We start from the raw sequence: 72,089 nt of genomic DNA, 5'->3' as shown, positions 1-72,089 counted from the left end.
ACAGTTGCTAGGGCTCATTTGTCTCCCAACTTAATGTAAACAGAAGACAGAGGGGCGGTCCTTCACACTGCATGCCTGCATTAGGCTTCAGAGTGATTAGGCGTGTGTCTCTCAGTAATCCAATCTGATTGGCTGGCAGGAAGCTGCTGGCTACAGCAAGTGTGTATGGGAAGTAAGGGAAGGCAGTTTTGGCCCCAGAGAACTGGCGGAGGAGCCATCTTGAGAAGATCCTCATATTGTAGGATTCAAGACAGCCGTAACTAAGGGGAAAACTCAAGGAAAATGGTGGTATGTGAAGAAAGTAAAAATTGCTTTATGCATAATGCTGCTGCAGCAGTAACATATGCTAAAATAGATTATTTTTATGAAAACATGACAGTTATCCTTTAAAGTTCTGTAAGGATAGGAACTCGGGCATTTCTCTCTTTGGCCTGGCTCATCCACTTGAGAGGGGAGTGGTCAGTCACCAGGCGGAACTTTCTCCCCATCTAATAGTAGCAGGGAGACTCGAGTGCATACTTGATAGCCAGGCACTCTCTCTCCACTATACAATACCTGGTTTCAGCTGGGGTGAGCTTGCGGCCTAAAAAGACAACGGGATGCTTCTCCCCATTGACTTCCTGAGAGAGTACAGCACCAATGCCTACTTCAGAGGGATCTGTCTGTACCACGAACTCCCTACTGAAGTCGGGGTCACCAAAACCGGTGACCCGCACAGGGCCGACTTCAAAGTGGAAAAATCCTCTTCCGCCCGCTCATCCCAGCGAACCATCACTATTTTCGTCCCTTCAAGAGCTCTGTCAAGGGCGCGGCTATAGTGGCAAAGTGGGGAAATTATCTTATGTAATAGCCTATGATTCCTAGGAACGACTTTACTTGTTTTGTGGTGACAGGTCGGGGCCAATTTCTTATCGCCTCTATTTTGTTTACTTTGGGTTTGATGACTCTGCGCCCAATGACATACCCCAGGTATTTTGTCTCCTCTAACCCTATCGCGCATCTTTTTGGGTTAGCAGTTAGTCCAGCTTTTCGAAGGGAGTCTACTACAGCCTGCACTTTGGGCAGGTGACTTTCCCAGTCGGTACTGTGGATGACAATATCGTCCAGGTAAGCCGAAGCTTACCGACGATGTGGTCGCAGCACAATGTCCATTAGCCTTTGGAAAGTGGCGGGGGCGCCATGCAGACCAAAGGGTAACACCTTATATTGGTACAGCCCCTCCGGTGTGATGAAAGTCGTTTTCTCTTTGGCAGCCTCCGTTAAGGGTACCTGCCAGTCAGGGCCCGTGTTGGGGGGGGGGGGGGGAAACAGAGCAATTGCCCAGGGCCCCCTTTCCAAAAGGGGCCCCCTGCTGTTTGAAAGTTAAATGGGCCGATGGTGTCTCCCCAGACCTCAGTCACTGCACAGCATTAGAATCCTGCTGCCACACACATCGGACATTCTGTGTGGTCAGAGCTAACATAGCTCTGCCCCCCATCCTTTGCCTGCACTTGCTCCAGGCTGCAAGGCCCAAACATCAGACTGGGATGACTGGGCCTTCTGCTGGCTCTGACCTCAGCTGCTGAACTGCAGGAGATCCCAGGACCCTGTCTTATGAAAGCACCTGGTAAGTCCATCCAAGCATGCAGCAGTGTCTGTGGAGGAGGTGCAGGGCTGCTGGTGGTCACTCTCATTGTAACAGCCCTGTACTGCCATCAAGTATTGATGGTCACTGATTTGTGAGTTCCCTATATGATCTCCCTGTGCCCCCTCTGCGAGCTCTCTGTGCCCCCTCTGTGAGCGCCCTATGCCCCGTCTGGGAGAGCCCTGTGCCTCCTTGTGACCCCTGTGTGCACTCCCTGCATGTGCTCTGTGCGCCCCCTGCGTGCGCTCCGTACGCCCCCAGCGCTTTGTGCGACCCCTTCAAGTGCCCTAGCCATTCTTCATGCAGGTTCCATGTCCAGAAGTATTCCCTTTGAAAATGGGCATTAATGAAAATCCACAGCAAAACTGCATCAAAAAGTGTGTTATAAAATGCATCAGAAAAAAACACATAAAAAAAACCCTGATGCAGAATACTCTGTGTGAACATACCCAAAGAGGCTGTAGGATCAGAAGCTTACAGTGGAAAGTCTAAAGAGAGACAATGTGCCAGTCTACAATCAGCTGCTGTGGTTGCAACCGCTGTCCGTGCCTACAAAGTCCTGTCAGACTTCTGGTCCAATATTTCAGGATTTAGAGCCCCACTTTCAATTTTGCCCAGGGCCACACTTTGTCTAAAACCGGCCCTGCTGCCAGTACCCTTTGGAAAGGTCCAAAACAGAAAAATACCGGGCTTGTCCTAACCTCTCAATCAGCTTGTCTACCAGGGGCATGGGATACGCGCCGAACTTAGATACCTCGCTTAATTTTCGAAAATCGTTACACTGGTCTCCTTATCCTTCCACGGTTTGAGTAAATTCTCATGGTACACCTGCTCCGGCTTCCGCCACCCTGGCTGGTGTACCTTGTAGTTTACTTCTCCAACCCTTTCGAGTACCTCATATGGTCCCTGCCACCGAGCCAGTAACTTACTGTCCACTGTCGGTACCAGAACTAAAACCTGATCTCCCGGGTTAAAGATCCGGACCTGAGCCTGCCGATTATACACCCAACTTTGAGCTCGCTGAGCTGCCTCCATATGTTCCTTTACCAGCGGCAACATGGTTTCCATACGTTCCTGCATCTGGGTGACGTATTCAACAACACTTTTATATGGTGTGGGTTGTTGCTCCCACGCCTCTTTGGCTATGTCCAACAGACCACGGGGATGTCTGCCATATATTAGTTCGAAGGGCGAGAACCCAGTAGAGGCCTGGGGCACTTCTCGCACTGCGAGCATTACTACTCGTCAGTTTGCGGGTGATAGAAGCGCACCTTGCGAAACGTATGTCGGGCCTCCGGCTTTCCCTAAACTGGTCAGTTTTTATTGCAGTGACTGTATTGTACCACTTGCTAATTGTTTGTAGATGTAGATTGGCTTTGAAGTGAAAGGAAATCACTGCAGCTCTCACCTGCCACCTTCTAGTGGAGCACGGAAAATCAGACCTGGACTTGGTCAGGTACAAACTGTGAAAGAACAAATGGAATCCAGCTCCTCATAAAATATGCTTTAATCGACTTCCATAAAATCCAGACATCAAATAGGACAATTTGCTGTGACGCGTTTCGGGCTGTTACATCTTAGCCCTTCATCAAGACAAACAAACAGACTTAAAAACCCAGGTTTTATACACTGGCATGAAACACCCATTTGATTGAATAATCTGCACCACCAGGGATCAACACCCGACGGTAAGTAGAATCCTGGTGGAGGAAAATCCAGCCAAGTGGAACGGAAACTCAATACAAATAAAAAATGTGATTTATATTGTAGGGTTAAATCATGCTTCTTATTCAATCCCTTTGGTATGCATGTTCCAAGATTGAACATCCAAAAAGTTTCCCTACTGAAAAGTTTCTGTCTACGATCTCCCCCCCCCGATCGGTGTAATGACTCTTTCAATGCCCTGCACAAAAAACGCAGAGGTATCACCTTTGTGAACAGACACAAAATGTAAAGTGGCTGCTGACACATTGCGCGCTGAAACATACGGGACATCACTTAAATGTTGTAGTGATTTGTAGTACATCCCACATATTGCAGTGCACAAATTCGGCAGGTGATGACATATACAACATATTCCGTGTTGCAATTTATATACTGTCGCAATTCATGTGTACCGCCATTGGACGTGGATACAATATTTTTGCTTACTGACATATGAGAACAGCAGATGCACTTTTTACTTCCACATTTAAAGTTACCCTTTGTATTCAGCCAGACTGGTTGGCAAATAATATTCTCAGAAAATAAACTGGGACTCACTTTTTGCCCAATGGTCGGTGCTTTTTTCGCTATACATTTAATAACTGCTCCAGCAATATCTCCCCAGCCCTCATCATAGCCTATAACTGGAAAATGTTACATTTTTCCAGTTATAGGCTATGATGAGGGCTGGGGAGATGATGCTGGAGCAGTTATTAAATGTATAGCGAAAAGCTTGTATTGCCTGTCAGGGCCATCAGTTTATATTTTGTTACCTGCACATGGTGGTTGTTTTTTGTGCTACAGGCAATTGTTGCAATTGTGAATAATGGGGTTTTCAAAATAAGCTTAATAATTGATATATAGTGAGGTTTCACCTTTGGTGATTACCCTGCTTGTTATTCCCATTCATAGAACTTTTGCTACGCCTGCAAGCCAAATGCACCATGTGTTTTAGAGACTTAGGTACATGATATTGTTATCTTGTGGCTATACACCTATTTATTCATTTATGACCACTTGTTAATTTGTTTGTGAGGGAGTCTTTGTTCTACATTTCAACACTCCTTGCATTGTATTATTGTCATTATTGTCTGTTATATTGATTAATAAAAATGTTTTTGTACTTTAATGTGTGGCATTACTAATTGTTTTTTTTTTAAAAGGTGGAGTAAGTCATAATACTGGGTCTCGCGGGCTCAGCCGGCTTAAACCCCCACTGATGTACCCGCTGGGCCCGGACCAACACATTCACCCCCAGTCTTGCCAAAATCTCACCCTTTACCTTTGGGTAGTCAGCCGCTTGATCGTCCGGCAAGTTGAAATACACCCACTGGGACTCTGATGCCAGGAAAGGAGCGACGACCTCAGCCCACTGGTCTCGGGGCAGCTTTTTTCCTGGTGGCCACTTTCTCGTACATCGCCAGGAAGGTTTCGAAGTCGGCTGCTGGTGTCATCTTAGGGATCGCTGCACGGACTGCTTTCCGGGCATTGTGGACGCTTGGGGTTGCTCCTGCTGTCTGCAAAGCCATCATGTGTTGTAGCAGCAACTGGTTGGTCTCTTGCTGCCGCTTATTAGCCTCCCGTTGGTGCAGGTTGGTCTCTCGCTGCTGTAAATTAGCCACCACGAGGGCCTTCACAACAGCCTCCATTTTGTCGTGGGGCACAGGTTGAAATACAGCTGGTTTGATGTATGACATACAACTGTGCCCAAAAATGCAAACCCAAAAATATATCGGCGTTTACGCCAGCCTCACTGCGCTTTCCTGCATCCTCCACCAATTGTGGTGATTCGCTCTGGTAGTTTGGACTAGCAGATGCAGTATAGAGGCAAAATACACAGTTCTTGAATCAAACAGCGGTGTTTATTCACACATTGGTGTATAACAAAATGCAGATAAGGTGTATCACAAAACGCAGGTGGCTTGGTGTTTGCTCACACACAAGTAAAGTCCATAAACAATAAAAGTCACCTTTTCTCCTGGGTGTTAATTCACACCCTGTTAGCAGTTCAGCCTCATCAAGTCCATAGGCGGAATGTTCGCCTTTAGAGGGGCCTGAGTCCTCCAGCCTGGCTCAAACCTCAAGTCCCAGCACAGCCCTCAGTTCACAGCACACAGACTCCTGAGCTCCACTGTCAGGGGAGGTAAATTCACCACACCTGGCAGTGCTGGCTGGTTTTTATGCCTAGCAAAACCCGGCCTGGAACATGGGGAGTAGTCACCCACCCAGCACTTTGACTACTCCCAGTAAGAGCCGTCCCGGATCAGCTATGACAGCCATGCTAAATCTCAAGATGTCAGCAATAGCTTCTGCTGACACATAAAATACCGGCTCTTACTTCACCGAGGCCAGGAACCTTGGTGACACATACCTTCCATCCACGATGATTCCAGGTACCTTCTTACACCTCCCAGCACCAATCGACGGAAACTATCCCACTGGAAACGAGAAAGAGAATCAGCCACTGAATTAATGACCCCAGGCACATGTACTGCTACAAAACATGAATTCAACTCCAACCCCCGAAAAACCAGGTGGCGCAACAAGCACAACACCGGCAGCGAACTAGCTGTTTGCGTATTTATGGCTTGTATCACCCCTAAATCACAACAGAACCGCACCCGTTTGTTACGTAAAAGTTCCCCCCACAACTCAGTAGCTAATACAATCGGAAATAACTGCAAAACACACGACCCATCGGCAAAATACGACAAATAAAGTTGAGCTTACCCAAGACTGACTGAACCCATCGAAGCTGAACCTTCTTAACCCGTCGTAACGAAGCCACCTCTGCATGCAAATCTGACACTTTGTCCTCAGCTAATTGACATTCCATCCTCATAGTATCGATAACTATCCCTAGAAACTTGATCGTCGTGGAAGGCCCCTCAGTTTTCTCAGGAGCCAAAGGAACCCCGAATGATGCTGCCACCCGTTCCATAGTATGCAACAAAGTGGAGCACACGCAAAAACAGGAAATCATCCAGATAATGTAATGCGGAATTCTTTCCCAACTCCTGTTTCACTACCCACTCCAGAAATGAACTGAATGTCTCAAGCAAGGAACAAAAGATTACACATCCCATAGGCAAAGAACAGTCAACATAAAATTGACCATCCTAATGAAAACCCAACAGATGGAAATTTCCTGGATGAATCGGCAACAAACGTAACGCCGCTTCAATATCCGTTTTTGCTAACAGGGCCCACTGCACAAAATGCCGAACCCAACTCACAGCCGCATCAAATGACGTGTACGAAACCGAACATAACTCTTGCTCAATCCCATCGTCAACCAAACTCCCAGCAGGATACGAGAGGTCGTATATATCACAAAAGGCTTGAGGTGGTGGATGAGCTGAAACTTGTTTGGCTCCTTTTTAGGAACCAAACCAAGGGGAGACAACCGCAAACCTGGCAAAGGAGGCACCGAAAACGTCTCTGCTATGCAGCCCGCTCTCAATTCCTTCACTATCTTTTGCTTCACCGCCTATGGCTTGGTCAACGCTAAAACTAAATTCCTTACTACTGCCCTAGAGCCAACTGACTCGCACAGAATCCGGAACCCTTCAGTTAAACCCAAACACAACAGTTCAGCCCTCTCCCTATTTGGATACAACATGGCAACATCATGTCAACCTTCACCGGTGTGATTCCTTTTCTGTGAAGCCTCAAATCCTTTTCCCCTACCTCGCTTGAAACAACGGGACAAACTATGAGCGCACCCACATCTGGAACATTCATGCTTGAATCGGCAATCAGAAAGGAACTTGCAGTACCCTTCATTGTATTGCCAGCAACACCCTTTCCTACCACCCGCTGACAAGTCCGAGGCTCCCCCGCCCCCCCCACGAAAGGGCCACGTCCCTGCCTTTGGAGCCGCCATCAAACGCATCCAAAGACTAATGTCTTTGCGATACCATCTGATACTAGGCCGCACCGCCTTACTCTGACGAAACTGTTCGTCATACCTGAGCCAAGCTACTCCCCCATACACCCTATAAGCCTCACCAATGGCGTATATATAACAAAACAACTCTGAACAATGTTCCGGAAACTTCTCCCCCACTACACTAGCCAGGGTCGCAAAAGCCTGCAGCCAATTCATGAACCTACACAGTATGAAGCGGTACTGCCGCTTTTCCTCCTCTTCCTTCTTTCTCACATCTGGTTTTACCCTATCTATATTAAACTTTTCCAGAGGAAGCAACGAAAAAATCTCCACATATTCATCCTTCCAAATCTTCTCCCTGACCTTAGAGGCCCCTGAAGCACACATACACTTCCCCTTTCTCTGCAGCTGCCAACCTCACATCCTCAACCACCACAGGTTTTTCCTCTACTTCCTGCCGCCACACCAGAAGATCCCGCCTCCTCAGCCCCGTCTGATGCAAGCGCCGGCCTCCCCGCTGCTGAACCCTGAGTCCCCACCGATGTAGCCAATGCTGATGCCCAAACCGTCGCTGGAGAAACCCCTGCACTAGACCCCAAGCGCGACACACTCCTGCGCCGTCCACCCAGCACTCCCAACCCCTGTTACACTTGCACAACTCCCCCCTAAATCCCCCCAAACATCCCCACGCCGTACCCGAGATGTACGCTAACCAGGCCGTCCCTGAGAGGACCTCCCAGCAGCCACTGGAACCTGCAGCGAAGATCCTTTCTGGATCACCTGTCTCGAGGGATCCGCAGGAACAGGACAGATGCGTAACGTCGATCAAACCCTCCCTCCACCGACCACAAATTACCAGCACCCTGAGAGCAGACCTGATGTACAGCTGTCCCATCGACCCAGCCCTGTGTGCTCCTCTCTGCAGACAGGCTCCTTACATCAGCCGGTTCCCTTTCCGCTCCAGCAGTACTACGAGGCAGAGGGTGAGGAGCTTCCCCTGCCTCACAAACTCCGGCTCTTGCCGGAAGCTTCTTCACCCCTAGGCCACCGCGCTGTTATCCTTTCCCGGCTCAATCTGTCTCTATGCCCCCCCCCCAGGAGACCTGTTCCCTGCAGCCCTGCCCTGAGGCTCGCCCCCTGCTCATCTCATGCTGGGGGAATGCTGCCGACTGTACGTTTCCCCCCCCCTGCTGACTGGAAGTGCCGGACTGGGAACACCCCCCTCCCACTGGTCCCCACTGTGGTACTAGATTTCTCCCGCTGCGGCGACGGCCAGATGCTGAACCCACCACCTGCTGCACCGGAGGGTCCCTGCTGGGTCTCTGTAAACGGCGCTGAACCCTGGGGATCACCTCAGAACTCCAACATGCCAGGGGCACAGACCTCTGGGCACAAGCACTCCCCGAAAGATCCAAAAGGAACCCCTCTGGCCCCTGTAGAGCAGCCTGAAGGGACTGCTGCAGCCACTCTGATCCATGCTGCACTGCCGCGTCCCTAACAGTTGCCATTAGCTAATCCAACGCTGACAAGCTTGAACTTCAAAACCCTTCTCCCAGGCAAGTGACTAAACCCGCCAAACCTCAACTGCCCCACCCTCGCATCAACAAATCTCCACACTATGTCTTTTTAAAAGTACTTAAAGGGAACCTGTCATCAACTTTATGCTGACCTCACTGAGGGCAGCATAAAATAGTGAAAGAAATGCTGATTTCAGCGCTGTGTCACTCATGAGCTAAAAGTAAGTGGTTGCTAAGAACCGGCATCATAATCATTATACCACAGGCCTTGAAAAGAGTCAAATCTACTTGAGAAGAGTCCTGGTTATTCATAATCTCCTGCTCTCCCCACCCACCTGCTGATGATTGACATTTCTCTCCTAGAGAGAAAGGGAGAAAACTATGTAGAAGCCTGTCAGTCATCAGCAGATGGGCAGGGAGAGCAGGAATTTATGAATAACCCTGACTCTTCTCAGGTGGCCGTGACTCTTTTCCAGGCCTAGTCTGAAATGATTGTGATGTTGGTTCTCTGCAACCACTTACTTTTCACTTATAAATGATAGACCGCTGAAATCAACTCACCTGTTTCGACTTTATTCTGCCGTTAGTATGGGCAGCATAAAGTTGATGGCAGGTTCCCTTTAATCCCTTCCAGGCCTACCATTTCCCCCTAAGTCAAGCTCCATTCCGCTACGGCTGCTCCCCGCTCCATTGCTGTTTCATATTGGACTTTGCTGAACTGACACACCCTAAGAAGACATATATATGTGGTGCCAGCACCACTTAGGGGTGAATGTATTTAATGACATGCACCTCTAAAACAGCCTGTTATAAGGAATTACAGCTATATACAGAAATACATTAATATGCATACTACAAATACCCAAAATTATACACGACCATCACGGAGTGGGACACTGGATGTGGATGAGAGTGAGTTTAGAACTTTCCGAACGGCGCTGATGCAGAGAAACTCAGGACCAGGATGGCACCAATGAAGGTAATCTTTATTCAAAGTGCTGTCAGTGCTGTCAGTGCTGTCAACGCGTTTCAGGGGTGAACGGCCTCTTTATCAAGACAATAAAACTTCTATATACAAAAAAATCACTTAACACTGTTCTATTTATGCACTGCGCTGGCCAATCGCAGCGCACAGCTCACAGCCTGGGAGAAAAAAAACTCCCAGGTTGTGAGCTGTGCGCTGCGATTGGCCATCGCTGCAGCCTAGGAGAAGGAGACGCCCACAGGACAAGAGAAGACCCGCCTACTATAACTTAAGAAGCAAAGGTACCGGAGCCTAGAACGGGAGAACGGAGCGGCGCCCGGGGATAATAGTAAGTGCAGTGAGATCCCCGGGCGCCGCTCTATATGGCAGCATACTCGGTTAACATCGTTTATACAGGTGAAAGGTCCTCTTTAATATGTCTGTCTACATGCATGTCGGGGGGGGGGGGGTTTAGATTCTACATAGTAGAATGGATTACAGTATGGTCTCACTGATCTCATTTAATCCGTATGGGGCCAAAGTGTCCAGTTGGTAAATCCAATATACCTCTCTTCTCTGGAGGCTGCTAAACCTGTTGTTTGGATTGTCTGGTATATAGTCAATTGGGGTAATTTTTAGTGTGTGTTTTTTCAGGTGTGGTTGCGCAGTGTCTCGAGATACTATGTTTGAGGCATAGTTTTTGTATATTGTGTCTATGCTGATTAACCCTGCAGTGCAATGCCTGTGTCGTGCGGCCCACATACTGGAGGCCACATTCACATTCGATTAAATATATAACATAGCTTCTTTGACGGGTTAGACAGTGTTTTTTTGTGAAGATGGCGCCGTTTTTTGTTGAGCTGATGGTTTTACTGTTATGTGTAATCATATTACAGCAAAGGCAGCGTTTTATGCCACATTTGATGCTGCCCGCTGGTTCTTTTATGGTTTTATTTCGTATTTTGGTATGCTGTTTCGGCTTACTAGGGGCTAAAGTGCTTCTAATTGTAGGCGCTCTCCTGTAGATGATCCCAGGTTTTTTAGGGAGATATTTTTCAAGATAGGGATCCTGTCTCAGATTGTGCCAATGCTTTGCTAGTGTTGCGCGAATAGCTTTATTTGAGGTGTTATTTTGTGTGATTAGATTTAAAAGTTTTTCCGTTACTGTTTCTTCTTTTTTTATTTTACTCGTTAGGCATTCTTTTTGTGGGTTTTTTGTGTTCTTCTGGTATGCGTTTTTTATGAGTTTTCTTGGGTATGCTTTATCCATAAACCTTTTTTGTATGACCTTTGCTTGTTCTATGAAATCTGTATTCTCTGTGCAATTGCGTCTTACACGCTTGTATTGACTATATGGGACATTTTGTAGCCATTTGTTAGTGTCTACTTGCTTAAAATATGTTTTCGTTATAAGAGTATTGTTTTTGGTGGTGATGGAGATCTCTAAAAAAATCTATTTGGGTTTTCTGGTAGTTTGGGGTAAACGAGATCCCCCAGTCTGTGTAATTTAATTCTTCACAAAAGTTTAATGCTGAACTCTCGTCTCCGTCCCAGATGATAAAGATATCGTCTATATACCTTTTGCAATAGACGATCTGTTTTCTTGAATGAGGGTTATTCTCAAATTGACCCATAAATATGTTAGCGAAAGCTGGTGCCACTTTCGCGCCCATGGCGGTCCCCCGGCATTGGTTATATATGGTATTGTTATAAATAAAGAAGTTATTTTCTAGAATAAAACGTAGGCTATCAAGTAAAAATTTCACTTGTGGGGGTTTTAGGGTGGGGCCATTACGTAATGTGGTTTCCACACATTTAATACCTAAATTGTGTTGAATGTTAGAATAAAGTGCTGTTACGTCCATAGTGAATAGCGGATATGTGTCTTCCCATATAATATTGTCGATCTCCTGGATTAGCTGCCTAGAGTCATGTAAGTAACTTGGTAAATTTCGAACATAAGGTTGGAGAAATAGATCTAGATAGTGTGACAGGTTACTTGTCGCTGAATTTGTATTTGACACAATGGGCCTTCCTGGGGGGTTCTCTGTATTTTTGTGTATTTTGGGCAGATGGTAAAAGTAGGGCTTGGACGGAGCTTTTGGTGTGAGGAAGTTTTTCTCTTTTTTATTTATGTATATATTTTCATATGCATTTTTTATGAGGTTTGTTAGGCTCTTCACTACGTCTGGGAAAGGGTTTTCAGATGTTACACGGTAGTACTCTGTGTCATTGAGGATATTATGCGCTTCTCTTTCATAGTCTTCTAGATTAAAAATATTAAAATAGACAAATCGCCAGGACCGGGTGGCATACACCCCCATATCCTAAGGGAATTAAGTAATGTCATAGCCAGACCCTTATTTCTGATATTTGCGGACTCTATACTGACAGGGAATGTCCCACAGGATTGGCGCATGGCAAATGTAGTGCCAATATTCAAAAAGGGTCCAAAAACAGAGCCTGGAAACTATAGGCCGGTAAGTTTAACATCTGTTGTGGATAAACTGTTTGAAGGTTTTCTGAGAGATGCTATCTTAGAGCATCTCAACGGAAATAAGCAAATAACGCCATATCAGCATGGCTTCGTGAGGGATCAAACTAATTTAATCAGTTTCTATGAGGAGGTAAGTTCTAGACTTGACAGCGGCGAATCAATGGATGTCGTATATCTGGACTTCTCCAAAGCATTTGACACTGTACCACATAAAAGGTTAGTATATAAAATGAGAATGCTCGGACTGGGAGAAAACGTCTGTAAGTGGGTAAGTAACTGGCTCAATGATAGAAAACAGAGGGTGGTTATTAACGGTACATACTCAGATTGGGTCACTGTCACTAGTGAGGTACCTCAGGGGTCAGTATTGGGCCCTATTCTCTTCAATATATTTATTAATGATCTTGTAGAAGGCTTGCATAGTAAAATATCAATTTTCGCAGATGACACTAAACTGTGTAAAGTAATTTACACTGATGAGGACAGTATACTACTACAGAGGGATCTGGATAGATTGGAGGCTTGGGCAGATAAGTGGCAGATGAGGTTTAACACTGACAAATGTAAAGTTATGCACATGGGAAGGAATAATGCAAGTCACCCATACATACTAAATGGTAAAACACTCGGTAACACTGACATGGAAAAGGATCTAGGAATTTTAATAAACAGCAAACTAAGCTGTAAAAACCAGTGTCAGGCAGCTGCTGCCAAGGCCAATAATATAATGGGTTGCATCAGAAGGGGCATAGATGCCCGTGATAAGAACATAGTCCTACCACTTTACAAATCGCTAGTCAGACCATACATGGAGTACTGTGTACAGTTCTGGGCTCCTGTAAACAAGGCAGACATAGCAGAGCTGAAGAAGGTCCAGAGGAGGGCAACTAAAGTAATAACTGGAATGGGGCAACTACAGAACCCTGAAAGATTATCAAAATTAGGGTTATTCACTTTAGAAAAAAGACGACTGAGGGGAGATCTAATTACTATGTATAAATATATCAGGGGTCAGTACAGAGATCTATCCCATCATCTATTTATCCCCAGGACTGTGACTGTGACGAGGGGACATCCTCTGCGTCTGGAGGAAAGAAGGTTTGTACACAAACATAGAAAAGGATTCTTTACGGTAAGAGCAGTGAGACTATGGAACACTCTGCCTGAGGAGGTGGTGATGGTGAGTACAATAAAGGAATTCAAGAGGGGCCTGGATGTGTTTCTGGAGCGTAATAATATTACAGGCTATAGCTACTAGAGAGGGGTCGTTGATCCAGGGAGATATTCTGATTGCCTGATTGGAGTCGGGAAGGAATTTTTTATTCCCCTAAAGTGGGGAAAATTGGCTTCTACCTCACAGGTTTTTTTTTGCCTTCCTCTGGATCAATTTGTAGGATAACAGGCTGAACTGGATGGACAAATGTCTTTTTTCGGCCTTATGTACTATGTTACTATGTTACTAACTATTCCCCCACCCTTGTCAGTCGGGCGTATTATTAGATTTCTATTATTCCCAAGTCTCTTCAAGGCAAATGTTTCCTGATGGGTTAGATTGCTGTTACCGTGGGGCCTTTTGGGGTTGACTTTTGGGGTGATTTTTTTCAAATCTGCTGACACCAGATCAAAAAAAGTTGGTATCAGGTGTCCTTGGCTCTGGATAGGGAAGAAGTTTGATCTAGGGTGTACTTCTTGGTGTATTGTATTGTATATTAGTGCTTCTTCCGCACCAGCGTTCGTAATAGTGTCTTTTTTCTTAATATTTTCGTATTCAAAATGTCTTTTAATAGTTTGATTTTTTTTAAACTTTTGTATGTCTAAGTACAGTTCAAAGGGGTAGACGTTATTATGTGGACAAAACGAGAGTCCTTTTTGTAGAAGACTATTCCCTGATTTCATAAGGTTATGACATGATAGATTAAAGATTTTCACTGTTGGTATGGGTTCCTTTCTGGTTTCACCTTTATTCTTTTTTAGACTGGTTTTGCTTTTCTGATGTTGCCCTCCCCTACATGCTCGAGTTCGAATTTTCTTTTCCTGGGGGTGGGTTTGAAGAATTCTGTTATATGTGGTGTGCCCGTTTTGTGGGAGTTCATTTTTTTCTTGGTTTCCGTTGTTATGATCGATGTTGGTCGTGATTGGCACTTTCTAAAAAAGGAACTAGGGCTGATGTGACTGCCGTAGTGTTGTCTATAGTAATGAGAAGTTGGTTTATCTCAGTGCTTTCTTGTGTTGAAGTTTGTTGTACTGTCAGAATGGACTCCTCTATGGCGTCATCCGCTATATGTATTCGAGTGGGTAAGTTTTTTTATTCTATTGTCAAAGGTCATGCTGTTATTAACTTTTTCTCTTGGGGGGCTAAGGAGTATAAGAGAGGGTGTTGTCGCCATATCTTGCTCCCTAGCTGGCCGACTTTTCGCTTTGTAGTCTAGATATTTTTATTTAAGGGGTCAAAATTTTTCTAGGAATTGGGACACTGCATATACATCTGCTATGACGCACCTGGAAAGTAGGGGCCTATTCCAGTTCGGTCTTGCCCCATTTTTTTTAACTAGGGATGTGGTCTTCATAGATACCACAAGGTAACTAAAGCAGAAAAATTAAAATCTGATGGGGGCAGTAGGACCTCCTGCTCAGTGTTGGACTAGGGTGCCTAGGACCCACCAGTAAAATGTATTTTGGGGGCCCACAGTACGAATATATTCAAATATTTCCTGCTCACACAGCAGTAAGATGCTACCAGATGACTGAATATGGGGTCCATGCAGAAACTTTGAGAAGGTAGGTCCTGGGGAAAGAGGATACTGGCTAGCTTCCTCTCTATACCTAGAAGTCATCTCAGATCTGATTGTTTCTATAATAATAAACTGGGGAGTTTCTTTAATAATCTATAAAGTTTTTCATATGAACATAGGCTGGTTGAGGTGCTGTACATTGAATATATGTATTTAGTGCAGTAAGTCTACTGTGTTATGTGCTACTTGTGTAGGGGGTGGGAGACTAGGGGCCCACCTTGCTCAGGGGCCCACCGGGGGATTCACCTGTACCCCTGTGGGCTAGTCCGAGCCTGTTCCTGCTGAGGGTTGGGAGGTGTATGATGATGTATAATAGCACCTAAAAGTGACCTTATTTTTATCCTTGCTCTGTTCACCACTAACTTGCTCCCATTTATAGAGGGAGTGATTTCAATCATAAGTATGTATTGGGGATTATTATTTATGAAATGTATTTTTAAAATATTTAAATCAATTAAATTTTTTATTTATTTTTTATAAATAAAAATAGACTTGTTTTGTTGTTCTTTGTTATATTATATTATTATTAAGCCCTAAAACTTACAAAAACGTATGCAGTCACATTTCTCACACTAAGCCATTGGACTCTGCTGTCTGCTCTGCTCTCCTTACACCTATGTCGTCCAGTGCACATAGAGGGACAGCCATTTAAATGAATAGAGCATCTCAGGTTTCTATTTAGTCAGACCAATTGGCTGGGTATTGTTATATCAGGTGGGAAGGACAGTTGATGCATTTATGTAGCAATCTACTGGGAAGAAGTCATTAACATGGATACAGGGATTTCCTAAGGGTATAAATACCTGCACACGCCATGCACCCACCAAGCAGTCCCTTAATGCATACATGCAAGCCAAGGAAAACTTTTCTTGAAAGACTCATTTTAGATTCATAAGACTTGGAAAGAACTTTTAAAATTCATCTCTCGTTTATTTCTATTGTCTGGGGGGATGAGTTTCCAAGCTTTTGTGACAGCTGATACATTTGTACCTATAAATTCTGATTCTTCAGCCACGTTCCCCCTTAGGATGCATCACGGCACTGCAGAATATCTCCCTGTCACCAATCATACAACTAACATGGTCTCTACAGGTATTTCCAAAGTTATGTTTTTTTCTTTTTGATTTTTTTTTTTGTAGTACTATACTTAAAAATCTGTTTTTTCACAGTGTGTATCTAGCTCAGAATGCATGTAATGCAATAGACAGTTCTCTACCAGACCCATGATACTTATCTTCTGCTTGGACTGTAAATATGACATTTTAAAGATTTAGATCTGTCCTAAATTATTCAGATGCAATATGTCTATGTATTTAAAGCATTAATATGAGATCCAATTGACTCAATGCTTGATTAAATGCTTATTTATTAGAGAAAGAAAATGTGTAGAAATATGTTCGGTCATGAAATAATTCTATGTACGTTTTGTAATTTCAAGAATGTAGTAATATCTGCAAAAATTTGAATTTCCATAACCCATACCATAACGGCACAATTCAAGTACTTTATTATTGATATGTGCCCATTAAAATGTTTTATCTTATGCAAATAATGATCAGCCCAAGAATTGTGGTGTGATTTTCATTTCTGATTCACGGCTATTCTAAAAAAAAAAAATTTTGTTCGTTATTTTCTCATTTTAAAACTATAACCATCTATTATATTATTATTATTATAGTTATTATTCCTATGATATGCAAAATAATAATTATATTATCAATTAAAAATAAATAGTAATATTTTACTGCTAGTATGACTATTTACTTATATACTATAGCCCCGGGATCTTCTATGTTGCTGTACAAATTACTGTAACACAACAACAGTGTCAATATGCAAACAGATGGGGAATGTATAAGATAATTTATGGCACTTTTATGGGGTATAAAGAGTTATACCCCATACATTTTATGGGGTACACTCCATATCTGCAAAGGGTTGGGTAGGAGGGGATGGGACCATCATCGGTGCAACAGATTTACAGAAATTGGCATAAAATATGTTGCAACTCTAAGCATGTTCAAAGCGGACTTAGATTTCAATTTCTGACACATAGACCCGCAAAGATATATCAAATACAGTATATTCAGTGGCCGGAACATGTTACTGCAATGTACATTTGTCTAAAGTTGGTGCAACAACACTCCGCGTGCAAAGCTTTCTTTTACATTGTATCAGAGGCTTATCAACCCCAAAAATAGGGACCCAGTTGTAAGTTCTACACCTCTACCACTGGGGGACACAACAAGTGTGGAGCTATAATGGCTGTTTAACAACTCAGCAGTATAAGGGGCTTGAGGAATCCTAGATAACATAATGACATCACATATCATTTATCAATATTGAAGTGGCAGGGGAAGCAGGGTGCCATGAGAGAAAGAAGACCAAGAAAGGTAAGGGTATGTTCACACAGTGGATTTTCCATGCAGATTCTGGCGGATATCTGCAGGAAAACGACATGTTGTTTCCTGTTGTTTCTCAATGGGAATCCATGAAAAAGAATGAACATATCACTTCCTGCCATGGTTTTGAATGAGGCTTCACCCGTGTGGGAACCATAATATATAGGACTGTAAATCCTACTGTTTCTGCCACTGATTCAGCTGCACATTTTCTGCTTTGAAAAGTGTATTATATAAATGATAACCATAAAGACCTGGTTGTTACGGAGCTTATATACAGGTACATGGTTACTGACATGGTACATTGAACATACAGGATAAAATTACAATAAAATGAATACAATGAATATTCTTGAATACTTATATATTTTCTTACCAGTCTCGTCTGTTTTGTCTTTGGTGCAAATTCCTAAATTATCTCCTACTTACTTCGCTGTGCCTAATGGGGAAAATACACCAGCAGGGCTTCACTACCCAAACCCATCATGCCACTATGGAAACCAACAGTCTACCTATGGAGTGATGACAGGTAAGTCCCGTTTTTTTGTATATGTTATAATTAGTGCAATTTCTTCTAGTTCTTTCATAAAAATCACCCTATTCTTCAGAGCGTTAATCCTGACTAAGGGCTCATTCACACAAACAATATAAATGGATCTGCATCGGTTCCACAATTTTTCAGAACGGGTGTGGACCCATTCATTTCAAAAAATATAGAGCATGTCCTATTCTTGTCCAAAATCACGGACAAGAATAGGCATTTCTATAATGGGCCGCCTGTTCCGGTCCAGAAATTGCGGACCGCAAAACACTGCGCGGTCGTCTTAATGTGCCCCAATAGACATAGGTTTCACGGGAGACGTCCTGCACTGCATCCTGCCATAACATCAGGAGTTTAGTGTCACATAATTAAAAACGCATGAAGAATGACTACTGATGCGTTTCAAGCTTTTAGTCATAGTAGTAGCTCGCTATGACCAAAGCTGGATTTACACAGGGAAACTGTTGGGCCAATTATTGGGAATGAATGTGAGTATGAATGCTTGTTGATGAATGAATGTGAGTATGAATGCTTGTTGATGAATTTCAAAATTTTATTTATTTTACGCACTTATATAGCGCTGACAAATTCCGCAGCGCTTTACAGACATTAGCATCACACTGTCCACAATAGGGCTCGCAGTCTAAGTTCCCTATCAGAATGTCTTTGGAGTGTGGGAGGAAACCGGAGTACCCAGAGGAAACCCACGAACTCCACGCAGATGTTGTCCATGGTCAGATTTGAACCTCGGACCCCAGCTCTGCAAGGCACCAGTTCTACCCACTGAGCCACCATCAGCATCGTTCCTGAGCAGCAGATTGTGCTGTGTGAACAGCGATCTGCTGCCTAGAAATAATGAATCTATATGAGGGGGAGAGAAGGCAGTAGTGATTGCCTGTCCCCATACAGTGGAGGTGACTGCTGCACGTAAATGCAGCTCTCACCTCCACTGCCGAGCAGACAGTCATCAGGAAGTAACGGTTCATTCCTGATAATTGCCTGCTCAGTCTGGGCAATGTAAATGCACATTATTGCGACAGCCCAAAATGCGATAGAAGTTTCCATGGATGCATATCTTGTAGCAGCCCTAACACGGTATGCATTTTATAATGTGTCAGTAAACTCCTTTTTCTAGAAGAACATTGTGCTAGACATTTCCTGCGAATCCTAAATCCTATGCCCTAGCATTTCTGAATCATAAGCTTTATCTTAATGATCATTTTATGAGATTATTTCACTGTGTAGCTAGCCGTTGGCATTTGCCACATGTGTGCTGACTAATGAACACAGAAACCTCAATCATAAATCCATGCCCTTGGATCCATCAATAACTTGTTGGGGGTTAACAAAATCCAGTCGGATAAGCACAAAATAACAATTTTCAGACATTTCTGACCTGGAATAGTAGTAGTTGTGCTAGCTCACTCTCGTCTATCATATAAATGCGTCAGAACGTTGTATTAGCGGGGGGTTCCATGGGATGACCCCCAACAATGTCTAAAACAAAGGGGGCCCTATGATCAGCCTATCAATCTTGTCTCAGTGATCCAGAGTTCCTCAAGCTAAAAGTTGAAGAGACACAGGACTTAAGATGAATCCCAGGGCCCCCTTCAGTGTAGAGAATGCTGGATGGTGGTTGAAGTCCATATAGGAGAGTGTAAAATGATATTCTTTTAATAACACTTGCTGTTTGAAGAGAAACTCTGGTTTGGAGCTAGGTTAGAGAAGTCTGAGCAAAGTTGCTATTTTTATATTTTTTTTATAATTTAGATGTGATCTGAATCTAGAGATGAACAAATCGACAAAAGACTCAAAATGAGACATTTTTTTTCTTCAACCAGATTTGTTACAACCAGAATTTCTTGAGATGCAATTTGGGAGAATTTTTCAGGAAAGAGAGAGATTTTTCAAGGCATTGGAAACGTTTTCAATTCGGGTAGAATCTACTTGTCCCCAAATTGAATCTCATGGTTGATTCGGACAAATGAGATCCAAAACAAATGTCATAAAATCTCTAATCCATTCCCATTTTTCATTAAAAAAAAAAAGGTTTACAGGAGTACAATTTCTGAACATATCATGAAGGCAAGACTGAACATACACTTGTATTTTGACTATGAGCACAAATTTGGTATCTAAAGGGCCACCTCTAGGCTTGCCACCTATCACTAAAATGCCCCCCTTCCCCCGTCCCACCTGGATTCTGTACCCATGGGACCAGATTGGGAATGTCTCTTCCAAAGCTCCAATTACACAGCTCCTGTACGAGCCATAATAAAGCCTAAGGTAGAAAGGGCTACATTTGTGGACCATGTTTCCCTGGATTTTTCATTTTTTTGTAAGCATGAGAATGGATCCCAGGAGCAGGAAAGGAGAAATCGTATCCTTTCGAATAAAGTTTTCCTTCCTTCTGCTGAGATCTACTACTGCTTTTCTAGAGAAGAAGTCTCAGACTACAAAGGTTGCTGCTTAAAGGCTCCGTATATCAGAGTGTTTTATGACACCATTTCTCTTCCTAGGAATAAAACCTACTGCTCCAGAAATGCTGTCAGCAAGTATATCCCAGACACGGATTTTACAGACATGCAGTATGCCAATTTCCAACGTTGTGAATGGAGTAAGTACTCTACAAGGTAAGCTGTCAAGAAAATGTCAGCCCAGTGGATTGTAGCCTTCCATATTCCTGCTTATCTTCATATTCAGCATCATTTTGCTACAAAAACCTAGAAACCCACGTGTATGACAGCAAACAGCCCAAACAGCAATTCTTTCATATATAATATTTACGTATATCTTCTATTGAAATTGCTTCCTTTGCAGTAAGGAGTGTTCTTACGATAAAACATAGAACATTTCGGTAGAAGTATCCAAAAAGATACAACCCCTTTAAGCTCTGGTTCTACTTTACCCTACACAGTATCATTGCAGACCATCCACTTAGAAATTACTTTTTCTATATCTACTTTTCCTCACTTATTACACACTATAAGCCCATCTAGTGAATCATCCCAGTGAAACTGTAAAAACACCTTTTTTTTTTATTTTTTTGCCATAAGAGCAAGAGTGGCACAAATATTGTGTCACTTACTATACAAGGTCTTACGTAATGTTACTGTAAAGACCATGACTGACTGGTAGATGTATATAAGTTCTCATGCATGCCACATTACAGATCAGCACAACCTCAAGGCATCCATAGAAGTTTATGGGACCTTACTATACCTCTGTATGCCTCCATGTTTATACAGTGGCATACAGTACAGATGATTTTTCTGCTGGAGTCATGTATGATGGCATTGCTGCTTGGGGTGAATACCTCCATGATATTGTGCAGCATGGATATACTATTTTATGACATATGCAGTGCCTGCTGATCCATGTGCCTCCCTACAAATGGCCATATACTGTAATTAGAATCAGTGTAAATATACAGATCTTCATTTAAATGGTTATGGCCTTTTCAACAAGCTGCATAAATAAATAGAACAAGTGAATATGAGAAATTTTGTAATATACTGTATCTTATGACTGAAAAACTAACATTCTCTGTCTTGAAAGACAAGACGGCTGTCTGCTCACTGGAGGATCAGATTACAGCTGCCCATAAAAGTCTATGGAGAGGGGAGGGGGAAGAGGTTGAGCTGCAGTAAGACAGGAGAGATAGAAAACAGCTTACTTAAAGAGACAAATACACACCTGCTGCGCACACGTTTACAGAGACGGGAAGAAAAAATGCTGCTACAGGCAGAAAAAGATATATTCTAACGTTTGTTATGTTCATGTACACTATTAATTTATGCAAAGTTTGTTGAAATGACAGTGACCATTTTAGGCTAGAGGCTACATGGAGACTTTTTGTAACATGACTTTCCCGTATTTCAGCTACAGTTGTAGTGTAGAGGAATACATTGAGTTACATGCAATCAGTGAACTCCTGTGGACTGCAGCTGTCCCTCGTACACTACGTAGTATTTTTTTTACACCCATAAACATACACATAAAACACAGAGTGCAACATAGAATATCAATGTAAACAAGCAAATCATGAAACTCAGGATTTCCCCTGCACCCACAGGAGTCCATACGGGCAGCTTACCGCCCTGCTTAATGAGTGCCAGCTCCTGCACACTGGGCCATGGCTTTGCTCCAGTGCATCAAACCCTCCTGGAAGATGTTACAACTACAGACTTCAAGCAAGAATTCAGAAGAAAGAGCAAAGCTATTGAGGAGCCCATTGATATTGACTCCCCAGAAATCAGAGAATTGGAAAAGTTTGCTAATGAATTCAAAGTGAGGAGGATTAAGCTGGGTATGGATCTCCTAATGACGATGCACTGAATGATAATGTAGTAAACACTAGGTGCTCAAAGGACCCCTTTAATTTAATAATGGGGTCTATTGGGTGCCATCATGGTTTTCATCATCCTGACTGGAACAACATCACTGCATGTAGGCTTCAAACTGGTATACATTTCCTAGACTAGAATAATAAATGGGAACATCACACTAGACCATAGCAAGTGGAGACATTATAGGAGTCCTGGACTAATAATTTGTGACACTATAGGCCATCAAAATGTAATGAGAGTGGGACTGATCACTGACACTCTGACCAATCTCAAAAACAATGGAGCTATCTTCCAGACACTGCGCCAAACCTGTATCGAATTGTAGCGCAGTCCCACTGCATTATAATATAATGCCTGCTGTTCAAGGAGTTCCACATAATCAACTTATCCCCTACCCATATCGGACTGGCAGTACTAGATTATCCCCGCAGTACCACAGAAAATGAATAGAGCATCTGCATGCATACTCAACCTATCTCTCCACTCTTTCTGTCTCCTGATCAGTGGGGGTCCCATTGATTGGAACCCCACCATTGAGATACGTATCCCCTATCCTGTCTTGATTTTGTGGCACAACTTGAATAGCAGACATTATATTACTATTCAATACATGACAATAATATTGTGCACTCACTTTTCCCAACAAATTTTTCTATGAACGAAGTCCTTAAATAGAGCGTTCTGATAGGTAATTATTATATAATACAAGATATGCCATCAACCTCTGATTGCAGAAAATTCCAGCATTGGGATCCCATGTTCCCATTTATGGTAAGTCTACACTCAGTGAAAATTTTCCACTAATCTGCATCCATTTTTTAGCACAATTTTAGAATCTGCAGCATGTGAAATATTTTGCACAGAAAATGTCTACTGCATTAGATTTGTAAAATCTCAATGTCTGGTACTGTAATCTGCAAATTTGCAGGCAAAATCGGTAGCGCATTTGCCATGTCTAAATTCACCATTACTCTTCTAAACCTGAGAAGAAAGGGAAGGGGAAGACCAGTGGCAATCTCTCTTACAGTCTACGAGGAGTTTCGGCATTTCTGTTTCTAATACTCTAAAATATAGACCAAAAGAATCAGTTTTGCTCAAAGTTTAGAAGAGTAATGGAGGACACACAACCCCATCTTCTGAACTGAGAGAAGGCCTTATATCCCCCCCCCCCCCCCCCCCCCAAAAGTTGCCAAGCTCTTAACATTGTTTCATCCCTTGATCCTTTCTTTTAGACAATCTATGGATATAACATAAAAGTCACTCTTCGGAATATTGCTATTAACAGTTTCGTTGATCCAACCTCTTCCTGACACATAGATCCGGTTTTTATTACTCTCAAGCAGGTTACACTCAGACAAATGTTGGAGAAGCCCTAGCTGCAGTACACGGCTCTGAATTCAGCCAAACAACCATCTGCCGCTTCGAAAATTTGCAGCTGAGTTTCAGGAACGCCTGTAAGTTAAAGTCCATCTTATCTAAGTGGCTGGATGAAGCAGAACAAGTTGGAGGTATAGTAAATGGCTGGGCATGTTTCACAGTCCAATTGCTTTGTTACCCTGAATGAACTATTAACTGTCTGTCTGATAATAGACCAGTGACACCGCTATATGTCAGTCTTATTAATTCACCTGACGTCAGGTTCATAAAGAGATTTATTGTAGATGACAGGATTTCAAGACGAGACATCTACTTCAAGAAAAAATAAAGCCGGGAGAAGAACGCAGCCTGCAATGAATTAGACACAATTTCCACTGAAATGTATGACTCCTGAGGGGACACATAACTGTGCACAGGTCCCTTCATTTACATTTACTCATGATGCCACAATGGAAATAAGAGTATATTTTTGATAATTCCTCCATTAAAATGCAGGGAATAGCATTCCAATTGCTTTAGCAGATAATTTGATAATAATAATAATACAATTTTTCTTTACAATTTCATAGGGTTCATGTACAAAACAAAGGTAACTGGCTAATATACAACTGAAACACTAGGAGTCAGGGCCCTGCTCACAAGAGCTTACAATCTATGAGGAATTGTAAATATAGTAAATATACCAATAGGACTGTCCTGTGAATAGTGTTGAGCGAAGCGAGCCTCGGATGCCTAATCCGAAGTTGCTTTGTTCAAAACTTCGGAATAATACTGTATGGAGATTCATCTCCGTACAGTATTTGAGAATGTATGGGTTCTGATGAGCCGAAGTAAGTTAATACGAAGTCGCTCATGACTTTCGTTGAAGAACTTCAGTTGTTGAAAACTACTTTAAAACTTGAAACCGAACTCGGCTTCGGTTCTGACTAGTAACTCAGAACCGAAGCTGAGTTAGGTTTAAAATGAGCAGGGCTTAAAATGTCCATTATGTTTTGGTACATCTCCCTAGTCATGCTAGACAGACTTCTCTTCTGTACACCGCCTCCATACACTGGACTATGCTAGACTGAGATTCTTCCTCAGGCTAGCATTTAACACAGTCCCTTTCTGTCTCAACTATAACTTTTCCCAGGAAGTCTCACACAAATCAACTCTTTTAGGCTCCCATCTGGACTGATGCCTCTCACCGCGCCAGCTGAACCCCCACAGCTGACTTCTCCCACGGCTGACAATACACTCAGCCTACACCAAGGACAGCCCATGCAGACTTCTGCAAGCTGTCCTCTTCTGTGACTGTAGACAAGTAGCAGATATGTTTCAATGGCAGTGATTCCTTCTGTGAGCTCACAGTTTGACCCCTGGAAACATTCACCAGGCTTTGCTAGGTGAAACCATAATGGCAACTCACTATGGGTCCCTCAAAAACAAGGCAACGTAACCCACTACATAATATTTCCATAGCCTCCTGGTAACTCTATTTCAGGGCCTTCAGGCCACTGATGGACAAGACCTTTCTTGGACCTCCAGCCTATCAACCCTCTCATGATGGACAGGTTTCTTCCACCCTCTGGCTGACACTCAAATGATGGAAGAGCCTAGGCCTAAAGGTTATATAAGCCAACAAAAGGTTCTCCATCCCTCTAACCACACTGTCTCTCCTTTGGCACCAAAACTATAGTCCACAGCTCTACACAGGAATGCGGCATCCAGAGAAGAATACATATTACCTGCCTCACACCTCACAATACATCTACAAGACACAACATCACAACACCAACAAACATCTTTCCACACACACAGTCCATGAAGCTTTTTCTCATACGCAACTCACTGACCTCACAGTTGTTGCCCCTCGACACCACAGTTTCACATCTGCTCAGGGGCATCTCACAGGAACTAAGTTGCAGCTGCAGCATTTTTACAGACTCCTCTGAGGCTCTCCGTTTGTCAAACACCTTCTTTGGGAACTGCTCCTTGCCACCCTCCTAGTTCCTCTCCTACCTTAGTACAGATGACCTCTGTCTGCCATGTGGCTTTAGCCACACATTGGCTCATTTCTGGATGGCAGTTCTTTCTAGTTTCTGTAGCAACAGTGGCATCAAGAGACACCAGTTAATATTACAGTATAAGCATCTACACATTGAATTATTATGGTACATACATATTTCAAGCTAGTGGCTCAGGGGGTGTTTCATTTCTCAGGGGGCATGTCCAGTCTGCTGCAGCTGGGGGCAGTTTATAGAAATGAGCATGTGTGTGCACCTCACTGACAAACAGCAGTGGCGCTATACAGATAGATTCCATTGAACAACTCAGTGGCCAAAATTTTTATTACATGCAATTGCAAAAGTATTCCGGTGCTGGTTTGAAAACTGCTGAATATTTTTCATCGGACAAGTCCTTGAGTCTTTTATGTAAGAGTGAGAAGGTATGAAGTTTACCCATCTTATAAGTCTTCTGTATTCTTTGATAATTGTATTTTATTTTATTGCTTTTAGCTGTATGGTCACAAGGAGAATGGATACATGTAATATATTCCATGTCTCATATATACTCAATAATTTCATTAACTAATGAAAGGAAAGGAAATATGATTAGTATCACAAAATGTAACTTTTTGATCACTTTTTGTTTGCCCCCAAACAGCCTTATACAATGAAAAGATTGGAGGGAATGAACGGAAAAGAAAGCGCAGAACAACAATAAGGTAATAAGTTCTATGTCGGACCTCCATGTAGAAGCCAAATGATCCAGAAGCAGACAAGGGGTTTTGGGCTGCGTATGTCACTAAACACAAACACTAAATGGCTATGATAAAATACACTTTCCAGTGAGATAATAGGATAACATCATATGTCTTTTAAAGGCTTTGAGGCCCCGTGGCAGAGGTGGGACAAGCTCTCTTTGTACCCAAGGCAGGGATTTCAGCTTGAGCCTTCTCCTCCTTTGGTCTCTAAAGTTTTTCATAGTAGTTGTTGAATGGACAATCATTCAGCCCACATCTATCTACCCCACACATTTGACTCTGCTAGATATGCATGTATGTATGTAAGGTTGTGTAATGCAGCACTATCTCAGCTCAGACACAATGTTCAGTTGGCTGTAGACAGAAAGGTAAGTAGACCCAGCTCCATCATGGTGCACTAGGCAACCACCTACTCCACTAAAGGCCTGGCCTGTGCCACCACAAAGAAGGCAAAGCAGATGTAGACGCTTGTTGATAAAGGGAGGTCACAGAGACCAACAACCTTGTTCCAGTGCCTGACATCTCCATAGTACTTTTTGTTCCTTTTATATAGGAATCAGGGAAGGGGTAATGAGAAATAAGGGGATTTCTAATTTACTCCCAGTTGGTCTTTCAACAAAAGTTACATTTATTATATCACATTTCTGACTCCATTGCACATGAATAAAATAGTTACAGTCCTTCACCCATTAGATGCTGATATTCCCCTATACTAATGCCAGTGTCAGTGCAATGTGAAGTACAGTGCCATCCTCCGCGTTATGCTTTCCGTCAGTGCCTATGACTGCCTCTCTTCTCTCAGTGGGCATGGTCACTAGAACACTCACCTTGTTTTCCCAGCAGTCAGTCCCCACCAGTGTCCTTCTATTCCATCCTAGCAGTTGGGCTGCCAAAGCAGATCAGTTCTGTCCAGTCAACACAGACTTACGCTTGCTGCTCACCTACTCTGCCTGTCTACACCCATTGAGCATGTGCGCCTTCTCTGGCTCTTAAACAGTGAGTGTCCTTCCACCTCAGTCTTCCCCAGCCAATGGCTGGTCACTTTAAGGAATTTAAGGCAGCTTTCCCTTTGGGAAGGTGTCAAAGCAATAGGTCCAAATTAGCTAGTTTCCTGCAAAGGTGCATTATTGTCTTGTTTGCCTGCCTGTGTACCGAACTCTGCCTGTTTCCAGATTTGAACCATCACTGCCTGACCATTGGACTGTTTACTAGATTGCTCATACTGTGCCTGCCCTGACTTTGGTTTGTTGCCTGACTACGGTTTTGTCTGAAACCTTGGTGCCCCGCACTGGAGTCTCTTGACCGCCATGGGTCAGCAACCTCTGAACTGAAACTACTCCAGGAGGTAGCACCTTGTGGTTTCACTAGGGTGAAGTCCAATTCCCTGCATAGGAGATAAAGTGTGAAGAACAGAGTGCTACCTGGCTAAGCAGAGTGCTACCTAGTTGATCCAAATAAAGTCCTGTAACACTCAGTATCCTATAATAGTAATAAGACCACTACCCCTATAATAGTCAATGCCTTACCGCACAGTTATTCTCATTCCCCCATAGCAATAACAGCCATATGTGTTTTTCCTTGTATTGTAGATAATGTAGGTGCCAAAGTACCCCCAAAACATTAAAAACCACACTGCCTGCCCCATAACAGCCAGTCACACTGCCCATATAGCAGTAATAGCCCAAATTCCTCCACAGCAACAATACCATGTTATCTGCCATAAATGTAAGTCATATTAGGTCATAAGGTTATTCACACCTGTGTCATGGTTTCCTTTAAAAGATGCTGATAGGCACCAAGATTTCTACTGTCAAGCATAATTACAGCAGAAGCTCCATTAGATGTGAATTCAGCCCAACACAAGTAGCAGAGTGTTTTATTGACACAATTGATTTTTCTTTTACTACTTGTATAAAACAGCATTGCTGCAAAAGAAGCTTTGGAGTCCCATTTTGGAGAACAGAGCAAACCTTCATCACAAGAGATCATGAGGATGGCTGAAAGTCTCAACCTGGAGAAGGAAGTGGTTCGAGTTTGGTTCTGTAATCGCAGACAGAGAGAGAAGAGGGTGAAGACCAGCCTGCACCAGAATACCTTCACCGCCTTTTCTAAAGATCACCATGAATGCAGATGAAACCAGAGGACACAAGCATCACTCCGCACTTTAGATGTAACATTGATAACCTACGGACAGCCATCTAATGACATCTCATTACCGGCTCATATAAGTGACACTCTGCATTATAAGTCACATAGTCCTTCTTTCAGCCTAAAGGGGTTTTCCAGAGAAATGCTTTAAAAAGGGGTTACAAGGGGTTAAAATGCAAACAGAAGACTCACTCACCCCCTGCTGTTCTGGTCTTGACTCCATGCCGGAAATGCCAATAAAAGCCAACTTATCCGATCACTGGCTGAGGTAGGTCACTGATAAGGCCAGTGATGGACAGAGCACGCTTTATCCAGCTTTTCCAGCGTATTGATTTTCTGCACCTTTTTTTAATCCAGAGTTGCCCTTTAAGCCGACCTGTTTTCCTGACATGTCTGTCTTATGAAATTCCAAAAAACGGTGATGTTCATTTATTAGGACGAGCGCCAGTCGTAATGCCCCTGCACTGGAGGCGGATGCGGCAAAATTTATGTAGAGGCAGGGGTGCACCACCAATGAGGCCAAGTGAGGCAGCACCAGGTAGGGGCAAGAAGGGGGGCAGCCGAAGGGCCATTGGCTGAAGGGAAGGGGTTAGGTTAAGAAATTGGCATTGGGGAATGGAGATGGGGGTGCTGCTCAGGCAGCAGAAAGGCTAGGTGCACCCCATAACTTTGGCATTTGGTTCCGCCGGCCTTGCGACATGGTTTAAACTGCACCAGCTCCCTTGCTGGAGTAGTTTAAGACCATTTTCCACGCCATAAACCGGCGTAGAAAATGGTAAATGAGACGGGCCAGCCGGCCTACTCTCATGCTCATGCCATACCCCCTGGAAAAGTGGTGTGAGTGGGGAAAGTCGCAGATTTTGCAGCAAAACCGTTTTGTGACAAAATCTGTGATGCAAATACGCCAAAAAGTGGCGTATATTTTGTAATAAATGACCCCCAATGTATTTTTATTCCCTTAGAACTCTGCATTGGGCTGTAGGACTACATTGAGCATTACCAATCCCTATAGGACCACATTTAGAAACATGTGTGCGGAATTACAGAAAGAAACACTGGCTCTAATCTGTCTGTACCAGTCTATGAGAGGTTGTAGAAACAAAATGAATCTGACTGCTGGCAGTGAAGCGCAGTACAGAACCCCATTCACATGCAGCACAAAAAATCCACTGCAGATTTTAAAGCATGCTGTGGATTTACGACATGTCCTATATGTTATTGATACTGTAAAGGATGAGATCTGCAGCAAAATCCACAGGAAACACATAGTAAGTTTGTCCTGAATGTGTCACCAGATGTGCTTTTGTGACGCAGAGGGGTCTTTGGGCCCCCTTAGATACTTGGAACTATTTGTGCGTCCCTTTTATTTATTCTGGTTTATTACTGTATTTAATATTTTGTTTATTTGATGGGTTTCTCGGTGCGCTCTGCAGCTTTTCCTTATTTATTTATTATTTATAATGCACTAAAATAAACTGAAATGGAAACTTTGACTTTGTGAGATTTCCTTTTATCGTAGTTGCTGCACCTACTATTACCACCAGAGGGCAGAATTGTTTTACAATTACTGTATATAAGGTTTAGTGAAAAATGGCAAAAAAAAAAAAAAAAAAAAAAAAAAAAAAAAAAAAAAGCATTATGACTAGAGATGAGTGAATCGCTCAAAATGCAAATTCAGGTTTTATTCGTCTGGGTCGGTCCAAATCGAATCTACCTGATTTCAAAGTGATCCAATTGGCCTGAAATTTTGTGTATGGCACTGAACAATCCTAGAATTCATATATTTTTTTTCTCATTTCTCACTTTTTTGAAAAGTAATTATCTCTCTCTCTCCAAAATTTGCCTGAATTGAATCACCAAAAAATCATCTTCACATCTTACTTTAGAATTGTTTCATCTCTAGTTATGACCATAAGATGTGAGTACAGCTTTATTCTTTACACTGGGAAAAGAAAAAAATTATAGCAAAAGAAGATACTACCGGGATCAGATGGGAAAATGTCGTTTGGCCCCAAATGCATCCAATCCAGGAGAACTTAAAGGCGCTGTACACCTTCGGAGGCAATTTTTGTTCATGATTGAATTTTACTCATTTGTTGCTGTTCTGTCACAAAGAGTTAAAGGGATTCTGTCACCAAGTTTTGGGCGATAGAGCTGCGGACATGCACGGCTAGATTGCCACTAGCATGTCCGCAATAAACCTGTCCCATAGGGCTGTGTGCTTTTATTTTCTTTAAAAAAGGATTTAAGAGATATGTAAATTAGTCTTGTACGTGCCCAAGGGGCTGTACGAACCTTCCTGGTGCCCAGCCGTGCCCGCCTGTGAAGGAGCCCAGCACCGCCTATGTCCTCCGAATCTTCTCCTTTCATCAACGATAGATTGCCGTAATCTTGCAATGCGCGAGCTCGCGCATGCGCAGTTCTTTCCCTGAGGCTGATGCCAGCACAGGGAAGGAACACTATACCGGCACTGTGCATGCGTGAGCTCGCGCACAGCGAGATTACGCCAATCTATCGGTGATGAAAGGAGAAGATTCGGAGGACATAGGCGGTGCTGGGCTCCTTCACAGGCGGGCACGGCTGGGCACCAGGAAGGTTCGTACAGCCCCTTGGGCACCTACAAGACTTATTTACATATCTCTAAAATCCTTTTTTAAAGAAAATAAAAGCACACAGCCCTATAGGACAGTATATTGCGGACATGCTAGTGGCAATCTAGCCGTGCATGTCCGCAGCTCTATAGCCCAAAACTTGGTGACAGAATCCCTTTACGGTAACTGTTTTTCTAGCTGTGTGACTGGTACTTTCATCTAGTAACCAGTCATCTAATAAACCTTATCTGTAAATTACTGAGAGGTCATAAACACTTAAGCCACATTGTTATCAGTAAGATAAGAACTGAGCTATAATGAGTGTTTATAATGTCAGCGATCAGCGATAAGGAGTCCATCAGCTCCCAGCTCCCCACAGGCTGCTACTTGAGCATCTCAGCTCTGTACAGAAAAACAGGACTCCATATTTTTTTTAATAAAGACCAATTGAAAAAATGATTTTCAGCTCAAAATGAGTACAAGGCAATAATAATAATAACAACAAATAAATGCCCTCAGAGGTGTACATAGCCTTTAAGCAAACATAACAAACACCAGTCAAGCTGATGAGCAATTAGTCAAATGAGTAACAGTTAAAGGGATATTTTCATATTCCACTGGATAGAAGATAACTTGATGCGGTAATCTGGAGACTTTTGCCCTGTCTTCACAGCTGAGGAAGCAGGCAAGAAAACAGCGAGGAGACATCAGGAACCCAGTGCGGCCGCCCAATAACACAGCACTGCTGCTATACCTCGAGCAGAGATGGTTCTGCTCCGTTCACAGTGCTAGTTCTGGGACAGGAGGCTGCAGGGAACCACTGATCGGTGGGGGGTGCCGGGGGTCAGACCCTTACTGATCGGATATTAATGACCCATCCTGGGAATAGGTCGTCAATATGTGACCCCTGCAAAACCCCTTTCAAGGTATTCTCACCTGTATTACCATAGTCAAACACGCCTTGCTAAGAAAAATCAGCACCCAAAGTTGCTCTAATATATACAGTATGTTGTACATAGGTCCCATCTTATGGTCAGCTGCGATCTGTGACTTTTAACATGGCAGGTGTATGTGGCACCGGATTGGAATAGGACATGGTCTAATAGATCTCTTTTCTAAAGTAAAAGGACTACAGTGCCTTGGTGGGACCTGGCTGAAGTCTACAGTCAGGGGTGCACCACCAATGAGGGCAGGTGAGGCGATCGCCTCAGGCAGCACCAGGTAGGGGAAAGAGGGGGGCAGCGCAAGGGCCATGGGTAATGAGCACCATCATTGTGGTAAAGGGGTGAGGTTAAGAAATTGGCATTGGGGGTGGCGCCGTTTCAGTTTTTGCCTCAGGCAGCAGAAAGGCTAAGTGCACCCCTGTCTATAGTGCACTCATGAGTATGTGACCATTCACTGCTCAGTCCTATAGCTGATCTGGATCCAGATAGATCTCAGTAGATGCCCCTGAGGAAGCGAGGCAGCGAAACCCGGGTCGGGCAGGAACCTGACGTTCTGACATTTGTATTATATGCTTTTTGTCTACCAACTCTTGTGAGTATAATAAAACCTTTTAAGAAAAAAACTGCAAAGGGTGCTTCACTATTCTGCCTATCCCATTTGAACCCTTAGAGGAGGAGATCTTTTGAAGATTGGATCCTTTGGGTGTTGGGAAAAAGGGGCTCATCCTCTGCCATCCACGTTTATCGGGAGACTCGGTTCAGAGCAGCGCGGTTCCAAAACCCTTCATATTGTATTCACCAGTGTGTACGACCTACCACACTATTCCGGGACCAGCAGCAGCGCAAGTAATCTGTCCGTGTGGGATACAGGACTGACTTTTCATTTTTCTATTTGATCTGGATCCAGGAAGATTCTCACAACAGAAATAAGCAAATGACCAAGCTGTAATATGAGCTACTGAGGGGAGGATGGCAGAGGCTGCCAGTCTAGCGTCTGCACCTTGGCCAGGGGGCTGGCTGCAGCAGATCTTGCTTCTCACTGTCATGTTTATACTGCCACCTGCTGGCCAGGAGAGTTATACACACTATATGATACACAGCTTTATATAGGCCTGTCATCCCCCTATGTGTCCCCTTTTTAGAGTGACATTCCCCATAGCCCTCTTGCTCTGCATTAGATAATGTTACTCCAGAAATTGTCGGGTTCATACATTATCTCCTCATTTATTGGTGTTTGGTGCTTTCATCTTTAGATTTAGGTTCGTTTTTTGCTGTTGATAAAAATGGATCCTCTAGTGTCCCTATGACCATGTGAAATGAAGGCAAACATACCCATCCTGTGTCCTGCCCAATGTGATCAACTAATCCCACTATGAAAGGTAGGATATCACGTTAGAACGCTGTACTAGGGGACAGTACCGGAGATGTGCTGTCACTGGAGGCTTATAGCAGTATTTGAGGGATTATACCGACATGCTTTTCACTTCCATACCCTGAAGAGTGTCAGACTTGGGCACTTTGAGCCACAAAGTGAACGATCCTTAGGAGTGGACTGGCCATTCACTGTACCAGTAGAATTCCCGGTGGACTGTGGGTCCGGGAAATCATCAATGTAACATCATGTGATCCCAGGAGACTTTTATATAGTTACATACTGTATATTCCTGGCACTATAATCCCTTATATTGTGTCCGGTACAGTAGAGCACAGGCAGGGATTACCTGGATTATCTTCTGTGCCCTAAATGACCATGTATTAAATGATCAGCTCTGGACTGGATGGTGAATTCATAGTCCTTGTCCACAGTAAGGACTGAATCCTCTCAATTCTACACTCTTCCTCCTACCAGTGAATATGCAATTATGTGTGTGGTCTCAGCAGTACCGTATTTTAATATGAATTACCTCAAAATAAATGTGAGGACAGATCACACCAAAACCACATTTAATAAGGAATTAGTACCCTTTCCTTTCAATATAGGTTCCCACAAAATACGATATTTTACCTTTTGTGTTAACTCATATTGTAAGCTCTTGCGAGCAGGGCCCTCCCTCCCAGGGCTTTAGTTGGTTATTACTAGTGTTGAGCGAATCAAAGCATCGAGAGTGGAATTCTATCTGAAGTTTAGGAAACATTTGATTCGCCACGAATCCGAATTACCTTGACCTTCATGGGAACGACTCAATTTTTCCTAAAGGGGCGACTGAAAAAAATTAAAAAAGTTAAAACAAAAATGTATACTCATTTCATCCACTTGATCGCGGAGAGGCCGTCCGCTCCTGTCTTGAAGAAATCCCGCCAAAGGACCTGCAGCAAGCGTGAAGGCGTCACCACATGATCATCCTGGACGTCCAAATGCTCGCCGCAAGTCCATTGGCGGGTTATCTTAGCCTCTCCGCTATCAAATGGATGAGATGAGTATAACTTTTTTTTTTTTTTTAACCCCCTGAACACCTAAATGTGTCTCAGATGCTGCGATAAGTGTTGAATGCAGCATCTGAGGGGTTAAACGACAGGGTTAGTGCGACAGCCTTTTCCCGTCATTGCACCCACTCAATACAATGAAAAGCGATTTGTGACTATTCTTGACGAAATTGGGTGATGCTGCTAAATAGAATTTTTCAAATTTCACTCATTTCTATTCCCCTGTAATTGTATGATGCGGTTTGATTTGTACATGAACGCGCTGAAATGTAAAGCGCTGCAGAATATGGTGGCGCTATATAAAGATGATTATATTATCACATTATATTCATTCCTGGACAACAGAAAACAAGCCACTTTAAAATAAAGGAAAAACCATAAAAAATGAATAAGTTATACCCCCAACCCCTTTATGGCTCCACTTTCCAGCTCTGCCTGTGATGGCTTTTTACTTACAACAGAAATAATATCATAAAAAACACATGGTGACATACAGTACAGACCAAAAGTTTGGACACACCTTCTCATTCAAAGAGTTTTCTTTATTTTCATGACTATGAAGGCATCAAAACTATGAATTAACAAATGTGGAATTATATACATAACAAACAAGTGTGAAACAACTGAAAATACGTCATATTCTAGGTTCTTCAAAGTTGCCACCTTTTGCTTTGATTACTGCTTTGCACACTCTTGGCATTCTCTTGATGAGCTTCAAGAGGTAGTCCCCTGAAATGGTCTTCCAACAGTCTTGAAGGAGTTCCCAGAGATGCTTAGCACTTGTTGGCCCTTTTGCCTTCACTCCGCGGTCCAGCTCACCCCAAACCATCTCGATTGGGTTCAGGTCCGGTGACTGTGGAGGCCAGCTCATCTGGCGCAGCACCCCATCACTCTCCTTCATGGTCAAATAGCCCTTACTTTCAACGCTTTCCCAATTTTTCGGCTGACTGACCTTCATTTCTTAAAGTATTGATGGCCACTCGTTTTTCCTTTACTTAGCTGCTTTTTTCTTGCCATAATACAAATTCGAACAGTCTATTCAGTAGGACTATCAGCTGTGTATCCACCTGACTTCTCCTCAACGCAACTGATGGTCCCAACCCCATTTATAAGGCAAGAAATCCCACTTATTAAACCTGACAGTGCACACCTGTGAAGTGAAAACCATTTCAGGGGACTACCTCTTCAAGCTTATTAAGAGAATGCCAAGAGTGTGCAAAGCAGTAATCAAAGCAAAAGGTGGCTACTTTGAAGGACCTAGAATATGACATATTTTCAGTTGTTTCACACTTGTTTGTTATGAATATAATTCCACATGTGTTAATTCATAGTTTTGATGCCTTCAGTGTGAATCTACAATTTTCATAGTCATGAAAATAAAGAAAACTCTTTGAATGAGAAGGTGTGTCCAAACTTTTGGTCTGTACTGTACGTAGGTCCATCGAATGTGCTTTGGCACATATTATAGGTCGATTTATATAACTTTTTATTACATTTTTCTAATTACAAAAAAATTGGACAAATAAAATACAAAGGTAACATTTGGCAGATGAAGCTGGGAAGGCGTTTAGACAATTTAGCAGATTGGGCAACATAAGGGCCATACCCAACTGTTTAAAGGGGTCTACAGGAGCATTGTGAATATTACAGAGTAAAGGGTTATTCAAGTTCTATAATGCCCCCCCCCCCCCCCATATGCTCGGGCCCCTCACAGAGGCTGTACTTACCTCTCTCCCCGGCACCTGTGTCTATTCTCATACTGGCACGGCCGTTGCTGCATCTCCCTGTTGCGTGGATGAAAACATCTGGCGGAGGGCGGTTGTCAGCTAATAGCCTCTTCCCTGGTGTCACCCGCGATGCTAGAGAGACTTGTCCCCGCCACAGCCTTCTATTGACGCTGGCCGTCGTGCTGGTATGAGTAGCGACCCGAGGAGAGGGGTAAGTACAACCTGTGCGAGGGGCCCGGACGCATTGTGGGGGGGGGGGGGGGGGGGGGGGGGCATTATAGAACTTTGATAACTCCTTTAAAGAGATTGATATTTAAGTTAAAGCCGGTTCCATCCATATTTATTTTTTTATGGGCGACTTGAAAGTTTTTTCATAGCAAAAATGCCAACTCCAGAGATTAGCTGAATGTCTGTGGCAATTTTATACAAATTTCTTGTTTTCCCCTTTTTAACAGACATCCTTTTCTTTAGTAGCGAGCACAACAAAAAAAAAAAACTGTTGTCCTGTTACAAAATTGTAATAATGGAGGCTAACTGCGGCCAAACCTTTCTTGTCATTTTTCCCTAGGCGAAAGTCAGGAGCTGGCAGTGAATGTTCATTCACCCGCCTTGGCACAGAGAGACAGCAGAAGAGAAATCGTGTATTCTGTGTGATTTACAGTAAAATAAATATTGCAAAATCAACTCATATTAATTTAAAAATGTACTTTGCAAATTCTGATTCAACAATTGTAAAGAAGGTGTCAGAAACTAAGCATTGACAATCCAATCTTCCACTCAAGGAAGCAATCTAACAACTACAAGTTTTATGATTAGTTTGGCCACTAGAGGGCACTATAATGCCATTATAAGGAAGCGTATTCATTGACCTGGCTGATATTCTCATAACCCCAATTGACTTCTGCTTGTATCTGTGTACAGCAAGACTGCAGTGTTCTCAAAATGTCAATTGTAGCCATTGGTTTCAAGCTTCTTTCTCCCTCCTGAAAGTATCTGTCCAGCCCTCCAACTATTTATTATTCAGCCTGCATATCTAAAATGAAAAATAAAGCAACTTTGTTTTTTTTTATTTGATTATACCGTATGTTTTGCCGGATGATAAGATGGACCTAGGTTTCAGAGTAGGAAAATCAGACCTCAGATCCGATGAAAAATCACTAAATAGACTTGCCTCACCCACCCCTGGTCTTCTCTGAGCCCGCTCTGCACTGGGACCTGACATTACACAGAGCCAGGATACTGCGTCCTGATGCTACACACCGTAAGGACAGTGCAGCGAGGGCTTGGAGGAGACCAGGGAGCGGTGAATACAGCCAGCGCTAGCCGGGCCTCACTCACCTCCATAATGGAAGTGTTCACTAGTATTTGCTTTGGGGGTGGGAGGTAAATGTGGAGGAGAGTCTTATAAAGTGAAAAATACAATAAAATCTCCTACTGCTTTGCATCTACAGCTCCTATGAAGACCTGTGTCGCCACGGTTACAGAAAACATCAAGCCCGGGTTGTAGGGTTTCATTGGTCTCATACTCATTACTCTACATTCAGGATGATGAATACACGTCTGACTGCAGGACAGCGCCATAGAGCACTGTATTCATGCTATACTATACTTGCCAATAGATTTTAATAACTTTTTTCAAGTAAAGTGTTAAGGAAACCCTGAAGCTGGAAGGACAAGGACTTTCTCTGCATGGGTTTATCACCAAGTCCACTTGAGTTTATTCCACACGCCAGGTTCCTACTTAAAGAGACCTTAAACCTCTTCAGATATGTCTGTTTTGGCAATCCCCCATGCAATAAGAATTCTGGAACATCTATTCCTATGACTCAGTGATGTTCATTCCTTTAGGTCCAGATGGGTGTTACCAGTTAGGGTTGTACCCCTGAACAGTCTGACACAGACAGCATTGATTGGATAGGGGGGCAGACTGTGCAGGAACACGCCCTCAACTGGTAACACCCATCTGGACCTTCATTTCAAACATTTAGGGGGTGTCCCTGCACAGTCTGGCCCTATCCAATGAGTGCTGTCAGTGTCAGACAGCAGGGACACCCCCGCCCCCCAAACTGATAGCAGTTCGCAACTAAGATCCGGGTGGGTGTTATCAGTTTGGGGGGCGGGGGTGTCCCTGCTGTCTGACACTGACAGCACTCATTGGATAGGGCCAGACTGTGCAGGGACACCCCCTAAATGTTTGAAATGAAGGTCCAGATGGGTGTTACCAGTTGAGGGCGTGTTCCTGCACAGTCTGCCCCCTATCCAATCAATGCTGTCTGTGTCAGACTGTTCAGGGGCACAACCCTAACTGGTAACACCCATCCGGATCTTAGTTGCGAACTGCTAGTAATTAATTCATAACTTCTAATGGGAATAATAAAAGGACTTTTCTTCTCTTCACATTTAGCTGAGCCATACTGTGCACAGTTATTCCTCATAATCACTTAGCAGAGCGAAGGTGATGGTTATGAAAAGGCTTTAATTTACAAAAGGCACAAAATCAGGGAGACAGAAAATAAAAATGCGAATAAAACCATAGATACCAACATCCCAAAACATAAGAGCAGGCTACTAATAAAAAAGCAAATCAGACAGAATACACAGGAAGGACAAGGCGTTTCCCATTGTAAGGGCTCATGCACAATGCTGTATTACTGCTCAGTACAACCAGAGGTAATACGGCACCCACAGACTTCGATGTACCGTATGATCATACACATGACATTATCCACAGCGCTTTACAGAAGATTAACCCTTATGGGTGGCATTAAATGGAGCCAAACAGACTCCGCTCGTCTCTGTACAGCACTTGTGCCCACGGCTCCATCTTCTGCATGAGGTCAAGCGCTCACAAGGGAGAATGTAATATTTCAGTAATAAGCTTGTATCCACATCCAAAGACAAATGTAAAAGGAATAAAACGGAAACAATAAACCTCACAGCCATTCCTTTGTAGGTAAATCTTGGAATAAAAAAAAACTAATGGTAAAAGTCCCAATATGTAACCAAGTGCAAATAGCAATATAGAGAAAGCTCAGCAACAGAGCATCCAGAGCACTGAAATGGTCAAATAGGCAAAATGCAAGGAAGGGAAAATAAAATATACTCTTGACTAAGGGACCATGATAGGCCCCGTTCTGGCAGATCTCCCGACTAAATATCCAGGATTCTGTGCATCCATGGACTAAAGGCCCTTTCACACTGCTCGATGGAGTAGATCAGGGATCAGCAACCTTCGGCACTCCAGCTGCTGTGAAACTACAACTCCCAGCATGCAAACATGCTCGGCTGTTCTCAAAACTCACATAAAAGTGAATAGAGCATTGTGGGAGTTGTAGTTTCAGAACATCTGGAGTGCCGGAGGTTGCTGATCCCTGGAGTAGATGATTGTTAGGAAGGAAGCGTTCATTTCCGACAACGGCCCCTGCATAGTATGGGGAGCAGCGATCACTAATGCCATTGCTCGTCCCCATGCCGAATCACTGTTTGCTGACAGCAGAGGCTGATTAGACAATTCCGCATGAATGATCCTACTATCGTTTCGCTCTTTCTTCGGGTAATCGACTGCGCCTTTACACTGGTAGATTATCGCTATAGAGCATTGGTACAAATCATTATCAATAATCTGCCCGAACACTGGGCAATGTAAAGGGGCCTCAAGGATCAGACTAGTCTCGTCTAGCTCTATTAACCAACACTCTGTTGTGTATCCATTCTGGACAATTGGGTGAATTCTAGCAGAATTCTCAGTGATGGAGCCAGTCATGTGCGCGTCAGAAAGATGAAGGTTGCATGGAATATTACATGAATAAGGTATACCTTTTTTTAAATAGAAAACCCTGACTTAATAAACTTCTAAGCATGCATGTTAGGAATCGGTTACCATGCGCACGGCTGGAAGGTGGCGAGTTAATAGTCAAAACTGTTCAGATCATTTGCATTGCAAAGAATTATGTCCATTAGATGTAAAGTAGGAGCAGTTTTACCAAGCTCTACAATGCGGCGGACCCTGGAGGTCAGCTTCTCTTGACACACAGGGAAATTGTGTTATTGTCTATATACAGCGACTAGTATTATACAAGCCAATGTAGTGTACATTAGGAAACAAAAAGACACGTTTAGTCCTCAAAAATAAATTCCTGTTCAAGCTGTTCCATTAGTAGCCAAAATACAAGTCCACACACAGCGGAAAGGTCTCGGTCATCAGCCATTAATCTACTCCCAGGGCCTTCAGCTGGCGCTCAATCTCTTCGTCTGATATGGTGGTCGCCTTCGTTGAGGAAGCGGAGGGAAGTCCTTTAGCTGCTGAGGGTGCCTTTGCCATCTAAAATAACAAGGTTAGTTAATAAGAAGATGGCTGGAGGTTAACAGCAGCAAACGATAACTAACAAGATTTAGGTTATTTATCTGAATGCAACATTTCTAGTTAAAGACAGGAATACAGAGTATCAGCCGGCAAAGATAACAACCTCCTCAAGATAACACAACAATAGATCGCTTGTCCACCTCCTGACATCCCTGACATGGCCTTTCTGCAGCCAAGTCCCATTTAAAGTGTTTTTCTAGTACTTCGATATTGATGGCCTATCCTTAGAATAGGTCATCAATATCAGATAGGTGGGGGTCCGATACCTGGCACCTCCACCGAGCAGCTGCTGGAGTATACAGCGGACGGAGATGGAAGCAGAAGGCTTTGTGCACTGTGCTGTGGCCGTACTGGGCGGGTGATCAATTGCCATTTTAGTAGATCTCAATTTCATCACATTGGGGGCAACATTTGGCCACAATACACTGCCTGACACTCACTGAAGATGGGCTACCGCCTTAAAGGAGTTGTCCAGGTCCAGAGCTGAACCTGGTTCGGAGCTGAACTCCGATGCTCTCCTTTGCCCTGCGCTAAATTGCGCAGGGCAAAGGCATTTTCAGGAGATCCGGTGACATACCGGGCTCGCCTTCGGACCGTCAGGAAGAGGCTTCCCGCCCAGCAGAGAGCCTAGTGACGTCACCGGCACTGATAGGTGGGCTTTAGCACTGCCCTAGCCTGTAAAACGGCTAAAGCCCGCCCATCAGAGTCGGTGAAGTCACCAAACACACTGCTGGGCAGAAACCTCAGCCTGGCAGTGTGTTATAGTAAATAAAAGAGGAGAATATCTCAAGGGAGAGCATCGGAGCATGAACTGCTCCGATGCTCTTGTCAGGGGGGCTGCCTGGGTGAAATTTTGAGTATGTCCGGGTTCAGGTCTGAACCCGGACAACCCCTTTAAATGACGCAGTCAATAGCATCCGCAGCATCTAGGCAGTTATAAAGCGGGAAGGGGAATCTTCTGTCCCCATTTGAATGCAATTGCAGGGTGCTGTGTTCCCATGGTAGCAGGGGGCCTAAGCTCCCAAGTCAGCCTCGACTGTATATTTATTAGACTGTGCCACAGGCATTGCCTAATAAACTGTCACAGTGATTGTACACTAATGCATTATAGCCTATCTCCTTCTTGACTGACAGGCCTAGGCAAGATGACTATGCAGGAACCTGGCCCTGCATCAAGAAGGAGAAGTAGGGGCTGGCAGAGAAAGCAGGAGGAGCAAGAGCACAGAGCGGCCTAATATCACCCTTGGTGCACATAATCGGGTTGTCCAGTTTTTTTTATATTGATATTGTTACAGAATGAGGCAGAGGATCGCAAAGTGAACTCCATGGTGATTGGCTCTCTTCAAGGCGTTAGTAATGTTCACAGCAAAGACTCTAGAGAGTATTCTACAACTACATATATAGATATAATAATAATAATAATAAGCTACTTATTTCATATTAGCAAATTACAATGTTCTTCCATTACAACACTACTGGATCTACAAAGGAAATATGTTGGACAAGACATTTACAGCTCTGAACCCGGACATATCCCCTGCTGTCCCCACTCAGCCCCTCTGAGATGAGCATCGGAGCATTTCATGTATCGCTCAGGGCAAGAACGTTTTCATTAGATCAGGTGATGCACTGGGTCTCGGTTAGGCTTCCGCCTAGCAGTGGTCCCAGTAGCATCACCAGCACTAAGGGGCGGGCTTTAGCGCTGCCCTAGCAGTTTTACAGGCTAGGGCAGCGCTGAAGCTTGCCCTTTAGTGCGGGTGATGTCACCGGGCTCATAGCTAGGCGGACGCCTAACAGAGACCCGGTACGTCACTGGATCTAATGAAAAAGCCCTTGCCCTGCACGATTCAGCGCAGGGCAAGGGAAAGCATTGGAGTATGAAATGCTCAACTCAGAGGGGCTGAGTGGGGAAAGATGGGGATATGTCCAAGTTCAGCTCTGAACCCAGACAACCCCATTAACATCGGAAATACTGCAATATTATAAGGTCCCTGCATTTCTTAGCCAACTATTGAGCTTAGTACATACCTTTCCTGAGATTTCAATTCCAATCTCATCCAACACCTGGTTCACAATGTCCTGGCTTTCCTCTTCATCTTCAGAGGCATCAAAGATGTCATCCAGTGTGTCGTTTACTGCAAAGGACACGAGCAAATAACAAATTACTGTATATCTCTAACAGCTTCCCTTGTGTAATCTCTATTACTATATATTCATAAATGGCCACTGAGCAACTGCTGCATTGGTTCTAGAGCTCTGGTTTAGTTGTCTTGCCTCCAACCCCCTTACAAAAATCCAAAGTGACATCACCCACAGTATAGTAGGTCAGTAAGCGAAGTACAGGCAGCAGAATGTCTAGCATTCCCATTGCTCTAGGGCTGAACAGAGAAGAATGAGGGGTCAATGATCACCCCTCCACTCCCCGATGGTGGTGCTTAGTGCCAGCATACGACTGGAAACGTCTTCACTTATTCATGAGCAGCAAGAACGTGTCTTACTCATTTCTTCTGTCATTTCCATCTTCATATTTTCTTTCTGGAAATTTTGCATCGTTTGCAGAGTTTTCTGGGGATCCATCTTCTTGTTCACGGCTTGCATTGTCTAGAGGAAAAGAAAAACAAATTAAAAAAAACCCCACTTAACTCTAAATGTGTTCTGCAAAATCAGTCTACCCTATGGAGATCAAACATGTTTGGGTCTCACAAGGCTGCTAAGAACCTGTGCTCACCTTTGCTGTAGTGGACATTGCGCCCGCCATCTTCATCTGTGAGCTCATGACTTTGGTCTGCGTTGACATAGAGGTGACTTTGGAACTAACGGCATAAGTTCTTGTTTTCTGCTTACGTAACTGCACCAGCTGCTTTGCCAAAATCGTGCAGGCGTCTTTATTACCTGTCTTGGCCATCTTCTTTATTTCCATTTCCTGTGGAAATTTTTATTTTTTTATTATATATATATAAATTTTAACATATAAAAAAAAAAGTCTAAAAGTCTAACCATAACTTATCAATAAGTAAGTCCTGGAAAACCGTGTTATCAATATCAATTAGCAAAGGCCTGACTACCAGCAACCCTGTCAGTCAGCAGTTCTCAGCAGCTGCGGGGCTAGGACCAGGCACCAGAAATTCATACACTGTAGTGGCCGTGCCTCGTTACTGCAGCACTTCACCCATACATCAGTGCCGTTCCAATGACTGGTTCAGGAGCCACAGCTCTTGAAGACAGATCAGATAGGTTATTAATATTAAAGGGGTTTTCCACGACTTGCCTAAGAGGAGTACATTACTGCTAATTACTCATGGAAGCCGAAGAATCAGCCATTCCCGTCTAGTGGCAAGGTGATCTGCACCTGCAACAAACTCGCCTCCCTAGTGGCACACAGACTCTACTTGACAGCTTTCTTCCTTCTGGATTTGAGCTATTTTGCAATAATATTCAAGAAAAAAAAAAGTATATTTCTGTTTCATATCAGGTGCCAAATATTTGTCTTATGAGCTAAAGATTCATGTCACCAGTAACCAAAGCAGCTGCTGGAAGCATGACACTGTGCCGGGTCTATGCCGGGATCGAGGGGAGGTTTAAACCTAGGTGGACAATGACACATCTCTTGCCCCTGCTTCCAGGAATCGGACAGCGGGCTGCATTCCCATTTCTTTAGGGTCTGGGCAGAGCCTGTGTTGGTGGTTATCATGCTGGATATTGCAGTCATTACAGCAGGAACAGTAGAGTAATTTGACAAGAAAACTTACTGTAACAGCTCCACTATATTATAGAAGCTCAGCAGAACTGTGAATACAGCTCTGGACTGCACTAAATGACGTAGCTCGAAAGGCCACACAAAGCAGATGCCAAGTTAGGGCTCATGCACACAACTGTATTTTCCAGTGCAGATTGCACGGACCAATATAAATTTCTATGGGGCTGGAAGAAATATATATAAAATGCACACAGCACATGGATGTCATCCATGTGCTGTCAGCATCTGTGCGGCCACTCCGCAAATGATAGAACATGTCCTATTGGCAGAAGTTGCGGCAGGCACGCACGCGGCTGGTATCCGCACTTTGCGGATCTGCGGTTTGAAGACTTCAAGATACATACGATCGTGTGCATGAAGCCTTACTCGTTGCTTGTGGATTTTATCTATATATGAACATATACTTACACTACTCACAAAAAGTTACGGATATTTGGCTTTCTGGTAAAATTTATGTAAAATTTAAAAAGTTCACGCTACAGTGATATTATATCATAAAAGTAGGGCATTTAAGTAGAAGTATGCAATGGTAATTTCCTCATCTCAAACAACAGCCAACACCAGTGGTGGGTATACCCCCACAAAAACTCAATAACTTGTCATGTGGCCTTGAGGATCAATTACAGCTTGACAATGACGTCTCATACTATTTACAAGTCGACTTAGGCTACGTCTCCGGCAGCCGTTCCCTAATGAGACCTCGGTGAGCTGGCGTATTGTCATCCATGAAGATGAAATTAGGCCTGTGTTGTTCATGTGTAGGGCATTTCTGTATTGACTAGAGACACCTGCCCAACACTGTAACACCACCACCAAAGACTTGTCTGGTGACAACAGAGGCAATCTCCTTGACGTCTCCAACATCGTTGGCGGCCATCATTTCTGCTCAGCGTGAATCGAATCATCAGTGAACAGCACTGAGGCCTACTGGTCCCTCTTTCAGCATAGATGCTCCCTGGCCCATGCAACACGGTGACGCTTGTGCCTGGCGGTGTGGTCAGGTCCCACTGCAGGAAGTCTAGCACGCAGAGCACGCTCATGTGAAATGGTTTGGAGTTCCCTTAAATGTGCATGGTTCCGCAGGGCATTGTTCACAAGGAAGCGTTCATCAGTGTGGGATGTGGCCAGAGGACGTCCACTTCTATGCCTTTCTGTGACTCCTTCAGTCTCTATTGCAACCTGCTGATGACACTCTAAGCTCAGTGGCCACTTCTGTCTGAGAACATCCTGCATGAAACCTCGCAACGTAGGGTTGTTTTGGGTATCGAAATTTCAATACCCAATCAATACTTTTATGCCAGTATCGATTCGGTACCGAGATGTTCATTTTTTCGATACTAGGCTGTGCTACTGTGCAGTCCAGTATCTCTTCTTATGAGAGAACATGGCGCTCGGTGCGGCTATGTTCTCTCAGTCCAGACAGTGGAGAAGGAGGGAGGGATTCCCTCCCTCCTATGAGGCGGCCGCTGCTGAGCCCAATGAAGTAAACGGGCTCTGAAGCTGCCCGCGCCACTGCCACCAATGAATGTGTGGCTAATTAAACCAGGAGGCGGGACGGGGGAGGTAATAAACTACTGCACTGTCTGAGCTAGTGAGCTCGGCGAACGGCAGCGGCAGCCTCCTCCCCTGAGATTTGTGTCCTCCCCAGAATCAGCCCAAGCCCCAGACTCAAGCAGCCAGCATAGCAGGAATCCGACCTGGCCACTGTGCCACTAATGATAATTAACCTTTAATACAGATACAGGAGGCGGGTGCCGGTGGCAGAATCACATAGCCGGCACCTGAGGGGTTAACTGCCACTGATTGCAGCGCCCTGTCATAGAGGCCAGCACCAGCCTCCTGTATCTGTATTAAAGGTTAATTATCATTGGTGACGCAGTGCGCCCCCTCCCCCCCAGTATTAAAGTCATTGGTGGCAGTGGCCACAGGGTCCGCTCTTCATTGGTGACAGTTGTGATCGGAGCCCCAGCAGTGTAATCCTGGGGCCCTGATCGGTTCCCATGGCAGCCAGGACGCTACTGAAGCCCTGGCTGTCATTGTAAGCTCTCTGCTGCTGTGTGCACTATGGACAGGGCAGCAGGGAGAGTGCGAGATCCTATTCACCCTAATAAAGCTCTAGAGATAAAAAGTAAACAACCACCAAAATATTAAGTATAAATCACCCACTTTCCCAATTTTACAAATATAATATATAAACAATAAATAAATAAACATACTAGATATCGCCACGTATGGAAAGTCCAAACTATTAAAATATTTAAAAAAAAAATCTCCTATGCGGTTAACGGCGTAACAGAAATATAAATAAATACAGCGCGAGTCGCAATTTTTTTTGGTCACCTTGTCCCCCCCAAAAAATAGGATAGGACTGTTCGATTATGGGCCGGACATTCTATAAAATGCACAATGCAAGCGGCTTTTTTGGTTTTATTTTTTCCGCGTGGTATCGAGTATCGCAACCGAATCAAAATTTGGGTATCGCAACAACCCTATCGCAATGGCGAGGTACTGTTTATCAATTGTTAGGTTGTCTTGGTCTCATGATGTCAAAATGTAAAACAGCATGATAAGGAGGATCAAACACCTGTTGTGAATTTTGCCATTAAGCTCTTGATAGAGAAAAGCAAGCTGTGCAAAAAGTACTGAAACACTAAACACGTGCATTCAAAAGTTTAGAAGTCACATTAAGTTCACCTGTAAAGCAGCTTTCAGACCAGCGAGTTGTACACTCCAGACTCCGTGCGAGTATGCAGCAGCTCCCTTCCTGAACTTCCAGCACTGCCACGGTCACATAGCATTACATTGATTTATGATGCTATGTAACCCTTAGAGGTCTGGAATGTATTCTATTGTATAAGGCCCCCTGCACACGAACGTGTGCACCCCGTGGTTGTGCTGCAGCCCGCAAAATGTGGGTCGCAATGCACAAACACAGTCCGTGGGGCAGCCACAGCGGATCGCAGACCCATTCACTTTAATGGGTCCGTGATCCGGCTGTTCCGCAAAAAGATAGAACATGTCCTATCTTTTTGTGGAACGGAAGTACGGGACGAAACCCCACGAAAGCACTCCGTAGCGCTTCCGTTCCATAGCTCCGGATACGCGGACCCATTCAAGTGAATGGTTACGCATCAGTGATGCGGAATGCCCACGGAACGGCACCCGTGTATTGCGGTCCGCAATACGGCAAGAGGAAGCACATGTTTGTGTGCAGGGGGCCTAACACTGACAAAATGATGTCAGTGTTATACAATACATTCCAGAGCTCTACGGGTTACATAGCATCATAAATCAATATAATGCTATGCGACCCTGGCAGTGCAGGGAGGTCAGGATGGGGGCTGCTGCATACTCACACTGCGAGTCCGGAGCGCGAAAAACTTGCTCGTCTGAAAGTGGCCTAAAGGTTAGAGTGCATTTTAGGGTCATCCTCAAATTTCACATGAAAGCCAGATATCCCTAACTTTTTGTGAGTAGTGTATGTCTGATCTCTTTGACAATGCCCCGTTAATATTAGCACACATCCCATATTGTCTCCGTACAGCCCTTGCAATAACACGTTCAATGATAGATTAGGACTGCAGGCGAGATACGTCCTCACAGTAAAAGCTCTGCGAGGCTTCAGTTCACTCACCAGCTGTTTCTCCTGCTTTTCCAAGGCGGTGCGGTCTCTGGTTATGGCCCTCTGCGTGCCTCTTAGCTCCTTATTCTGCTCCTTTATTACATCTGTAAGAAAGAGAAGGCACTGGAAATAAATAAAGCTGCCCATAGAAGTGTCCGATTCCATTCTGTGTGATCCTCTAATTCCGCTGCTATAGAGGCTGCAGACAATAGGAGTTCATTAATGTTTGCAATAGACGTGCCAGGGTCAGACGAGTGAGAATTGTAATAATCTGAAGCTACGGGGACGACACACACATGAAAATTTAATAGGGGAAGATTTAGGGACGCCAAATCTCAACTCCAATAGCTTAAAAAGCAACTTTTACCTTCTGGTTCTGCGAGCAATGAAGATTGGATTGGGGAGCAGAAGAGATTAACTACGCTCAGGGGGCGAATAAAATCTAATTAGGGCACTTCTAGTCTTAAAGGGCCACCGAACCAGATAAATGATTACACCTATAAAAGGGAACGATCTTCAGGGCAATTTGTGTAAAATAACATTTCCAGACTTCCAGATGAAGGATGACCTAAAGCAGTGGTCTCCAACATCTGGGAAACCTACAACTCCCAGCATGTTTAAACACTAGAGCTACAAAGCTTGAAAAGGCAAAGCAAAGAAAAGTAGGTAAGATAGTTTCATTTGGCTTCCCTAAGGGCGGTTTCACACACAGGGGTCCAGATTTACTAATGATGGTGTAAATTCGGAGTGGTATTACACTGCCCAATGTTCTGGCAGTGCGAGTGATAACACATTCGGATTCTGTCCTACCGATTATTGGCAGCACAATCCTGATTACACAGGGATAGCCAGCGGTAAACAGTGAGAAGGCCGCGGCGCTGCCTTCTCAAACAGCTGATCGGCGGGGGTCCCGGGTGTCGGAACCCCGCCGATCAGAAGCTGATGATCTATCCAGAGGAGGCGGTTCAGACACAGTGCTAGTGGGGTAGACAGATGTAGCAGAGCTGTATTGTGGAGTGGAAGTTAGATGTAGCAGAGCTGTATATAGAGCAGTTCAGGGAAAAGAGATGTAGCAGAGCTGTATATAGAGGGATCCAGGGAAGACGGGTGTAGCAGAGCTTTATATGAGGCAGTTTCCCCACAGTGCTGGTGCAAGAAAGAGATAGACATATTTAGCAGAGCCAGAGCTGTATATGCGGCGGTTCAGCCTCAGTGCTGGTGGGAGAGAAAAGCCGGAATTAGACTTACCGGTAATTCATTTTCCACGAATCCACCATGACGGCCCAGAGAGATTGACCCCTGACCTCTGTAGGGGCAGGAACAGAGATAGGTTTAAAAGGACCCCTCCCACCACCATTCACCAGTGAGTTCCAGATTATAGTGCTACAACCACCGGTTACGAGTGAAACAACTCCAAGTGTTTTTTTTTTTTTTTTTTTTTTTTTTGGTATTAACTCATACCAAGTCATTGGAAAAAAAAAAATTTTCCTTTTTTTTTTTTTTTTTTTATATATATAGGGCGGGATATCATGCCGTCATGGTGGATTCGTGGAAAATGAATTACCGGTAAGTCTAATTCCGGCTTTCCACTTCACCACCATGACGGCCCAGAGAGACATAACAGATTATATACGTCTTAGGGTGGGGCAACGGCCTGTAGGACCTTGCGACCAAATGCGAGGTCGGAAGACCTGGATAAGTCAAGCCTATAATGTTTAATGAAGGTGTTTACATTTGACCAAGTTGCAGCCCGGCATATTTGATCTAGGGAAGCGCCTGCCCTTTCAGCGAAAGAGGCAGATATAGCTCTTGTGGAGTGAGCCCGGATGACTTCTGGACAATTGATGCCCTCGATCTTGTAACAGTCTGTAATAGTCTGTTTTACCCATCGGGCAATGGTAGATCTGGAAGCTGCCTTCCCCTTATTTTTACCACAGAAGAGCACTAGTAAGTTGTCCACCTTCCTCAGGTCTCTGGTGACCTCTAGGTATTTTAGTACCGTTTGTTTGACGTCCAGGGTATGGAAACGTTCCTCTCCAGGATTCTTAGGATTCACACAAAAGGAGGGAAGAATGATCTCCTGGTTTCTATGGAAGTCTGTTACTACCTTTGGCAAAAATGTCGGGTCTAACCTCAAGGTAATACGATCCTCCTGTATTGTGAGATATGGTTGTCTGATTGACAATGCCTGAATCTCACTCAGTCTTTTTGCCGATGTTATGGCTATAAGAAAAGCCACCTTCTGAGAAAGATTCTTCAAGGAACATGCGTCCACGGGTTCGTAGGGTGGACCTGTGAGTCCTCTAAGGACAATGTTTAAGTCCCAGGTAGGCACCTTTGATCTGAGAGATGGTCTTATTCTGGCTGCGGACCTCAGGAATCTTTGGATCCATCTATGGCTGGCTAATTCGGAATCGAAATAGGCACTAAGCGCTGAGACCTGGACTCTCAGGGTGGAAGGACTTAACCCTAATTCTAGTCCCTTTTGAAGGAAATCCAGAATTTTCTGTATATTTGGTCTGGTTTGGTCTGGGGCCTCGTTGCCTGACCAGGTGCAGAATCTTTTCCAGATTTTAAAATAAATGGCGTTAGTCACCTTTTTTCTGCTGGCCTTCAAGGTAGATATAACCCCCTCAGAGAGACCTCTCTGTCTCAGGAGGTTGGACTCAGGATCCAGGCCGAGAGTTTGAAGATTTCCGGATGAGGATGGAGAACCGGCCCCTGGATCAGGATATCCCTTCTTGCTGGGAGAATAAATGCTTCCTGTGGGGAGAGCTTGGCTAGAATCGAGAACCAGCTTCTCTTGGGCCAGTACGGGGTGACCAGGATGACTCTGGCTCTGTCCCTGATGATTTTTTGTAGAACCCTTGGGATTAATGGGAACGGGGGGAAGGCATATGCAAGATCCCAGTCCCAGTGCAGGGAGAAGGCGTCGATCGTTAGGGGCCTGTCCCTTGGGTTTAGGGAGCAAAAGGTTGATACCTTTGTGTTTATCTTTGTAGCGAAGAGATCTACCACTGGAAGGCCCCATCTCTGGACAATCAGATTGAAGATCTCGATGTTTAAGGACCATTCTCCCTGGTCTATGGTAGTCCTGCTGAGGAAGTCCGCCGCACAGTTTAGGCTTCCTTTTAAATGAACTGCCGATATTGATCTTACATTTTTTTCCCCCCAGAGGAAGATTTTTCTGGACAGACCTTCCAGTTTTTGAGACCGTGTGCCCCCCTGATGCTTGAGGTAGGACACGGTCGTTACATTGTCTGAATAGACCTTTATATGTTGGTTCCTTAGTTTTGGAGCAGCTGCTCGTATTGTTTCCCAAACTGCCCTGAGCTCCCTGTAGTTGGAGGACTGAGCTGCAATTTCTAGAGGCCAGTCTCCCTGGTAGAGATTGGAGTAGATTTTTGCGCCCCACCCTTTTAGGCTGGCGTCGGTCTGAATATGTACTGCCGGGGTCTTGAACCAGACCATGCCTTTTTTTAAATTTTTTGTTTGAAGCCACCACCGGACTGAAGATTTTATGTGGCCCGGGATCAGGATCTTCCTGTCTAAAGAGGTCAGATTTTTGTCCCATTTTCTTAGAAGCCAGGACTGAAGGGCTCTGTAATGGGCCTGGCACCACGGGACTGCTACGATGCAGGCTGTCATCTGACCTAAAAGGCTCATCGTTTCTCTGAACGAGAAGGAGCGACGTCTCAGGAAGGCCCTGATTGAGGACTGTAGGTTCTGGATTCTTTCTGCTGGAAGGAAGGTAGTTTGTTTTTCCGAATCCAGCAAAACCCCCAGGAACTTTACCCTGGTATTCGGAACTAGGGATGACTTTTTTAGGTTTATAACCCAGCCTAGATATGTCAGAAGGGAACAGAAGGTTTCTCGATCTGCTATAGATTGATCCACCGTGTTTGAAATTAGTAGAAAGTCGTCTAGATAAGGAACGACCGTCACCCCCTGAGGTCTCAGGGAGGCGACCATCTCTACCACCAGCTTCGTGAAAATCCTTGGGGCTGAAGCCAGCCCGAAGGGGAGAGCCACGAACTGGAAGTGGTGAACAGACCCTTTGTGATCCCTTACTGCAAAACGCAGGAACTTCTGAGACTGGGAGTGAATGGGAACATGATAATATGCGTCCTTCAGGTCGATTGTACAGAGGGACGCGTCCCTTTGAATTAAGGGGATGGTAGAATTTAAAGATTCCATCTTGAACCTTTTGTAGATCACAAATTTGTTTAGCCTCTTGAGGTTTATGATCATGCGGAAGGAGCCCCCCGGTTTTTTTACCAAGAAAAGGCTGGAGTAGAACCCCCGCCCCCGTTGAGGCACGGGAACCGGAATTACTACTCCCAGGTCCAGGAGATTCTGGACCTCCTTCCAGATCTGGCTGTGCTGAAAAGGAGAAGGGTGGTGAGAAATCAGAAATACATCTGGAGGGGGGGAAGATAACTCTATCCTGTATCCCGACTTGACAAGATCTTGCGCCCAGAGGCTCGGAGAAGTCTGCTGCCACTGAGCAAAATGTTGGGATAGTCTTCCCCCTATCCTGGCGTCACTGTTTCTCGCCACCCTTGTTTTGGGGATTAAGGAGGTACCCTCTACCCCTCCCCCCTTTTGGGTAACTCCAACGTCCGGTTTTTCCCTTTCCACGAAAGGAACTATTCTGGGCATATTGACCACGAAAGGAGGGTTTCTTTTTAGGGGTCCTATCCTCAGGGAACCCCTTCTTTTTATCAGTAGCCTTCTCGAGGATCGTGTCTAATACGGGACCAAACACGTATTCACCCGAGAAGGCTATAGAACACAGCTTCATCTTGGAAGAGATGTCTCCCGACCAAGATTTCATCCAAAGTGCCCTTCGGGCCGCATTGGACAAGGCTGCATCCTTGGCTGAAAATCTAATTGTCTCTGCGGAAGCGTCCGCTAAGAAACCCGTGGCAGACTTTAGCAAGGGGATAGAGTCTAGTATCTGTTCCCTGGGAGTTTTACTGCTTAGATGACCCTCTAACTCATTCAGCCACAGGTACATAGACCTGGCGACTGAAGTAGCGGCTATGTTTGTCTTGACACTAAACATGGCTGCCTCCCAGGACCTTTTTAATAAGCTGTCCGCCTTCCTTTCCATAGTGTCCCTTAACTGACAGGAGTCTTCAAATGGAAGTGAGGTTTTCTTATTGACTTTCGCCACCTGGACGTCAATTCTAGGGACCTCGTCAAAAATTTTTGAGTCTGACGGGTCAAATACAAGGCGGTTTCTGAACTCTTTGGAAATTCCTAGCTTCTTTTCAGGATGGGCCCATTCATCCATCACCATCTCCTTAATGTTTCCGTTTATGGGGAATACCCTGGAGCGTTTGACCCTCAATCCCCCAAACATCTCTTCCTGAACTGTGTGGGGTTGCTGAATGTCCTCCACCCCCATGGTATCCCTGACCGCCTTTAAAAGGTCACTCATTTCACTGGGAGTGAAGAAAAATTTCCTAGAGTCCTCTACGATCTCTCCTTCAGAAAGGGGGTCGTCGTCCTCTTTTCTAGAGGATGAGGCATCATCTTCTAAATCCTCGGAGTCAGAGGGAATGTCCGCCCCCCTGGGTCTTTTAGGTGGGCGGATCCCCCTGGAATCCTCACGGAGGGAGGCCAGTGAGGACCTAACCTCCTCCTGAATCATGGATCTAAACTCCTGCATAATTGAGGGCTGTTCGTCTCTCACTATTTTAGAAATGCAATGCTTGCAAAGCTTTTTAGTATAGTCCTCAGGAAGCCTGACGGAGCACTGGATGCATTTGGCGGTCCTTTTTCCTTTTTTTAAGGTAAGTTTGGCCTAAAGTGAGAGAGGCAGCCCATTAAATTTATGTCAGACTAGTATAGGAGCATAATTTGATGCAGTATACCAGCAGACACACCAGGGGGAGGGGAAAAGCGGTTAACTCTAAGCACACATCCCCCCCCCCCCCCCCTGCCACCTGTGAAGCTGCCGTTTTGCCCAGGTGGGCTACTCACGCAGGGGCGCTCGGGAGCGGTCTGCTCCTGCTGCTGCTGTGGCTCCTTCTCCTGGTCCGACATGTTCCGGTCAGAGCACGATTGCAGAGAGCGCAACGGGAAGGTGCCATTTTTTATAGGAGCTCCGTCTACTTCCGGGTTCCGCCGGCGGCCTGGAAGTGACGTCAGAAGCGCGCGACAGCGCTGAGCGTCTTTCCGGTCGGCTACCTCCCTGGAGGCAGGCGACTCAGCGGCAGCTCAGGGCAGGCTTCCCACACAGGGAGCGTGACCCCGGCGTCTCCCTGTCAGCTTAGGAACAAAGTCCGCCGGAGAGCAGGGGACGCATCTCTGGGTGAAAAGGACCCGCAAGGGAGGCAAGGAACACCACCGATGCGGTCACCCAGGTACTTAAAAATAATAAAACGAGGTCCACTTCACCTCCCTGAAAGCCAGAGAGGACTTTACTCTGTCCTGGCCGCTATAGGGGCAGGAACACACTGGTGAATGGTGGTGGGAGGGGTCCTTTTAAACCTATCTCTGTTCCTGCCCCTACAGAGGTCAGGGGTCAATCTCTCTGGGCCGTCATGGTGGTGAAGTGGAAAACAGACAGATGAAGCAGAGCTGTATATGAAGCTGTTCAGACACAGTGCTAGTGGGGTAGTGGAAGACAGATGTAGCAGAGCTGTATATGAGGCAGTTCAGACACCGTGGTAGTGGAATAAAGGTGTAGCAGAGCTGTATAGGAAGCCATTCAGCCAAAGTAATGTTAGGTAACTGGTGAAGACAGATGTAGCTGAGCTATACATGCATCTATACAGACACATGGTGTAAGGTTTATACACAACTGGAGTACAGCTGTAATGGAAACAAGTCTGCATCAGTGCTGGGGGGTGGGGGTTGGTCATGTTTTATGGGAGTCAAAAGCACAGATTATAAGTCTACTAGCTGACATGCTTTTGGGCTAATGTAGAATATGGAATTATAGTTTTTGCTGCACAGAATGGATTTGTAAAAGATAAGACTTAGATTTTGTGTGCAAAACTGTATTAGGGTACTTCAGTACACCTATACTCATAAGAGTATGGAAAAAGTGAGTGGAACATGAGCCACACAACACCAATATAACCAAACGCAACCGTGACTCCCCGACGCGCGTTTCACCACACGGCTTCTTCCGCCCCCGACGGGATTTCGCCCTTGTGAGTCACGGGTGGCAGCACCACTTGCGGTCGGTATTGTGAGAAAGGGAGTTGGGGGGACCTGGTGAAGCAATAAGGAAAGTCCAGCTCTTCGCCGTTTAGGGCGTTGGGAGAGTACCTCACATTGCTTATTCATCTTGTATCTATTTACCGCAAAAAGGAGGGATTTGTGAGAGTCAAGATTTTAACTTCTCCTGTAGTACACATTTGTCTCCACTAGATGGTAAATGTCAATTAGGTGCCTCATGTACATTCTCTTTGTTCTAAGATCAATTAGTGAAAGAAAGGAGGAGTTAAGTTGCTATTTTTCAAATGTGCCAATCAACTCAGGAATAAAGTTAGTAAACTACTCCCTTTTTGTCACAGAGCCAATAAACTTGCATCTAGGACCACCCATTTGTCTACCTCATGTTGCCTATATAAGTGTATGTAACTGAAATAAAGGATGAGATATTTTCCATGATACCAGCCTGCATTGGTCTCATTAGAGAAAGCTGTATGAGCTCATACTTATAATTCTAACTGATTTGGAGCCACACAAAAGAAGAAGTTGTGTCGTAGATTTTGCGACGACAGTATATATTATGTATTCTTTCCTGATCTCCTTTCTAGCCTGCTGTCTTATGCATTGCATTTATGTCATTCTATGGATTTCCTGAATTATTTATAGACATATGACTGGGGTTTTGGGCGTTTACAGGATTATTTTAGGGATAATGTACCGCATGTGAGTGTTTACACGACGTGTGGTCCTTTTAACCGCATTGACATTGTGCGTATTTATGTAATTTTGGTCATGAATAAAGATTATTGATTTTCTATGAATTAGTGGTGCACTTGGTTATATTGGTGTTGTGTGTATTAGGCTACTTTCACACTTGCGGCAGAGGATTCCGACAGGCAATCTGGACGCAAACGGATGCATTTGAGAGACGGCTCTGGATGCGGATCCATCTCACAAATGCATTGCAATACCGGATCTGTCTTTCCTGTTGTCATCTGGAAAAACGGATACGGTATTTATTTTGAACTCATTCTTAAAGGTCTGCGCATGCCAAAAAACGTAAGAGGGACTGAACTGATGCATCCTGAACGGATTGCTCTCCATTCAGAATGCATTAGGATAAAACTGATCAGCTCTTTCCCGGGTTTGAGCCCCTAGGACAGAACTCAATAGCGGAAAACAAAAACGCTAGTGTGAAAGTACCCTTAGAATGCATGACAGCAACATGTTACTGTACACTGAGCTCACCTACCATTGCTCTCTGAGTGATGATTCCCCAGCAGGAGGGATGGGCTTCTCAGATGCTGCAGGCTGCCAGACTGATGACTCATACTATAAGGACTGAGTTCTCAGTGTGATGTCATAAGGAGGTGTGGCCGGCCTTCACTCAAACTGCCTAAGCCCACCCAGCCTTAGAAGCAGGAAACCAGGAGGTGAACAGCAGAGCTGGCTGCAGGTGAGGAAGAATCAGCAAGATGGGAATACCCCTTTAAGCCAAAGCCAGAAGTGAATACAGCAGGAAGAAGCATACGTCTTTCCTAGATATTTTCCAGCAAAATTTTTTGATTTTAAATTTTAATCCATTTTTTCTGCAACACATCAAGGGTTAACAGACAAACAAAACTCAAAATCTATTACCCTGAATCAGAAGTTTACAGAAAAACCCCTTATGTGCTCAAAAACTGATGTATGGGCGCACAGCAGGCTTTAGAGTGGAAGGAGCACCATATGGCTTTTGGAGATCAGATTTAGCTGGAATGGTAATTGGGAGCTATGTCACATATGAAGACACCTTGGAGGTGGCCCTATAGTGAAAACCCCCAAAAAGTGACCCCATTCCAGAAACTACACCCCTCATGGAATATTTCAAGGTGTGTAGTGAGCACTTTGACCCATCAGGCGTTTCACAGAATTAGGAAACGCTTGGCTGTGAAAATGAAAAATTTCAATTTTTTCCAGAAAAAGTTGCTTTACACCCACATTTTTCACTTTCACAAGGGAAAACAGGACAAAATGCACCCCACATTTTGTTCCCCATTTCCCCCCGAATACGCCAACACCCCATATGTGCTTAAAAAATGACGTATGGGTGAATCGCATGGCTCTAGAGTCAAACAGCTAAATATGGATTTTGCTGACCTGAATTGGCAGACATGTATTTTAGCTGCCATGTCACATTAAATAAATTCCTGAGGTCCCCAGAAATGAAAAACCCGAACAAGTGACCCCATTACGAACATTTTAAGGGGTGGAAAGGGTACTTTTCACCTAACGTTTGTAGTATGTAGTGGTTGTTAGAAAGTGGATATGCAAGTGAGGTGGACTAAATCAGAGATATAAAGTGGAAATATTACAGGGAGCATAAAGGATGAAATTAAATTAATACTCCATGGATGTGTGGTATATTTTAATACACTCCTGCATGCACAGGCCAGGTTTCGCAGTGGTAAATGGTGTCCTTCCTAATACCCCTATTTGAACACACTTTGCATCTTTTTTGGGTCCTTCCCTTTCTTGCTGTCTGGGGGACTTCAGCTGGGAAATGTCCTGGTACAACACGGCCACTGTGACTTACAGAAGTACTGGGGCCCTCTTCTGCTTGGTTTGGAAGAATTATAGCCTTGATCACCACTCCTTGAAAGTGAAGAAATGTCCCTGTGTGTCCGCTAGACTTATATAGCACGTACGCATTGTACATCGCCATCTGTACAATGTGCGCGGCCAGCCTTTTGTACCACACTTTTGTTTTTCGTGTGGCACTGTAGGGCTTCAGAACTTGATCTGAAAGATCCACCCTTCCCATGTGCCTGTTGTAGTCCACAATGCAGTCTGGTTTGGGGACAGTGGTAGTGGTACCACGTACAGCGGCAGGGGAGCTGGTGTTACTGTGAATGGTGGTCAGTACAAGGATGTCCCACTTGTCCTTGTACTTAACCACCAGCATGTTCTCATGGAGGAGAGCCCTACTTTCACCCATTCTCAGTGGTTGCCCTACCAGGGATCTAGGGAGGCCTCTCTGAGTTTTGTGCACTGTGCTGCAAGCCACAGTACCTCTGGCAGTTAGGGACATGAATAGGGGTATGCTGGTATAATAGTTATCCACACAGAGGTGGTAACCTTTATCCAGCAGTGGGTGCAGTAAGTCCCACACAATCTTCCCACTTACTCCTAGGATGGGGGGGAGGGGGGCATTCTGGGGGTTCAATCGGGTGTCCTTGCCTTCATAAACCCGAAGCCTATAGGTGTACCCGGAGTTACTCACAGAGCTTATACATTTTTATGCCATACCTTGCTTGCTTGCTGGGCAGGTACTGGCGGAATCTTACCCTCCCCTTGAAATGTAACAGGGATTCATCTATACAGATATTTTGTTCTGGGGTGCACACTTCAGCAAACTTGGTGCTGAAGTGGTCAAGGCTGGGCCCAATTTTAAAAAGCCGATCAAATGCTGGGTTATTTGGGGGCAGACACTGTGCATTATCATTGTAATGCAAAGATTTCAGAATCGACTCGAATCTATTACGGGCCATGGTATTACTGTAAATTGGAGTGTGGTACAAGACGTCCGCACTCCAATACTGATTAATCTTTGGGTTTTTTACTAGGCCCATATGCAGCAAGAGCCCCCAAAAGGTCATCATCTCTGCTGCATTTACTGGGGTCCAACATTGGGGTCTAGCGTATGGCGATGTAGGGTGCTGGGAAATAAATTGCTGGGCGTATAAATTTGTTTGGGTTACCATCAACTTTATAAAATCAGCAGAGAAATTGATTTAAAAAAAATATATATCTATTTCAGTGAAGCCCGCACAGTCTATCTGAATTCCTGAGTTGCCCACAAACTCAGTAATTTGGGGCTGATAATTCTCAGGGGGACCCTGGGGCGCCTTCTAGAGGGTCCCTCATCAGCAGATGATGATGATGATGAAGGGGTAGAGGAGTAGAGGAAAGTGGCATCCTCTTCTCCCTCACTGGCAGACTCTGTATCGGAGGCAAGGATGGCGAATGCGTCTTCAGCTGAGTACACTCGGGATGAATGGGACATTTTTATTTTATTGGGGTGTGATGTGTGAAATGTGTAAACCTTTATTTAGTGTGAGGGGTGTGTATGTAGTGTTTTCACACAGGAAGGGGCTTGTAATAAATTTGAAATTAAAATTTAGAAGAAAAAGTTATAAAAAAATATATATATTTCTGCAAAAAATTTTTTTTAAAAACTTGCAGTGCAAACTGAGCAGAAGCGATCAGTAACGGACACTACTGATCGGTGCTCAGTGGTTGCAAAATGCAACTCTACCACGAACAGGTCTTTTTTCACACCAAAAATGTAAAAAAACAAAACCTCTAAAATGTGCAGATGCTACTGAGCACACTACTGATCGGTGCTCTGCAGCACGCACGCAGCTCATGTGTGCAAAAACTGTAGTATAAAAATTCACTACAGTGAACACTGGCTAAAAATTTAGCTTATATATACGGTAAGTTTTTTTTAACAAAAAAAAAGAAATTGGCAAAAAAATTAAAAAAGAAAAGGGTGGCAGGGGGCTAGGTGGATGGGGGAAGGGACGTTTAGGAATCTGGAAAAGCTGCAAATGAAAAAAAAATATAAAAAAATCTGTGCAGCTATTCCAGATGTTCTTTCTTCTTTTCAGCAGAAAAGGGGTTAAAAGTGAAGTAAGCAGCACAGAAAGACACAGAAGTCACCAGCTAGAAGGGCTGCAAGCAGGGAAGTTCTGCCTCTTCCTGTGCAGCTATAGTGCTGCCATTGGCTGGAGCGTTGTTCCAGCCAATAGCAGCACTGGGAGGGGACCCAAAACACTGGTGTCTCCTGCCTGACCTCGGAGACAGGTGATGACTTGTTCAGCACCGGTCACCTCCAGATGACACCCCCTGCAGCTCCGTATCACAGCCGGAGCTGTGATGCGCATGTGTAGGGAATCGGGGCTGCAGGGGGGCGGAAATATCTTCCCCAGCCCTTAGCCAACATGGCGGCCTGCTCAGCAGAGCAGCCATCACACCCCGGTTCCCGAGCGATTACGCCCGGGGGCCGGGTGTTCGTTGTGCCGTAATAGTACGGCGCTGGGTGGCAAGTCACGTTCCGCTGTGCCGTACTATTATGTCGCTGGTTGGGAAGGGGTTAACTTAACTTTATAATTTTCCTTATTTTTGGATCTAATGTGGTTCAAAACCTGCACCAAAAACTGCATGTGTGACTTCAGCCTTTAAAGGCGGTCAACATAAAAAGTAAATTCGTACAAATCCCATTAAGGCCTCCTGCACACGAACGTGCGCGGATACGGTGGTTGCTAAGATGACAGTCTATTCACTGTATTATTTTCTCTTATAACATGGTTATATTGGTTGGTATAATATGGTTTCTCTTATAACATTGGCAACTATGCAATCAAGAGGAGGGGGTAAGTTAATTTTTTTGTATTTTTTAACCCTCAATTGACCTTGTACTAAGCATTCTGTATTAAAGAATGCTATTATTTTCCATTATAACATGGTTACATAATTACATCTACACAACCTTGAACCCAAACCTGAACTTCAGTGAAGAAGTTCGGGTCTGGGTACCACATTCAGTTTTTTATCACGCGCGTGCAAAACGCATTGCACCCGCGCGATAAAAACTGAACGACGGAACGCAATCAAAACCGACTGCAATTGGGTACCTACACGCGCGGGTTAGCCGCAATGCACCCGGGACGCATCCTGAGCCAAAACGTGATGCCAGTGTGAACCCAGCCTTAACTCTGCCTTTAAATACATATTTCACCCTTTAAAACGTGCTGCGTAATCCCAATTACAACCACTTTTCACAATGCAGATTCCTGATAATAAAGAGCTGCATGAACATCAGGGACACGTCATTTATGAGAAAGAATAAGAGAACGTCCACCTGTTCAGAAGAAGCCGGAACAACAGTGCCGAATGGTGAGAAATCCCTCGGGCCGCTTCCACAGACAGCGATTTCCAGGCAAAACCAGGAGACAGAGATGGGATGTAATGGAAATATCTGCCCCCGTTCTGTGCCTCTAACCTGCACCTGGGCTCACACTAATATCACGGACCAAACGCTGAGTGAAAGTGGCCTTAATCTACGCCCAAAAGGGTTAACACCCCCAACTGGAGTGAAGAGAGAGCCTCCGATCAGCCGTCACACTGTATAAGTAATACAGATATAGCAGAGTTATCAAAGTGTCTAAAAGAAGAATGTTTTGTTGCCCACATCAACCAATCACAGCACAGCTTTCATTTTACAAGAACAGAAGAAATGAGAGCTGAGCTGTGATTGGTTGGTATGGGACAACAAGGAGATTTTCTTTTAGACACTTTGAGAAATCTGTCGTTTGGAGGGAGAAATCCTCAGTCAAGAAGACAAATAAGAAGCGCGGTGCCCTGCTGCCGCCCCCCTCAGTAGGTTATCCATGAGGAACAACTTTCCAGGCCGTTTTCCATGATCCTGGATGATGAATCCCGGCGTCTCTTCTCTGCATATCCTCGAACTCGTTATAACTGGTAGTTCTGCGTTCAGTGGAGCCAGACGATGCATAAATGTGCGACTATGGCAGTGCTGTGCCCACTTATAGAGGGGCTGCCAATCCTAAGTGGTCCGACGCAGCAGAGTGGGAGGGCTGCCAACCACAAACACTTGCTCCTCCTTTAGGGACAGCAGCACTGGTAGGAGAGGAGGCGGCATATTTGTCTGTACAGCGAGGATGGCACCCTGCCAGGATATACTGGGGGCACTGGTTGGCACACAGCTGATGACCTAATTTACAAGCCAGAAGAGCCCATCACTGACATATTAGTCGTCTATTTTGTCTGTATATATTGGGGAAGGGGGGGGGGGGGCGATTTACTAAAACTGGCTTAGTTTCCTATAGCAACCAATCAGATCCCACCTTTTATTTGCCGAAGGAGCTGTGAAACATGAAAGGTGGAATCTGATTGGTTGCTATGGGCAACAAAGCCAGTTCTACGTTACACCAGTTTGATACATCTCCCCCATGGTATACAATAGTTGGCTGAATCCGATGGCAGGAGACGCTCACCATCTTCTTTGGGGGCCTCCCGATTATTCCCCGACAGCAGATATTGGGGGAAGATAAGGATTGGGCACATAGGATTACAACATGCTCCAGTAAGAGGTTTCCCCAATGTCCCTGCTCAGGACACATGCATGCTCAGCCGGTCACCTATCTAATGTGTGTGTCCCTGGTAATAAAATGTCATCATGTAGGACACCACAGAGACCCATCCGTCCACAGCTCTCCGGAGACCAACATCTGCCACCATCTCACTAGGAATACGGGTCAGACATGGTGCATAATACATCACTGCCAGGTATACGGCCGGGGCAGTCCTATAAAGGAACGTCAGCCGGTAGTAATACACCGTACAGCGTCCGGGGATGGAATACATGCACAGAAGACGTTCCATAAGGAGAAGAGAGTTGTGAATTAGGAACACGAGTCCGCCCTGGAGAGACACTGTAGTACCAAGACTTTCCACTAGAGGGAGCAGCCGGATAAAACAAGGACCACATTCACATTATACAGGCAGCAACCATAGAAGGTGATGGAGAAAGCCAAGCGATCCTGACATTACAGGAGGCAGATTACAGCGCAGGCCATAAAGCTTATGTAAGAGGGTAAATGAATGCAGAGTCACCAGCAGTGATAAAGCCTGTGCTGGAGAGAGACAGCGAAACCTCTGTATGAATGAGCCCTAATCCGGCTCCATAATCCCCGTCCTATGTAATATCACAGATCATGAGATCACAGCCCAGGTCTCCATCTCTAATATCTACCTCTCTCTCCTATCTACAGTGTTACACCTCAATATAAGATATACCCTGAAAATAAGCCATAGTGATGGGCGTGGCTATGTACCGGCGCAGAGCGGTAAAGAAGACGCGGGCAGCCCTTCTCATCTGCCGCATCGTGACAGCCGCTGTAGGTGCTGTCTCCTCTGCCCCACATCTCTAGGTGACGGGAGAGTTGCAGGCAGCCCCATCAACGCGGTCGGCTCGCCCCGTCAGGTCCCGGTCGTTCTGTGCACAGCGAGCTGAGGGAGAAAGGGAAAGTAAAAGTCTCCTCAGCATCAGTGTGCAGACTGGAGCCAGGTCTCACTGGATCCCTGATAAATAAGCCATAGTGTGTTTTTTTTGAGGAAAAATAAATATAAGACAGTGTCTTATTTTTGGGGAAACACAGTAATATCTTTTATCTGTATATTATCTATCAAACATCTATCTTCCCATATAATATCCATCTATCTTCTAACATCTATCATCCATCTATCTTTATCTATATTCTATCATCTATCTTTCTATCAATCTATCATCCATCCATCATCTATCTTTCTATCATCTATCATCCATCTATCTTTCTATCATCTATCTTTCTATCATCTTTCTTTCTATCATCTTTCTTTCTATCATCTTTCTATCATCTTTCTTTCTATCATCCATCTTTCTATCATCTTTCTTTCTATCATCCATCTTTCTATCATCCATCTTTCTATCATCCATCTTTCTATCATCCATCTTTCTATCATCCATCTTTCTATCTATCGATATATCATCCATCCATCTATCTTTCTATCATCTATCTTTCTATCATCTATCTTTCTATCATCTATCTTTCTATCATCTATCATCCATCCATCATCTATCATCCATCCATCTTTCTATCATCCATCCATCTTTCTATCATCCATCCATCTTTCTATCATCTATCAATCTATCATCTATCATCCATCATCTACCATCCATCCATCTTTCTTTCTATCATCTTTCTTTCTATCATCTATCAATCATCTATCATCCATCCATCTTTCTATCATCCATCTTTCTATCATCCATCTTTCTTTCTTTCTATCATCTAACATCCATCTCTCTTCCTATCTAACATCCATCTCTCTTCCTATCTAACATCCATCTCTCTTCCTATCTAACATCTATCTATCCAGCAACAAAAAAGGTAAAGACTGATGATTTAGCATTTACAACATAATAAATACATAAAAGACGTGCGGCCAACTCCACACCGATAGCCGATGTTTCATGCTGGCGTTTCTCACGTCATTGCTGGTTGTTAGCAGATCTGAGATGAGATTTACTGAACCCCCTCCGCTCCCCTGGGGACGCGTCCTCTCAGACAGTGCCGTTCATACAGTTCCCGTCTCGGAGAATAGTATCGGGCAGATTGCCGGTAGCTGCAGACATTTCTATCCCAGACGCGTGTCCGTGCGGTTTCTACAGAGGTGAGGGTCACAGACGCCTGCACCGAACACCCCGACCGCTGACCACAAGGCTCTCTCAAGGCCGGTTTCACATTCACATCCAGCATTTTATTTTGGGGGGGGGGGGGGCCACTGCAGGTTTTGTCACTTTTTAGAGCCAAAGTCAGAAGTGGAATCACCGGGGGGGAGAAGCAGAAGTCTGAGAACTGGTCCTTCTCCCCATTATAGTTCTCTCTATAAAGATTACTTAAATCTGTGTTTTTCATGACACATTGGAGGAGTTTTCCGATGTAGGTTTTTACACTTCCTTCTAGTAAATGCACCGGCACAAATAAAATATCCAACAACCCAAACACCACCTAAAAGTGAAAGCTTCGCACTATGATCTGAAACTCCCAGAAATGACAGGGGGCCGCGGTAATACAGTAAAGCGTAGACGGGAGCGTGCGCTGTATTCCACGGTCCATCCCATAATACAGGGGCACAGACGTTACTGCCGGATACTCCAGCACAGTAATGATCCCCACATCTCTCCAGTAATTCTCTGATAATTCTGCTCGTCATTCGCTATCGGAAAAATTGACACAGCCCTTCAGTGAGTCGCCGTGAGTCACGTTCTCGTCCCTGCCCCTTTTTCGTCACCTGATGAGCTGGTGACATCAGATCCGAGTCACACGCCGTATCACGTGGGTAAATAATAGTTAGAAGAACTTCCGGACAGAAGGATCTCTATACAGAAACACGTCTCGCCAAAATCTTACTGTTCGAAAAATACCTGCCAGCATACACGGGGTGCACACTGGTTAACAACAGGTTCTAGCATCCCACAGATAGATGTAGCAGTGCTGAATGTGTCACTGCTCTGATTCCTGCAGTCCCATGTAACACACAGATATGAGGAGTCCATCTTACAAACTCTGCTCTGCTACATCTGCAGCCACCACAAGCCTACTACAACCTACTACTACTCCTAACAGACAGGAGCGACATGACGATACATCCACAGGACGGGTCCGCGGCCGGGAAGAAATACAACAAAGCTTTTATTAAGAAAGTAAAAAACGGATTACACCAACGTCCCTCCCCAAAACAAGCCCACAAGGAAGTGGATGCTCTCTCGGGGTCAGTGGTAGAGGACACACAGACGCTGCAGCGAGAAAGCAGACGCAGCTTCAGACACAATGACATCTATGGGCACTGAGTGACAGGAATACAGCCAGGGCTGTGCCATGGTAGAGTGCTGGGCACAGGGAGGAGGGTACAAGGTCAAAAGGAGACTGAAAGAGGAGATTTCACCAATACTGGAGAATTGACACCGATCACCGAAGATAAAGACTAGAGAGATAGAGAGATAGTGGGCACAGTCACTGCCGGTTTGGTACCTGGGCAGGGCAGCACACCTTGGTACTGGAAAGGAGTGCCAGCAGCGCAGACTCGACCACGGATATATATATATATATATATATATATATATATATATATATGATAAAAAAAACAAACGCAGAACTTCCAGATGGTGAAAAATGTGTAATCCTTTATACACCCATGCCACGTTTCAGTCCGCCTGCTGGGACCAGTCTCAAGCCCTTGGACCAAAACGTGGCATGGGTGAATAAAGGATTACACAGGTTTCACCATCTGGAAGTGCTGCGTTTGTTTATATTTATATATATACACACACATATATACATAATGTATACACACACACACACAGGTATATAGTGACTACAATAGGTCCAGCTGTGGTTCTGTCTACAGGAATGGCGCCCATTTCGGACCCGGTCACTGTCTTCCTGAGCCCCCAATAGATGAGTCCTATGGACAAGGGCAGAAAATGGGGCAATCCTGTCAGATACACATCCACAGTCTGAGGGGAGGCCCAGACCCAGGAGGCAGTTACCAGTCAGAACTGTCATAGGGGTGGAGCGCCACTGACAGCCTGTGAGGCCAGGGGCACCGGGTGACAACCCAGACTGCACAGGGGGAGACGTGTAAAGGGGGCAGAAGTCAGGACAACACCTCAGAGAGGAAGGGTGAGGGGCCCAGGTGGTAAAGACACGGGGGGAGGTCACACAGGGTCGGGCATGCCACTCACCGTCCACCGTCTTCTTCTTGAACAGGGAGGCCATGTCTGCCGCTCGCGCTACTTCCTCATCCACTGGGCAACCAGGAACCGGTTACTCCGCTTCGCCCCCCTCCTCTCTCACATGATCCACGAAGCCGCGCCCTCTGGCGGACCACGTGATCCCACCTTCGCTCCCACACGGTCCCGCCCCTTTCTGTGACGTTCGGGTCGCTCGGGGAAACCCCGTGGAGTTCTGGTGACTGCAGGTATCGCCGCGTGCTGCGGGGGGAGGAGGTCGCGGCTCAGGTGACAGTACTAGGGACACTTACCGTGCCTTGTAATGACCTCATTATCTCGTGACTGGTGAGGTCGGAATTATGATGTCATTTATGGCATGTTTCCAACCTTGATAAAAATGTCATATATGTAATTTTTTTTTAAAACATTCTACAACCTCCGATACGTGCACACGGGGCGCAGGCGCAGCAGCTCCACACCTCATAACATAAACCTCCCAGTCTTTGTAATGGAACTCTGCGCCGTAGTTCACACAACGCGGTTTTTCTGAAGGTAGACTCTATAACCGCATTGCGGAAAGAAGGCGGTTGACATGTACATTATTGACACGGAAACCACGGCACACGGACTGAAGCGGGCTAAATCCAATAAAAATAAAATCCACCATGTGAATGAACACTGGATGACTCTTAAAGGGGTATTCCAATCTTTCTGGGATCGCAAGGAGATGCCCCCAATGTCTGATAGGTGCGGGTCCCACCTCTGCATTCTGTTGCCCCTAGTAACCTGTGTCACATGACCCATTATAGGCGGGGCTTACAGCCTTCTCATCTCTCCCACTGCCTGAGTGATCTCACTATGGAGGTAGGTGGGTGGTTGGCTGTAAGTTGTATCTTAGCACCATTCAGACCGTGTTCACACACCGTAGGTAGTCTGGTGGTAGGAACCCATGCCACACTGAGATACCTTGACGATGGTGCACAGGGCTCTGATATGTTCCTGACTGGAATACAATGGCTAAATTCTCAGTTCTTAACATCAGCCTGAGGGATTGGCCAGTGTTGTCAGCTGCATATCATTGTGGGCACCTTTCTCAGTGATTTATGTATTGTTATATTCGCATCCACACATTATCCCATCTTGTGTAGGATGCCATTGTGGTGCATGTGGTCCGCTGCCGACATCCTCCATTGTATGCATTCTTGCTGGGAATTGCTGTTAGCACCTTATCACATCCCCCGGTTATAAACACGCCACAGTGTTTGGGGGTTTTAAGCATTTCCTCCCATTTAGGCCACTTTATTTCAGTTCTACACTGCTCAAAAAAATAAAGGGAACACAAAAATAACACATCCTAGATCTGAATTAATTAAATATTCTTCTGAAATACTTTGTTCTTTACATAGTTGAATGTGCTGACAACAAAATCACACAAAAATAATAAAATGGAAATCAAATTTTTCAACCCATGGAGGTCTGGATTTGGAGTCACACTCAAAATTAAAGTGGAAAAACACACTACAGGCTGATCCAACTTTGATGTAATGTCCTTAAAACAAGTCAAAATGAGGCTCAGTAGTGTGTGTTGCCTCCACGTGCATGTATGACCTCCCTACAACGCCTGTGCATGCTCCTGATGAGGTGGCGGACGGTCTCCTGAGGGATCTCCTCTCAGACCTGGACTAAAGCATCTGCCAACTCCTGGACAGTCTGTGGTGCAACGTGACGTTGGTGGATAGAGCGAGACATGATGTCCCAGATGTGCTCAATTGGATTCAGGTCTGGGGAACGGGCGGGCCAGTCCATAGCATCAATGCCTTCGTCTTGCAGGAACTGCTGACACACTCCAGCCACATGAGGTCTAGCATTGTCTTGCATTAGGAGGAACCCAGGGCCAACCGCACCAGCATATGGTCTCACAAGGGGTCTAAGGATCTCATCTCGGTACCTAATGGCAGTCAGGCTACCTCTGGCGAGCACATGGAGGGCTGTGCGGCCCTCCAAAGAAATGCCACCCCACACCATTACTGACCCAATGCCAAACCGGTCATGCTGGAGGATGTTGCAGGCAGCAGAACGCTCTCCACGGCTCCTCAAGACTCTGTCACGTCTGTCACATGTGCTCAGTGTGAACCTGCTTTCATCTGTGAAGAGCACAGGGCGCCAGTGGCGAATTTGCCAATCTTGGTGTTCTCTGGCAAATGCCAAACGTCCTTCACGGTGTTGGGCTTTAAGCACAACCCCCACCTGTGGACGTCGGGCCCTCATATCACCCTCATGGAGTCTGTTTCTGACCGTTTGAGCAGACACATGCAAATTTGTGGCCTGCTGGAGGTCATTTTGCAGGGCTCCTCCTGTTCCTCCTTGCACAAAGGCGAAGGTAGCGGTCCTGCTGCTGGGTTGTTGCCCTCCTACAGCCTCCTCTATGTCTCCTGATGTACTGGCCTGTCTCCTGGTAGCGCCTCCATGCTCTGGACACTACGCTGACAGACACATCAAACCTTCTTGCCACAGCTTGCATTGATGCGCCATCCTAGATAAGCTGCACTACCTGAGCCACTTGTGTGGGTTGTAGACTCCGTCTCATGCTACCACTAGAGTGAAAGCACCGCCAGCATTCAAAAGTGACCAAAACATCAGCCAGGAAGCATAGGAACTGAGAAGTGGTCTGTGGTCACCACCTGCAGAACCACTCCTTTATTGGGGGTGTCTTGCTAATTGCCTATAATTTCCACCTGTTGTCTATCCCATTTGCACAACAGCATGTGAAATTGATTGTCACTCAGTGTTGCTTCCTAAGTGGACAGTTTGATTTCACAGAAGTGTGATTGACTTGGAGTTACATTGTGTTGTTTAAGTGTTCCCTTTATTTTTTTGAGCAGTGTATATGGCTTTCAGGTGAAATTTATGGAAAACGTAAACGGCTGACGCTACAGTGATATATCACGAAAGTAGGGCATTTAAGTAGAAGCAGCAATGGTGATTTCCTCATCTCAATGTATTGAAAGAAAAGCCACCACCAGTAGTGGGTATACCCCCACAAAAATGTCAATGTCTCTGTAAGGCCGGGTTTTCATCAACGGTATGAATTCCGTTACTGGTTTCCGTTCTACCATGGTTATAACGGAATCTATAAGACGGAAATCAAATTGAAGCCTGTAAGAGGCATTCTGTTTTGATCCGTCATAATAGAAGTCTATGGGCAGCATAACAGATCCGTCTGGTTTCCGTTATCCATCCTGCTGTGAACCCAGCTACTTTACTTCTATAGGGTCCGGAAGAGAGGAGTGAAGAATGGGCAGTGGAAGAAGAGATTAAAGAAGGCAGATATATTGAGTCCAGAGAAGAAACAAAACAAGTGGCAGATGCACAACTGGGGTGGGAAATGAGTCACAAGAGGGGAGTGCCGTGGAAAATCTTTTTCCTCCCTGGCTGTGACGCTCTCCGATGTGATTGGATCGCGGCACAGCCAGGGAGGAGGAGATGCCCATTGAGAAACCCTGGCGTCTCCTCCTCCGTGTAGCGATGCTCGGTATTAGCATACTGGGTGTGAAAACTTCAGGAGGGCGCAGAGGGGCGTAGGAGCGATGTTTAAAAAAAACAAACAATGGCAGCATCAGCGGGGGGTACCCCGCAAGTACAGGTATTTAGCTCCTATAAGTAAAACAGATGAAAGGTCCTCTTTAAGTACCACTCCAAGAACCACTTCCCCCTGGGATGTCAGCACAGGAGATGGAGTTGAAGGCACTCGCTGCATCATGTCTGAAGGCAGAAAGACAGGTCGCTATCATAATCACTGACTTCAGGTATGTTTTTGGCACAGCGCATGATTATGGACCCATTTGGAAAAGTAGAAACTTTTCTGAATTCGCAGGTAAACCATTCAATAATGCAAAAATGATTGCCCAATTGATCAGAGCCTTGCAGTTGCCAACGAAGGTTGCTGTTATCAAGTTGTAGATGCAAAAGAAAGATATCTCTGCAGAAGCCAGGAAAAACTGCAGAGGTGATGAAGCAGCCAAAGCTTCTGCTCTACTTCCCCTTCCCGTGATGGCAGTGTACCACACCACAGCAGCAACATGGAAGGTGGATAGGTCATTGCTAGCCCAAATGCAGAACGAGTCTTCCAATGAGGGGATGCAAGGAAAAAGAGGGCTGAGAAGAGGCAATAAGAAAGTAGACAATAAGCTTTGCCTTCCCCGAGCCCTGTACCCCATGATGACCCATCTGACACATGGACTTACACATGTTTCGAAGGAAGCCATGGTAAGTTTGGTAGGTAACTTCTGGATTGCCTTGGGATTCAACAATGTGGCTACATGTTTCGTTCAGGCCTGCTTGATCTCCGTGTGCCAAAACACTGGAAAGGGGATTAAGGTTTCCCCTAAGCTTACCCCAAAGCCATCATACCCGTTCCAGCTCAGATAGATTTAATCCAACTACCAAAGGTCAGACGGTATTAGTTTGTGCTTGTCTGTGTGGATCTCTTCTCAGGGTGGCCTGAAGCATGGCCTGTCATCAAGGCAACTGCAAAGACCGTGTCCAAGAAGCTCCCCTTCTGGTATGGGGTTCCATAAACTATACATAGTGAGGTACACATTTCCCTGCAGTACTACAATAAATACTAGGAGCCGTCGGGAAAGAATAGGCTCTACATACCCTCTATCATCCACAAAGTAGGTAGTAATAGTGTCACACCGGTGACAGGTTTTAGAAGGTCTTAAAGGGTTTCTGTCACCCCATTAAACCGTTTTTTTTTTTTTCTTTAATAATAATCCCTATAGTGCGATCTCATGATACATATTCAAATTAATCATTTTGGTTCAGTAGATTTTGCTAAAAAACGATTTTTAAAATATGCTAATTACCTTGCTACCAGCAAGTAGGGCGGCTACTTGCTGGTAGCAGCCGCATCCTCCGATGGTAATGACGCCCCCTCGGCATGCTGATTGACAGGGCCAGGGAAGGTAATCCTTCTCTGCTGGCGCTGTTAGAATTTGAAATCTCGCACCTGCGCCGTACCTGGCTTCAATCGGCGCAGGCGCACTGAGAGGCGACCGCTCCATCCTCAATGCGCCTGCGTCGATGACGTCATCGCATACACCCGGAAGAGAAGACGCCCTGTCAATCAGCATGCCGAGGGGGCGTCATTACCATCGGAGGATGCGGCTGCTACCAGCAAGTAGCCGCCCTACTTGCTGGTAGCAAGGTCATTAGCATATTTTAAAAATCGTTTTTTAGCAAAATCTACTGAACCAAAATTATTAATTTGAATATGTATCATGAGATCGCACTATAGGGATTATTATTAAAGAAAAAAAAAAAAAAACGGTTTAATGGGGTGACAGAAACCCTTTAAAGATTATCTGCATATTAGTGATCTGACAGCCTCTTTTGCTTTTGGTTTCACTTTGTCTGTGTGTTGCTTGTATGTCCACACCTTCTGTTCAGGTGTGGATCATGTGACCTTTACCTCCCCCTATTTAATCTGACTCTACCCATCACTCCTTGCTCTGGATAGCTTCATTTGGTTTTTGGAAGAGCTGGAGTGTGGTTCTAGTTAAAGTCCTGTTCATCCATCATCCTCAGAAGTTAAG

At 44.8% G+C, this 72,089-nt stretch overlaps 2 protein-coding genes across 4 annotated transcripts; one reads left to right on the top strand and one right to left on the bottom strand.

Annotated features, from left to right (window-relative positions):
* The first annotated feature begins 15,940 nt into the window (after nucleotides 1–15,940).
* POU1F1 (POU class 1 homeobox 1) lies at nucleotides 15,941–28,539 on the top strand. 2 transcript variants are annotated; one of them, XM_040423248.1, is made up of 6 exons: nucleotides 15,941–16,082; nucleotides 17,853–17,925; nucleotides 22,025–22,242; nucleotides 23,626–23,790; nucleotides 26,306–26,366; nucleotides 28,326–28,539. In XM_040423248.1, the coding sequence occupies exons 1-6, from the start codon at nucleotides 15,941–15,943 to the stop codon at nucleotides 28,537–28,539; spliced, it is 873 nt and encodes a 290-aa protein (XP_040279182.1). The 2 variants fall into 2 exon arrangements, with proteins under 2 accessions (XP_040279182.1, XP_040279181.1); XM_040423247.1 differs by having other exon boundaries at nucleotides 17,772–17,925.
* A 3,284-nt stretch (nucleotides 28,540–31,823) lies between these two features.
* CHMP2B (charged multivesicular body protein 2B) lies at nucleotides 31,824–66,633 on the bottom strand. 2 transcript variants are annotated; one of them, XM_040423251.1, is made up of 7 exons: nucleotides 66,505–66,633; nucleotides 47,994–48,085; nucleotides 43,331–43,525; nucleotides 43,101–43,203; nucleotides 42,631–42,737; nucleotides 40,421–40,560; nucleotides 31,824–31,951 (listed from the first exon to the last, which is right to left on the bottom strand). In XM_040423251.1, exons 1-6 carry the CDS (start codon nucleotides 66,536–66,538, stop codon nucleotides 40,447–40,449), a joined length of 645 nt encoding a protein of 214 aa, XP_040279185.1. In that variant the 5' UTR covers nucleotides 66,539–66,633; the 3' UTR covers nucleotides 31,824–31,951; nucleotides 40,421–40,446. The 2 variants fall into 2 exon arrangements, with proteins under 2 accessions (XP_040279185.1, XP_040279183.1); XM_040423249.1 differs by lacking the exon at nucleotides 31,824–31,951 and having other exon boundaries at nucleotides 40,071–40,560.
* Nucleotides 66,634–72,089: the final 5,456 nt, after the last annotated feature.

This window comes from Bufo bufo, chromosome 3 (assembly GCF_905171765.1).
Source record: "Bufo bufo chromosome 3, aBufBuf1.1, whole genome shotgun sequence".
Classification (NCBI taxonomy): domain Eukaryota; kingdom Metazoa; phylum Chordata; class Amphibia; order Anura; family Bufonidae; genus Bufo; species Bufo bufo.
The sequence above is the reverse complement of the archived record's forward strand: the minus strand, read 5'-3'. Positions and strand labels throughout refer to the sequence as shown.

What these genes read in the sequence shown, in the direction of transcription:
- POU1F1 (XM_040423247.1), top strand. Translation starts at nt 15,941, where the DNA reads ATGAGTTTCCAAGCTTTTGTGACAGCTGATACATTTGTACCTATAAAT. An exon ending in TATGGAGTGATGACAGGTAA is followed by an intron (nt 17,926 to 22,024) that starts GTCCCGTTTTTT and finishes CCATACGGGCAG; the next exon opens with CTTACCGCCCTGCTTAATGA. An exon ending in TGAAGCAGAACAAGTTGGAG is followed by an intron (nt 23,791 to 26,305) that starts GTATAGTAAATG and finishes GCCCCCAAACAG; the next exon opens with CCTTATACAATGAAAAGATT.
- CHMP2B (XM_040423251.1), bottom strand. Translation starts at nt 66,538, where the DNA reads ATGGCCTCCCTGTTCAAGAAGAAGACGGTGGACG. An exon ending in CAAGAAGAAGACGGTGGACG is followed by an intron (nt 48,086 to 66,504) that starts GTGAGTGGCATG and finishes TCTTTCTTACAG; the next exon opens with ATGTAATAAAGGAGCAGAAT. An exon ending in AAAAGCAGGAGAAACAGCTG is followed by an intron (nt 43,526 to 47,993) that starts GTGAGTGAACTG and finishes AAATTTCCACAG; the next exon opens with GAAATGGAAATAAAGAAGAT.